This window comes from Bombina bombina, chromosome 6, assembly GCF_027579735.1.
Source record: "Bombina bombina isolate aBomBom1 chromosome 6, aBomBom1.pri, whole genome shotgun sequence".
NCBI classification, from domain to species: domain Eukaryota; kingdom Metazoa; phylum Chordata; class Amphibia; order Anura; family Bombinatoridae; genus Bombina; species Bombina bombina.
In genome coordinates this window covers 585,434,115-585,506,203 of record NC_069504.1, presented here as the reverse complement: position 1 = coordinate 585,506,203, position 72,089 = coordinate 585,434,115, and positions in this window count along the sequence as shown.

The following is a 72,089-nucleotide window of genomic DNA, read 5'->3' as shown; positions in this document are numbered from 1 at the left end:
GTTGTTTGATGTTGTTTCACTATAGATTCTCTCGTATAATCAGCGGATTATTAAGTGATCCGCAGGAGCACAGGAAAAGTGCGACCATTCAAGATCGTGGTTCGGACACGCCCCCCGCGACGGTGCTGTTTTAACAATGAAATGACTATATTTTCAGCGTTAAAAGACGAATGCACAACTCGTAATCTAGCTGAAATACTGTTATATTAATATACTTCTTATCTCAATGATTACCTGTATCTAGTCCACTGCAGACTGCCCCTTATATCAGTTATTTTTACACTCTATGGCGCTTTTGTCCCCTTCTATTTACTGCAGATTACTGATCCTGGGTTGCAGCCTTGATCCTCTACAGATAGCTGCCTTGACTGTGCCAACTAACTCACCTATACTGATACCATCTATAAGTCACCTAAGGACTTTTTTCTATGGTTTTTTATGATTATCAACTGTAGAACATATGTAATATTGTATTCACTGATATATTATTGATACACTATTGTTAATCCTTTTTGAGGACTTTTTTGTCATTTCTAACTACATATATTTTTTGCATTTTATTCACCACTATATATATTGATATATTAGTGTCATTAATACCCACCTAATTAGTGACTCACTGTCACAACTGCTCATTAACTATTATTGTACACATTAAGGGCATCCCCTATTATTTTTCAGCATTTTTACAATCTTGCGTTTTAGCCAATAAATGCTGGTTCCTGCATAACCATTATCATTCTCCAGGGAAGTGAGCACATTCACCTAGATTACGAGTCTTGTGTTATGAGTCAAATAGCAGCGTTGTGGCCCATAACACATCATTTTCCTTAACGCAGCCATTACAAGTCTTGTCAGTATAGGTGTACCGCAACGTCAGTCCCGCATTCCTAAAAATTACATTTTTTCATGGGATTCCCATAGCGCCGGTATTACGAGTTTTGCGGTGAGGCTAAAAAGCGAGCGTTACAACCTAAAATGACATCTAAAATCAGTAGTTATGAGTGTTATGCTACAAAGCTGTAACATAAAACTCATAACTAATGTGTTAAAAAGTACACTAACACCCATAAACTACCTATTAACCCCTAAACCAAGGCCCTCCCGCATCACAAACAATATAATACATTTATTAACCCCTAATCTGCCACTCCCGATATCGCCGCCACTTTAAAAAAATATTAACCCCTATTCCACCACTCCTTGACATCCTCACCACTATAATAAAGTTATTAACCCCTAAACCGCCACCCTCCCACATTGAAAACACTATTTAAATATTATTAATCTCTAATCTGCCGTCCGCCCACATCACCCCCCTATACTAAAGATATTAAGTCCTACACCGTGTTGCCACTATAATAAACCTATTAACCCCTAAACTGCAAGCCCCCCACAACAAAATATACTAAACTAACTATTAACCCCTAAACCAAAAGCCCCCCACATCTAAATAAATTAAATTAAACTATTTACCTCTAAACCTAACAACCCCCTAACTTTCTTTTTTTTTTAAATATTTTTATTTTGCAAAGAAAGAATTATACACTGTGCATGTACAATTGGTAGAGTTACAACTCAATATGACTTTACAGCTGCATAGGCTGCACATACACAATGCAGTTAACAAATAAACAAACAATGAATAAAAAAAACAATAAATCAAATAATAACACATGAAACAAACAAATTGTGCTTCCCGATGTCTCTCATGTATACCTCCTCTACTACTTCTATATCAGCTTCCATTTCCTTCACAACAACCCCCTAACTTTCTATTAACATTACAATTTCCCTAGCTTAAATTAAATGAAAACTTACCTGTCAAATTAAAAAAACTATGTTTAAACTAACAATTAAACTAATATAATAATTAAACTAAAATTAAACTAACTACCAATTAAATTAAACTAAATTACACATTAAAAAATCCTAACACTACTCTAAAAATTACAAAGTATCTAATTACAAAAAAATAATACTAAGTTACAAAAAATAACAAACACTAAATTACAGAAAATAAATGAAATTATCCAAAATAAAAAAGAATTACACCTAATCTAATAGCCCAATCAAAATAAAAAAGTCCACCCAAAATAAAAAAAACCTAGCCTACAATAAACTACCAATAGCCCTTAAAAGGGCCTTTTGTGGGGCATTGCCCCAAAGATATCAGCTCTTTTACCTGTAAAAAAAAACACAAACCCCCCCCAACAGTAAAACCCACCACCCAACCAACCCCCCAAAATAAAAAAAAAACGAATTCTAAAAAAAACATAAGCTACCCATTGCCCTGAAAAGGGCATTTGTATGGGCATTGCCCTTAAAAGGGCATTTAGCTCTCTTACTGCCCAGACCCTAAACTAAAAAATAAACCATAGCCTACAATAGACTACCAATGGCCCTTAAAAGGGCCTTTTGTGGGGAATTGCCCCAAAGATATCAGCTCTTTTACCTTTAAAAAAAACACAAAACCCCCCCAACAGTAAAACCCACCACCCAACCAACCCCCAAAATAAAAAACCTAATTCTAAAAAAACCTAAGCTACCCATTGCCCTGAAAAGGGCATTTGTATGGGTATTGCCCTTAAAAGGGCATTTAGCTCTCTTACTGCCCAGACCCTAAACTAAAAAATAAACCCTAGCCTACAATAAACTACCAATGGCCCTTAAAAGAGCCCTTTGTGGGGCATTGCCCCAAAGAAATAAGCTTTTTTACCTGTAAAAAAAAAACACAAAACCCCCCAACAGTAAAACCCACCACCCAACCAACCCCCCAAAATAAAAAACCTAATTCTAAAAAAACCTAAGCTACCCATTGCCCTGAAAAGGACATTTGTATGGGCATTGCCCTTAAAAGGATATTTAGCTCTCTAACTGCCCAGACCCTAAACTAAAAAATAAACCCTAGCCTACAATAAACTACCAATGGCCCTTAAAAGGGCCTTTTGTGGGGCATTGACCCAAAGATATCAGCTCTTTTACCTGTAAAAAAAAACACAAAACCCCCCCAACAGTAAAACCCACCACCCAACCAACCCCCCAAAATAAAAAAAAAACCTAATTCTAAAAAAATATACGCTACCCATTGCCCTGAAAAGGGCATTTGTATGGGCATTGCCCTTAAAAGGGCATTTAGCTCTCTTACTGCCCAGACCCTAAACTAAAAAATAAACCATAGCCTACAATAAACTAACAATGGCCCTTAAAAGGGCCTTTTGTGGGGCATTGCCCCAAAGATATCAGCTCTTTTACTTGTAAAAAAAAAACACAAAACCCCCCCAACAGTAAAACCCACTATCCAGCCAACCCCCCAAAATAAAAAACCTAATTCTAAAAAAACCTAAGCTACCCATTGCCCTGAAAAGGGCATTTGTATGGGCATTGCCCTTAGAAGGGCATCTAGCTCTCTTACTGCCCAGACCCTAAACTAAAAAATAAACCCTAGCCTACAATAAACTACCAATGGCCCTTAAAAGGGCCTTTTGTGGGGCATTGCCCCAAAGATATCAGCTCTTTTACCTGTAAAAAATAAAACGCAAAACCCACCCAACAGTAAAACCCACCACCCAACCAACCCCCCAAAATAAAAAACCTAATTCTAAAAAAAAATAAGCAACCCATTGCCCTGAAAAGGGCATTTGTATGGGCATTGTCCTTAAAGGGACACTAAACCCAAACGTTTTCTTTCATGATTCAGATAGAGTATACAATTTTAAACAACATTCCAATTTACTTCTATTATCTAATTTGCATCATTCTTTAGATATACTTTGCTGAAGAAATAGCAATGCACATTGGTGAGCCAATCACATGAGGCATCTATGTGCAGCCACCAATCAGCAGCTACTGGGCCTATCTAGATATGCTTTTCAGCAAAGGATATCAAGAGAATGATGCAAAATAGATAACAGAAGTAAATTAGAAAGTTGTTTAAAAGTGCATGCTCTTTCTAAATCATGAAAGAAAAAAAATGGGTTTTGTGTCCCTTTAAAAGGGCATTTAGCTCTCTTACTGCCCAGACCCTAAACTAAAAAATAAACCCTAGTCTACAAGAAACTACCAATGGCCCTTAAAAGGGCCTTTTGTGGGGCATTGGCCCAAAGATATCAGCTCTTTTACCTGTAAAAAAAAACACAACCCCCCCCAACAGTAAAACCCACCACCCAACCAACCCCCCAAAATAAAAAACCTAATTCTAAAAAACCTAAGCTACCCATTGCCCTGAAAAGGGCATTTGTATGGGCATTGCCCTTAAAAGGGCATTTAGGTCTCTTACTGCCCAGACCCTAAACTAAAAAATAAACCCACTCAAAAAAACCTTAAAAAAGTCTAACACTAACCCCCTGACGATCCACTTACAGTTTTTGAAGTCCTGCTTGAACGACCTTCATCCCGGAGTGGAAGTCCTGATCCAGGCGGCGAGAAGTCTTCATCCAGATGGCCTCTTTTTATTTTGATAGGGCTGTTAGATTAGGTGTAATTATTTTTTATTTCGGATAATTTTGTTTTTTATTTTGTGTAATGTATATTTTTAGGGGGTGTTTTTTTTGTAGCAAAAGAGCTGTTTATCTCAGGACAATGCCCTACAAAAGGCCCTTTTTAAGGCCCCCCCCAAAAGGCCTTTTTAAGGGCCCTTGGTTGTTTAGGGGGTGGGGGTTTGTATAGTGTTAGGGGGTGTTTGTATTTTTTTTGGAGCAAAAGAGCTGTTAACTCAGGGCAATGCTCTACAAAATGCCCTTTTAAGGGTCCCCCAAAAGGCCCTTTTAAGGGCCCTTGGTAGTTTATTAGGCTTTTTTATTTTGTTTTTGTTTTTAAGGGTATTAGAATAGGAATAATCTTTATTTCTTTTTTATAATTTTTTTTTTTTTTTTTAATGGTAGTTTTTTTATTTTTTGTAATTTAGTGTTGTTAAGATTTAGTATAAGGCAGGTTATGTTTTATTTCACATGTAAGTTTGTATTTATTTGAACTAGGTAGTTAATAAATAGTTAATAACTATTTACTAACTAGTCTACCTAGTTAAAATAAATACAAACTTACCTGTGAAATAAAAATAAAACCTAAGATAGCTACAATATAACTATCCTATATAATAAAAGGCCAAGTGTGTTTGTCCGAAGCTGTCATGCGCAGTAGAGACTGCGCGCGAGGAAAAAACACACCTGGCCTTCCAACTAACCTGGCGTCGTGTGGTAAAGTGGGCGTGGCCGGGCGAGTGCGGAGTGGGCGTGACCGGGGCTTGTGCGATGTGGGCCTGGTGTGGTGTGGGCGGGGCTGGGTGTGGCACGGGCGGGGCTGGGCATGGCGCAGGCGGGGGCGGGCATGACCAGATACCGGGGCCAGCTGCTAAGAGACAGAGAGCTCTAAAGAGGGGGGGATAGAGAGAGCAGAAGAGGGGGGGATAGAGAGAGCAAAAGAGAGGGGGAAGAGAGAGCAAAAGAGAGAGGGGGAGAGAGAGAGCAATAGAGAGAGGGGGAGAGAGACAGCAAAAGAGAGGGGGGAGAGAGAGACAACAAAAAAAAAGGGGGGGAGAGAGAAAGCACAAAAGAGAGGGGGGAGAGAGAGAGCACAAAAGAGAGGGGAAGAGAGACAGCAAAAGAGATGGGGAGAGAGAGAGCAAAAGAGAGGGGGGAGAGAGATGGCAAAAGAGAGGGGGGAGAGAGACAGCAAAAGAGAGGGGGGAGAGAGACAGCAAAAGAGAGGGGGGAGAGAGCACAAAAGAGAGGGGGAGAGAGCACAAAAGTGAGGGGGAGAGTGCACAAAAGAGAGGGGGAGAGAGTGCAAAAGAGAGGGGGAGAGAGCGCAAAAGAGAGGGGGAGAGAGCGCAAAATAGAGGGGCAGAGAGAGAGCGCAAAAGAGGGGGGAGAGAGAGCGCAAAAGAGGAAGGAGAGAGAGCGCAAAAGAGAGGGGGGAGAGAGCAGACTTCAGGAGAGCTGGAGAGACGGAGTACGTGAGTGTGACACAGTAGGGGAGAAAGAGAGATCAAAAGAGAGGGGAGAAAGAGAGAGCAAAAGAGAGGGGGGATAGAGAGAGAGCGAAGGGTGGGACCGCTGTACTGCAAAAAATGGCCCGTGTACACGGGCTTTACGACTAGTTAGTTATATTGTAGCTAGCTTTGGTTTTATTTCACAGATAAGTATTTAGTTTTAACTAGGTATTATTTAGTTAATAATTGTAAATTTAATTTAGAAGTATTTTAATTATTTTAAAGTTAGGGGGTGCTAGGGTTAGGGTTAGGTTTAAGGTTAGGTGTTAATAGTTTAATTTAGGTTGTTGCGATGTGAGGGGGTGGCGGTTTAGGGTGTGGAGTTATAAAATCATGATTAGAATAAAATATACTACTTCAAAGAAGAATTACGCATTAAATATGTTTTTCATAGATATTTGTATGAAGCTATTGTTATCTGTTACCTTCAGATCTCGAGGTATGTATTAATCTTGTTGTGATTAATAAATGATTTATGTCAACTAATATTTGATAGGTATGAGTATTAATTTAATATGTTAGATAACCCAGATTGAATATTTGTCTATAGCTAGTTTTATATAGCCAAGGCATATTATAGTCATATTAAAGAATAATTCTTACAGAATTTCTTTTTCTATCCTCTTGCAAGAATCATCACCTGTTGCTAAATACTCACATTTAGTGACACAGCCTTAGACTGAGGTATACAACATAGGGGTTAATTAGGTTTATTTAGTTAATAATTGTAAGTTTAATTTAGATTTAGTTTAATTATGTTAAAGTTAAAGGGTTAGGGTTACATTAGGGTTAGGGTTACGTTAGGGTTAGGGGTTAATAGTTTAATTTAGGCCTGAAAGCTATTGAGTTCTATTTGGATTTGTTCATTGACCTTTCATCATTCATGAAGGAGCTTATTGTACATGCAGTTAAGTTCCTCTTGGAACATAACTTCTTTATGTTTCAAGGCTGCTACTACCTCCAGAGACGTGGGACCGCCATGGGGGCTAAGTTCACCCCCTCCTGCGCTAACCTCTTTATGGGTGGTGGGAGAGGACCCATGTCTATGGAGGTAGTGGTACCCATCCATGTGGATATATTATTAAATATATCCGGTACATTGACAATCTGCTCATGATTTGGGCAGCTGATCCGGAAAAGGCAGGGACTTTCGTTGAGAATCTCAATGCTAATAAAGTTGGTATTCAATTTACCCATGAGTGGTGCAGGGATGCTATCTCTTTTTTGGACATCTCCCTTAAAGGCTTGCCCCAAGAGAGTAGGGTCATTATACAGAAAGACAATTTCTGGCAATAGCTTGTTGCACGCCAAAAGCAGTCACCCTAAACATGTGTTTAGTGGTATTGCTAAAGACCAATTTATGAGGGTGCAACGTAATTGTACTCAAGAGGCTGTTTTCCTGGAGGAGAGTAGTGACCTTAAAAATAGGCTTAAAGAGAGGGGCTATCCTGGAGGGATGGTGGAAAAAGCACACAAGGAAGTGAGTAAAATTAATAGAACTACTCTGTTAACTGGCGGAGGAGAAAGAAGGGAAGATCCTCTGATAATCAATTGAAACCAAAATTCATAACTTCCTATTCTAACAAATACAGTGAGATCTGTAGGATAGTGGAGTAAAATTGCATGTTTGTGGCTAAACGGGCTGCATCCTTAGGTAACATACTCTCCCCCAGTATGCTTAGAGATGAGCAATCTAGTTCATGGCTACACCATAATGGAACCTATAAATGTGGCAAACAGACATGTACACTGGTGGCACCTTTGAGACCAAAGGGTGTATCAACTGCAGGAGCACCTTTGTCATCTACCTGATAGACTGTACCTTGTGCTCAAAATCCTATGTAGGTAGAACTACAAGGAAAGTAGGGACCCGAGTCAGGGAACACTTGTCATATATATCAGGCGAAAGGCCCTGCTCCACATTTTTGAGGCATTTCCTTGATGTTCATAATCAAGATGTGACCAGTTTTAATTGGCAAGCCATTGAACAAATCCCCAAGAAACTGAGGGGTGGAGATAGACTGTTTGCCCTATGCAGACAAGAAACCTACTGGATTTTTAAACTCAAGTGTTTAACGTTTGTAGGCTTCAACTCCGAGTACGATATAATCGACTACTGGCACAGGTAGACAGTAATTGGTGTCTCTCCTAGTATCGTATGTGGCAATACTAGTTATCTCCCAAATTGTAATTATCAATCCCTATCCTTCATTAGGTTCCTTTAATATAATGTAACCTTTATTCTAAACAATTTAGGTGAATGGAGCTTAGGCCATTCTATATGTATATATCCACTAGCTCTATCTTATACCTGTAGATTATCTAAGAGGAATGTGATCAGATTAATTTAACCTAGTACTAGGCTCAGGTTGCCTATGACCCTATAAGGGCTAATAACGGTTGTTGTAGACACTGACCATTAACTTGGGAAGTTAGCCCTGAGCAGCCAACTATAGGATCATGGGACCCAGGGATAACGTTGTTGGATGTGCCCTTAACTCATATCTATATATGCCTCTATCTGAATCTACTAATTAGTGTACACGGGGAGTTATGTATCCTATGCAAAGTTTATTATACCTATGGGCTTTGGCTTATCATTATATGTATATATTTTTTTTTAACTTGGTTTTCAAATGTTGATTGCAGATGGGCATATCTAGATATGTCCCATATTCCTAGCTGAAGTAGGAGATGTTCGCCTCATTTAGATAGAACTTCTCAGGATGAGTGTCTATACTGTTACAAATTTATGATCACCATACTTGGACATATACAGTATATATCATGCAATGTCTGTAAGGTTACCTCCTAACATATTTAGACAGCATCCTTTTCTCCAGCATATATGGTGTTATTTTTTGTTTGTCCCCTTTAATTATGTGTAATTCCTGAGCCAATGTGTGGTTTGTTTTTAACCAATTAGAATGTTTCCTTTCCTTTTTAAGGTATGAACAGCTGTTTTAACCTATGTCTATGATTACGGTCTCTTGGACCGAAACCGGTCAGACTATTTACTGGCTCTGTATTATGGATTTAGGTGGCAGCGATATCGGGAGCGGTAGATTAGGGGTTAATAACTGTAGGCAGGCGTCGGCGATGTCAGGGGCGGCAGATTACGGGTGTTTAGACTCTGGGTTTATGTTAGGTTTAAACTGTCTTTTCTTTTTCCCCGTAGACATCAATGGGGCTGCGTTACAGAGCTTTTGTTTCCGCAATCGCAGGTGTTAGACTTGATGTCTATGGGGAAATTGTGCACGAGGACATCAAAACAATTACGGAGAACGTATTGCTCTCCACATTCAAAGATGTCTGTCGGACCTGATCTGCACTGTCGGATCAGGTCCGACAGACATTTGATAAATTGGCCTCTATGGCATCTATTTATCATGCAGTCAACCGCAAATACGCTGGAATTCCACAGTGTATTTGTAGCGAGCCTGATTCGCCTTAGTTATCAAACCCTACATACCGGCAAAAGTAGAATTTAGTGACATAACATACGATCCGCCGGACTCAGTCCAACACAGATCAATGCTTACGTCACTACAGATGTTCCGAACGCAAGTTCGGCACAATCTGACTACTTTTGTAAGTTATCAAAAGTCTACCAGGTACGCTCGGCACTATTCCGGCCCAGCGTACCTGGTTTTCAATCCGCCGCCCTGGAGGAATCAATGGGAGTTGGAAAGCAGCGAAAGCTTATGTTCGCTGCTGCCCGATATCCCATTGATTCCTATGGGAATGTTTACAGCTAACACCCTAACATGTACCCCGAGTCTAAATACCCCTAATCTGCCCCCCCCTACACAGCCGCCACCTACATTATACATATTAACCCCTATTCTGCCCCCCTACACCGCTGCCACCTAAATAAAAGTTATTAACTCCTATCCCGCCGCTCCTGGACCCCGCCGCAAATAAATAAACTTATTAACCCCTAAACCGTCGCTCCCGGAGCCCACCGCCACCTACATTATACTTATTAACCCCTAATCTGCCGCCCCCTACACCGCCACCACCTACATTATATTTAATAACCCCTAATCCCCCCCCACACCGCCGCCACCTACCTACATCTATTAACCCCTAATCTCCCCCCTACACTGCCGCCACCTACCTACATTTATTAACCCCTAATCTACCCCCCTACACCGCCGTCACTATATTAAATTTATTAACCACTAAACCTAAGTCTAACCCTAACCCCCCCTAACTTAAATATAATTTAAATAAATGTAAATAAATATTACTATAATTAAATAAATTATTCCTATTTAAAACTAAATACTTACCTGTAAAATAAACCCTAAGCTAGCTATAATATAACTAATAGTTACATTGTAGCTATCTTAGGGTTTATATTTATTTTACAGGCAACTTTGTATTTATTTTAACTAGGTAGAATAGTTATTAAATAGTTATTAACTATTTAATAACTTCCTAGTTAAAATAAAGACAAATATACCTGTAAAATAAGACCTAACCTAAGTTACAATGACACCTAACACTAAACACTAAACTATAATTAAATAATTAACTAAACTAAATACAATTAAATACAATGTAAACATTTTTTTTTTTTTACATTGTATTTAATTTTACGGGGCATTGCCCCAAAGTAATCAGCTCTTTTACCTGTAAAAAAAGAAATACAACCCCCCCAACATTAAAACTCACCACCCACCATCCAAGATGGCGTCCCTTCAATTCCTATTGGCTGATAGAATTCTATCAGCCAATCGGAATTAAGGTAGGAAAAATCCAATCAGCCAATAGGATTGAGCTTGCATTCTATTGGCTGATTGGATCAGCCAATAGGATTGAACTTCAATACTATTGGCTGATTGCATCAGCCAATAGGATTTTTCCTACCTTAATTCCGATTGGCTGATAGAATTCTATCAGCCAATCGGAATTGAAGGGACGCCACATTGGATGACGTCACTTAAAGGAACCTTCATTCTTCAGTCGCAGTCGAATGAAGAGGTTGCTCCGCGTCAGATGTCTTGAAGATGGAGCCACTCCGCACCGGATGGATGAAGATAGAAGATGCCGCCTGGATGAAGACTTCTGCCAGTCTGGAGGACCTCTTCTGCCCGGCTTGGATGAAGACTTCTGCCCGTCTGGAGGACCACTTCGCCCGGCTCCGTTGAGGACTTTGGCTCGGTTGGGTGAAGACTTCTCAAGGTAGGGTGATCTTCAAGGGGTTAGTGTAAGGTTATTTTAAGGGGGTATTGGGTGGGTTTTAGAGTAGGGTTGTTTGTGTGGGTGGTGGGTTTTAATGTTGGGGGGTTGTATTTCTTTTTTTACAGGTAAAAGAGCTGATTACTTTGGGGCAATGCCCCGCAAAAGGCCCTTTTAAGGGCTATTTGTAATTTAATGTAGGGTAGGGCTTTTTTATTTTGGGGGGCTTTTTTTTATTTTGTTAGGGGTATTAGATTATGTGTAATTAGTTTAAAAATCTTGTAATTATTTTATTATTTTCTGTAATTTAGTGTTTTGGTTTTTTTGTACTTTAGATAATTTTTTTAAATTGTATTTAATTGTATTTAGTTTAGTTAATTTATTTAATTATAGTGTAGTGTTAGGTGTAATTGTAACTTAGGTGGTTAGGTTTTATTTTACAGGTATATTTGTCTTTATTTTAACTAGGAAGTTATTAAATAGTTAATAACTATTTAATAACTATTCTACCTAGTTAAAATAAATACAAACTTGCCTGTAAAATAAATATAAACCCTAAGATATCTACAATGTAACTATTAGTTATATTGTAGCTAGCTTAGGGTTTATTTTACAGGTAAGTATTTAGTTTTAAATAGGAATAATTTATTTAATGATAGTAATATTTATTTACATTTATTTAAATTATATTTAAGTTAGGGGGGGTTAGGGTTAGACTTAGGTTCAGTGGTTAATAAATTTAATATAGTGGCGGCGGTGTAGGGGGGGCAGATTAGGGGTTAATAAATGTAGGTAGGTGGCGGCGGTGAAGGGGAGGGGATTAGGGGTTATTAAATATAAAGATTATGAAGAAAAGGTCTGCTACGAGGAAAACACATTCAGCCGCAATAGTTGCAAATAAAAGCCGACTTTATTGAAAGTCTAAGTGAAGCCCAGGTACATACAAGCTCGGGAGAGAGCACAAAGAATGAAACGTCCGAAGCGTTTCCTGCCCGGAGGCACTTTGTCAGGGACTTATGCAGAGTAAAACACTTGGTTCTTTTAAACATATATTACTTCCTGCTACGTATGCTTACCTGTGTTGCAGCACACCTGTTGACATACAGGAAGAAAAAACTATACATACAGGAAGAAAAAATTCCGAGGGGCCTCAGGATGAAGAAATATGCGGCCTATGCATCACAGCGTCCGGACTTTATGTCCGAGTGGAACAACACATTGAGCCAATGCTCACTTACTTTGATGAGTCAGCTCCTGAAAGATAAAGAAGAGGAGCATAATAAAACCTGCACAGAACTATCAGAAATAAAAGAAAACTGTAAACAGTTTGAAAGTGATAAAAAGTATAAGGATTACGAGACCCAGCTGAAAACAACCATCAGCACACTGGATGATGAATTAACAGAAACCAAGATGGAAAAGTACAATCGCGACAGCAAAGATTACGAGCTAAATGTTGTGTATAGCTGGAATCTAACCAGAAGAAAATTCCAGGAATAAAAACAAGCGGAAGAACGAGGATAAAAAAGTTACCTTTTCCAGCTTTGAGGATGATACGTGTGATGAGAGCCCAAGAGCTTCTACTCCTATACAAGATAAAGAGGACTCACGATCAGAGGAACAATCTGTTAAACCCAAAAAAGGCTCAAGTCATAAATCTATAACTGGGTTGTTATCGACAGGAAGTAGGAACACTAAGGGGGAGAAATCACATACCCCAAAAAACGGAGCACCAGTGGAAGAGGCAGTAACCACCCCTGCCAGATTTCCCAGCAGAAACCAAGTAAAAAACAAGAACGTGAGTTACAACAGCACCAAAAAGTAACGACTGGTAAAACCGAAGAAGCTAGAAGTCTGATTACCCACTCCATCTGGATGGGATTACTAATAAGAGTGAAGAAACTGAAGATCTAAATTTGGTGAATCTGTTGTCTTCAATACGGAGCGAGGCAGAAGAAGCAGTGCTTTCCAAAGGATTGGGATTTGCACCAAGCAGGAACTTTGACCTTTTTCAGACTTTAATTGATTTTAACAGGTTCACCCGCAAGCTTACTCTTAAAAGGCATTTTTCCTTAACCAATACCCACGATGGAGGAGATGAGATTGGCAATGATATAGCAGAAGATTTCAATGGAACTGGCATGACTGGTGAACCAGCAGGAGCATGTATTGGGGACATTAATATGGATTTTTTTTATTTTCCTGATCAATGTCAATCTGTTGACCTATTAAAATTAGAAAGTGAGAGTACACGATTCAATGCAAACGATCTCAGAGTCCCTAAAATTAACTATAAAAGCACCAGTAAAAATTTCTATCCGATACAAATGAGAGGAGATTTAGTTGATGTGTTTCAAGGTCGAGTGGAACAGGATCTATATTTATTGGCTAAAGATGTAGATACTAAATCTAGTAAGAAAAGGTGGTCATCAACCAGTAACCTTACAACAAAAGAACAGAGGGTTTTAAAGAAACTACAAAGAAACAACAAGTTGGTCATATTAAATTCGGATAAGGGAGGGAGTATAGTTATGCAGAATAGGTCACAATATACTCAGGAAGCACTAAGACAGTTGAGTGATGCAGAAACATATCGTAAAATTACATTTAATCCAATGAAGAAGTTCACCCAAGAACTAGAAAGGTTTCTCAAATTTTATGTAGGGAGAGGCATTATCACAACACAAACGGCAGAAAGTTTAAAAGTAGATTTCCCAGTGACACCGGTCTTTAAACACCTGCCGAAAATACATAAGTCCTTAACTTCTCCCCCAGGACGTCCCATCATTTCGGGGATCGGGTCACTGGGGGAGAGGTTGGGGTCTTACATTGACACTATACTCCAGCCAATAGTCCAGATAACTCCTGCATATGTGAGGGATACGAAACATGTCTTACGATTACTGGATACCATACAAATTAGCGAGGGCGACATCTTACTAACGATAGATGTCGCCTCGCTATATTCCTGTATCCTGCATCATCAGGGTTTGAAGTCTTTGGAGCAAATGTTAGAACTGTATACTGACTTTGATGGCAGATTCATTGAATTTGTATGTGAGGGGGTGAGATTTTTGCTAACCCATAATTGTTTCTCGTTTGAAGGGGAATATTATGTTCAAAACCAAGGCACAGCCATGGGAGCAAAGTTTGCCCCCTCATATGTAACGGATTTCGAACTTAGAAAAATTTATACCGCAGGTTCATTGATGACCTGATAATTATTTGGAAAGGGGGAATAGATCTAATAGAAGAGTTTATTGGATATCTGAACTACAACGACCAAAATTTGAAATTTACATATACAGTGTCAGGTACTAATATATCCTTTTTAGACATTGAATTAAAATTAGACTTTGAGCTACATAAGATTACCACATCAACTTTCAGAAAATCTACCTCAGGGAATACTATACTTCGGGCTGATTCCCATCATCCTACTCATTTAAAAAGGGCCATTCCTAAGGGGCAATATATGCGTCTCAGACGAAATTGTACCCATTTAGATATGTACAGGGAACAAGCGGCTTCTCTGTCTAATCGTCTTATCATTAGGGGATATGATAGAACTACCCTTTTACAGACTAGCAAAGCAGTAGAAAATATGAGCAGGGAAGAATTACTGAAAGATAGTAATAAGAATCGCAATAAAAGAAATGCTCAAAATTTTAAACATCATTCAGAGGGTCCAATTACATTCACCACCAATTACAGTAAACAGTTGGAACATATAAACCAAATTATAAGAAAATATATACCAGTTCTGGAAAAGGACACTCTCCTACAAGAGGTGGTGAGGAAACAGGGAATTAGATGTGTCAGTAAGAGAGCTAAAACAATTGGAAATCAATTAACAAGGGGTTTCTCTAAAAAACAGACAGCTACATGGTTACAAGGTCAAACTGGATTTTTTAAGTGTTAAAGAATACCGTGTAAAAGTTGTGACTTTGTCATTTCAGGTGATTCTTTTAAGTCAACTGCTACAGGTAAAACCTTTGAAATTAGACATAGGATGACTTGTCATTCCAATTTTGTGGTTTACTTAATTACATGCAACCTATGCCACAAACAATACGTAGGTAGAACCACAAGATTACTCAAGGACCAAATTCGTGAGCATTTGCTATCTATTAAACAAAACCCCCCTAAAACACCAATAGCGAAACATTTTGCTGCACACTTCAATACCATGGGAATACCTATAAATGATAATAATATAGGCACAGTGTTAGGGTTTCAAGGTATTGATATAGCTATTAATAGTGTCAAAGGGGGAGATGGAGTAGCTGTATTGAATAGGAAAGAGGCTTTTTGGATTTTTTATTTATCTACAGGGGTCCCACTAGGGATAAACAAAATTACAGACCTTAGATATTTTGTAGATTAAGACATGCAATCCAATGTAGAAAAGTATACAGTCCAGATCTAGTAAAGATTAACTAACCCACCATGTACCTTACTGCATCATCTATGATTATGAATTGAAGCAGTTTTGGTATAGTAAGTAGTGATGTCGCGAACCTAAAATTTTCGGTTCGCGAACGGCGGACTCGAACTTCCGGTATTGAATTCAATAGGCAGGCGAACTTTAAAACCTACAAGGACTCTTTCTGGCCACAATAGTGATGGAAAAGTTGTTTCAAGGGTACTAACACCTGGACTGTCACATGCTGGAGGGGGATCCCTGGCAAAACTCCCATGGAAAATTACATAGTTTATGCAGAGTCTGCTTTTAAGCCATAATGGGCCTAAATCAACTAACATTCCCAAAGTGGCTGTCTCAAAACATCCCGGACAGAAGATAGATTGATAGATAGGATAGATAGATATACATAGATTGATAGTTAGATAGAATCGATAGAATAGAAATAGATAGATTTGTTAGATATATAATTACCCTGATAAAGTCTAATAATTAAACATGGGTTCTTGGACCCAACTAGGTTGTGTTAAGTAGTACTGTTCTTTGCACTTTCAGCCCTGTAACTCCCCCTATTGGCGGAGGTCTATATGGCGGTTATGATTACCCTGACAAAGTATAACAACAAGACACGTGGTCTGGGACCCATGGTAATTTTGTTGTGTTAAGTAAAACTTTTCTTATCACTTGAATCCCTCTTACCCCCCTTTTTGTTGGAGCTCTATATGGCCTGCATGATTAGCCTGACAAAGTATAATAATAAAACATCTGGTCTTGGACCCATGGTAATTAGGTTGTGTTTAAGAAGTACTATTCTTATAACTGTAATCCCTGTTACTCCCCCTATCAAGGGAGGTCTATATGGCCTGCATGATTACCCTGACAAAGTATAACATCAAGACACACGGTGTTGGACCCATGATAACTAGCTTGTGTTAATTAGTACTTTTCTTAGCACTTTAATCCCTGTTCCCCCCCCTATCGGGGGTGTTCTATATGGCCTGCCTGATTACCCTGAAAAAATATAATAATAAGACATGCGGTCTGGTACCCATTTTAACTAGGTTGTGTTTTAAGTACTACCATTCTTAGCACTTTAATCTCTGTAACTCCCCCTATTTGGTGAGGTCTATACGGCCTGGATTATTACCCATACAAAATATAATAATAAGACATCTGCTCTTGGTCTGCGACCCATGGTAACTATGTTGTGTTAATTAGTAATGTCCTTCGCATTTTAATAGCTGTTACTCATACTCACCCTATCGCTGGAGGTCTATATGGCCTGCATGATTACCCTTACAAAATATAATAACCAAACATATGCTCTGCGACCCATGGTAAGTAGGTTGTGTTAAGTAGTACTGTTCTTTGCAGTTTAATACCTGTTACAACACCAAATGGTGGCAGGTCTATCTGGCCTTCATGATTAGCTGCACCCAAACCCCAAAAAAAGCCGAGTGGTCTTAGACTAACACCCATGGCTAACTCGGTTGTTTCAATTAGTACTATTCTTAGCACTTTCATCCCTGTTACGGGTGGTCTACATGGCCATCATGATTAGCCGAACAAAATACTACAATCCAACCTTTGCTCAGTCTTCATAGGCCCTTCATTGGCTGTATTTTGATAGTACAGTTCTTATTATTTTTATAGCTGATACAACACCGAATGGTGGCAGCTCTATATGGCCTGCATGATTAGCCGCACCCAATACAAAAATAAATCCAAGCGGTCTTGGATTAACATCCATGTCTAACTCTGTTGTTTCAAGTAGTACTATTCTTAGCACTTTCATCTCATTATCCCTGTTACTTCCAGGACTCTCGGTGGTAGTCTACATGGCCATCATGATTAGCCTAACCAAATACTACAATCCAACCTTGTCTCAGTCTTCATAAGGCCCTTCATTGGCTGTATTTTGGTAGTACTGTTCTTATTAGTTTAATACCTGATACAACACCAAATGGTGGTAGCTCTATATGGCCAGCATGAATAGCCGCACCCAAAGCCAAAAAAAAGCCAAGCGGTCTTGCACTAACACCCATGGCTAACTCTGTTGTTTCAAGTTCTACTATTCTTAGCTCTTTCATCTCATCCCTGTTACTTCCAGGACTCTCAGTGGTGGTGGTCTACATGGCCATCATGATTACCCTCACCAAAATATAACAACAATATGTGCGTGCAGGGAACCATGGTAAGCTTACTTCCTTTCGCAAAATCGAGTATAACAGTTGCAGGCAGAGGTTCTGACCCTGCATTATGGCTGCACCTCTCCCTAAAAGAGGCATGCGTTACAGAGTCTGTGGGCATGTATGCAAAGAGCTGGCCTGCCTAAAAAGAGGAGCAAGGCTGTATAGGTTATTCTCCTTCAGACGTTTTATACGCTGTCCCACTGCCACGACCCTCAACAACTACAACAGAATGAAACACCACATATGCCATCCTTTTGAACAACAGAGTACAGGTATGGCATTGATTTTAGTTACACGGCAATATTTATTATGAATCGTGAAATTGAAAACAAAAACATGATTGAACACCAAGTACAGTACAGGTCGTTCTCCTTCAGCCTTTTTAGAATAGTGTTCCAGACCCCCAACAAAAACAACAGCAGGAAAGAGGACATATGGCATCCTTTTGAACAATAGATGACAGGTAAGGCATAGATTTTACAAAGCCATAGATAATTTTTTTGCAACTGTGAAATAAAAAAAAACATTGATTGGACACCCAGCACACTTCTTTATCCTTAGGCCTTTTTATAAGAGGCTCCCGGAGCCTCAACAGAAACAACAGCATGAAAGAGGACATATGGCATCCTTGTGAACAATTGATTACAGTTAAGGCATTGATTTTAGAATCCCAGAGATCATTTATATGACCCGGGAAATAGAAAAAAACATTGATTGGACACCCAGTACACTTCTTTATCCTTAGGCCTTTTTATAAGAGGCTCCCGGAGCCTCAACAGAAAAAACATTATGAAAGAGGACATATGTCATCCTTTTGAATAATAGATTACAGGAAAGGCATTGATTTTAGAAACCCAGAGATCATTAGTTGCAAACAGGAAATAGAAAAAAACATTGATTAGACACCCAATACACTTATTTATCCTTAGGCCTTTTTAATAAGAGGGTCCCGGAGCCTCAACCGAAACAACAGCATGAAAGAGGACATATGTCATCCTTTTGAATAATAGATTACAGGAAAGGCATTGATTTTAGAATCCCAGAGATCATTTATATGACCCAGGAAATAGAAAAAAACATTGATTAGACACCCAGTACACTTATTTATCCTCAGGCCTTTTTAATAGGAGGGTCCCCGGAGCCTCAACCGAAACAACAGCATGAAAGAGGACATATGTCATCCTTTTGATGACATATGTCATCATATGTCATCTGTTAAACCCAAAAAAGGCTCAAGTCATAAATCTATAACTGGGTTGTTATCTACAGGAAGTAGGAACACTAAGGGGGAGAAATCACATACCCCAAAAAACGGAGCACCAGTGGAAGAGGCAGTAACCACCCCTGCCAGATATCCCAGCAGAAACCAAGTAAAAAACAAGAACGTGAGTTACAACAGCACCAAAAAGTAACGACTGGTAAAACCGGGGAAGCTAGAAGTCTGATTACTCCACCCCATCTGGATGGGATTACTAATAAGAGTGAAGAAACTGAAGATCTAAATTTGGTGAATCTGTCGTCTTCAATACGGAGCGAGGCAGAAGAAGCAGTGCTTTCCAAAGGATTGGGATTTGCACCAAGCAGGAACTTTGACCTTTTTCAGACTTTAATTGATTTTAACAGGTTCACCCGCAAGCTTACTCTTAAAAGGCATTTTTCCTTAACCAATACCCACGATGGAGGAGATGAGATTGGCAATGATATAGCAGAAGATTTCAATGGAACTGGCATGACTGGTGAACCAGCAGGAGCATGTATTGGGGACATTAATATGGATTTTTTTTATTTTCCTGATCAATGTCAATCTGTTGACCTATTAAAATTAGAAAGTGAGAGTACACGATTCAATGCAAACGATCTCAGAGTCCCTAAAATTAACTATAAAAGCACCAGTAAAAATTTCTATCCGATACAAATGAGAGGAGATTAAGTTGATGTGTTTCAAGGTCGAGTGGAACAGGATCTATATTTATTGGCTAAAGATGTAGATACTAAATCTAGTAAGAAAAGGTGGTCATCAACCAGTAACCTTACAACAAAAGAACAGAGGGTTTTAAAAAAACTACAAAGAAACAACAAGTTGGTCATATTAAATTCGGATAAGGGAGGGAGTATAGTTATGCAGAATAGGTCACAATATACTCAGGAAGCACTAAGACAGTTGAGTGATGCAGAAACATATCGTAAAATTACATTTAATCCAATGAAGAAGTTCACCCAAGAACTAGAAAGGTTTCTCAAATTTTATGTAGGGAGAGGCATTATCACAACACAAACGGCAGAAAGTTTAAAAGTAGATTTCCCAGTGACACCGGTCTTTAAACACCTGCCGAAAATACATAAGTCCTTAACTTCTCCCCCAGGACGTCCCATCATTTCGGGGATCGGGTCACTGGGGGAGAGGTTGGGGTCTTACATTGACACTATACTCCAGCCAATAGTCCAGATAACTCCTGCATATGTGAGGGATACGAAACATGTCTTACGATTACTGGATACCATACAAATTAGCGAGGGCGACATCTTACTAACGATAGATGTCGCCTCGCTATATTCCTGTATCCTGCATCATCAGGGTTTGAAGTCTTTGGAGCAAATGTTAGAACTGTATACTGACTTTGATGGCAGATTCATTGAATTTGTATGTGAGGGGGTGAGATTTTTGCTAACCCATAATTGTTTCTCGTTTGAAGGGGAATATTATGTTCAAAACCAAGGCACAGCCATGGGAGCAAAGTTTGCCCCCTCATATGTAACGGATTTCGAACTTAGAAAAATCTTTTGTGATGATAACCCTTTTAAATCACATATTAAATTATACCGCAGGTTCATTGATGACCTGATAATTATTTGGAAAGGGGGAATAGATCTAATAGAAGAGTTTATTGGATATCTGAACTACAACGACCAAAATTTGAAATTTACATATACAGTGTCAGGTACTAATATATCCTTTTTAGACATTGAATTAAAATTAGACTTTGAGCTACATAAGATTACCACATCAACTTTCAGAAAATCTACCTCAGGGAATACTATACTTCGGGCTGATTCCCATCATCCTACTCATTTAAAAAATGCCATTCCTAAGGGGCAATATATGCGTCTCAGACGAAATTGTACCCATTTAGATATGTACAGGGAACAAGCGGCTTCTCTGTCTAATCGTCTTATCATTAGGGGATATGATAGAACTACCCTTTTACAGACTAGCAAAGCAGTAGAAAATATGAGCAGGGAAGAATTACTGAAAGATAGTAATAAGAATCGCAATTAAATAAATGCTCAAAATTTTAAACATCATTCAGAGGGTCCAATTACATTCACCACCAATTACAGTAAACAGTTGGAACATATAAACCAAATTATAAGAAAATATATACCAGTTCTGGAAAAGGACACTCTCCTACAAGAGGTGGTGAGGAAACAGGGAATTAGATGTGTCAGTAAGAGAGCTAAAACAATTGGAAATCAATTAACAAGGGATTTCTCTAAAAAACAGACAGCTACATGGTTACAAGGTCAAACTGGATTTTTTAAGTGTAAAAGAATACCGTGTAAAAGTTGTGACTTTGTCATTTCAGGTGATTCTTTTAAGTCAACTGCTACAGGTAAAACCTTTGAAGTTAGACATAGGATGACTTGTCATTCCAATTTTGTGGTTTACTTAATTACATGCAACCTATGCCACAAACAATACGTAGGTAGAACCACAAGATTACTCAAGGACCAAATTCGTGAGCATTTGCTATCTATTAAACAAAACCCCCCTAAAACACCAATAGCGAAACATTTTGCTGCACACTTCAATACCATGGGAATACCTATAAATGATAATAATATAGGCACAGTGTTAGGGTTTCAAGGTATTGATATAGCTATTAATAGTGTCAAAGGGGGAGATGGAGTAGCTGTATTGAATAGGAAAGAGGCTTTTTGGATTTTTTATTTATCTACAGGGGTCCCACTAGGGATAAACAAAATTACAGACCTTAGATATTTTGTAGATTAAGACATGCAATCCAATGTAGAAAAGTATACAGTCCAGATCTAGTAAAGATTAACTAACCCACCATGTACCTTACTGCATCATCTATGATTATGAATTGAAGCAGTTTTGGTATAGTAAGTAGTGATGTCGCGAACCTAAAATTTTCGGTTCGCGAACGGCGGACTCGAACTTCCGGTATTGAATTCAATAGGCAGGCGAACTTTAAAACCTACAAGGACTCTTTCTGGCCACAATAGTGATGGAAAAGTTGTTTCAAGGGTACTAACACCTGGACTGTCACATGCTGGAGGGGGATCCCTGGCAAAACTCCCATGGAAAATTACATAGTTTATGCAGAGTCTGCTTTTAAGCCATAATGGGCCTAAATCAACTAACATTCCCAAAGTGGCTGTCTCAAAACATTCCGGACAGAAGATAGATTGATAGATAGGATAGATAGATATACATAGATTGATAGTTAGATAGAATCGATAGAATAGAAATAGATAGATTTGTTAGATATATAATTACCCTGATAAAGTCTAATAATTAAACATGCGTTCTTGGACCCAACTAGGTTGTGTTAAGTAGTACTGTTCTTCGCACTTTCAGCCCTGTAACTCCCCCTATTGGCGGAGGTCTATATGGCGGTTATGATTACCCTGACAAAGTATAACAACAAGACACGTGGTCTGAGACCCATGGTAATTTTGTTGTATTAAGTAAAACTTTTCTTATCACTTGAATCCCTCTTACCCCCCCTTTTGTTGGAGCTCTATATGGCCTGCATGATTATCCTGACAAAGTATAATAATAAAACATCTGGTCTTGGACCCATGGTAATTAGCTTGTGTTTAAGAAGTACTATTCTTATAACTGTAATCCCTGTTACTCCCCCTATCAAGGGAGGTCTATATGGCCTGCATGATTACCCTGACAAAGTATAACATCAAGACACACGGTGTTGGACCCATGATAACTAGCTTGTGTTAATTAGTACTTTTCTTAGCACTTTAATCCCTGTTCCCCCCCCCCTATCGGGGGTGTTCTATATGGCCTGCCTGATTACCCTGAAAAAATATAATAATAAGACATGCGGTCTGGTACCCATTTTAACTAGGTTGTGTTTTAAGTACTACCATTCTTAGCACTTTAATCTCTGTAACTCCCCCTATTTGGTGAGGTCTATACGGCCTGGATTATTACCCATACAAAATATAATAATAAGACATCTGCTCTTGGTCTGCGACCCATGGTAACTATGTTGTGTTAATTAGTAATGTCCTTCGCATTTTAATAGCTGTTACTCATACTCACCCTATCGGTGGAGGTCTATATGGCCTGCATGATTACCCTTACAAAATATAATAACCAAACATATGCTCTGCGACCCATGGTAAGTAGGTTGTGTTAAGTAGTACTGTTCTTTGCAGTTTAATACCTGTTACAACACCAAATGGTGGCAGGTCTATCTAGCCTTCATGATTAGCTGCACCCAAACCCAAAAAAAAGCCGAGTGGTCTTAGACTAACACCCATGGCTAACTCGGTTGTTTCAATTAGTACTATTCTTAGCACTTTCATCCCTGTTACAGGTGGTCTACATGGCCATCATGATTAGCCGAACAAAATACTACAATCCAACCTTTGCTCAGTCTTCATAGGCCCTTCATTGGCTGTATTTTGATAGTACAGTTCTTATTATTTTTATAGCTGATACAACACCGAATGGTGGCAGCTCTATATGGCCTGCATGATTAGCCGCACCCAATACAAAAATAAATCCAAGCGGTCTTGGATTAACATCCATGTCTAACTCTGTTGTTTCAAGTAGTACTATTCTTAGCACTTTCATCTCATTATCCCTGTTACTTCCAGGACTCTCGGTGGTGGTCTACATGGCCATCATGATTAGCGTAACCAAATACTACAATCCAACCTTGGCTCAGTCTTCATAAGGCCCTTCATTGGCTGTATTTTGGTAGTACTGTTCTTATTAGTTTAATACCTGATACAACACCGAATGGTGGCAGCTCTATATGGCCTGCATGAATAGCCGCACCCAAAGCCAAAAAAAAGCCAAGCGGTCTTGCACTAACACCCATGGCTAACTCTGTTGTTTCAAGTTCTACTATTCTTAGCTCTTTCATCTCATCCCTGTTACTTCCAGGACTCTCAGTGGTGGTGGTCTACATGGCCATCATGATTACCCTCACCAAAATATAACAACAATATGTGCGTGCAGGGAACCATGGTAAGCTTACTTCCTTTCGCAAAATCGAGTATAACAGTTGCAGGCAGAGGTTCTGACCCTGCATTATGGCTGCACCTCTCCCTAAAAGAGGCATGCGTTACAGAGTCTGTGGGCATGTATGCAAAGAGCTGGCCTGCCTAAAAAGAGGAGCAAGGCTGTATAGGTTGTTCTCCTTCAGACGTTTTATACGCTGTCCCACGGCCACGACCCTCAACAACTACAACAGAATGAAACACCACATATGCCATCCTTTTGAACAACAGAGTACAGGTATGGCATTGATTTTAGTTACACGGCGATATTTATTATGAACCGTGAAATTGAAAACAAAAACATAATTGAACACCAAGTACAGTACAGGTCGTTCTCCTTCGGCCTTTTTAGAATAGTGTTCCGGACTCCCAACAAAAACAACAGCAGGAAAGAGGACATATGGCATCCTTTTGAACAATAGATGACAGGTAAGGCATAGATTTTACAAAGCCATAGATAATTTTTTTGCAACTGTGAAATAAAAAAAAACATTGATTGGACACCCAGCACACTTCTTTATCCTTAGGCCTTTTTATAAGAGGCTCCCGGAGCCTCAACAGAAACAACAGCATGAAAGAAGACATATGGCATCCTTGTGAACAATTGATTACAGTTAAGGCATTGATTTTAGAATCCCAGAGATCATTTATATGACCCGAGAAATAGAAAAAAACATTGATTGGACACCCAGTACACTTCTTTATCCTTAGGCCTTTTTATAAGAGGCTCCCGGAGCCTCAACAGAAAAAACATTATGAAAGAGGACATATGTCATCCTTTTGAATAATAGATTACAGGAAAGGCATTGATTTTAGAAACCCAGAGATCATTAGTTGCAAACAGGAAATAGAAAAAAACATTGATTAGACACCCAGTACACTTATTTATCCTTAGGCCTTTTTAATAAGAGGGTCCCGGAGCCTCAACCGAAACAACAGCATGAAAGAGGACATATGTCATACTTTTGAATAATAGATTACAGGAAAGGCATTGATTTTAGAATCCCAGAGATCATTTATATGACCCGGGAAATAGAAAAAAACATTGACTAGACACCCAGTACACTTATTTATCCTCAGGCCTTTTTAATAGGAGGGTCCCCGGAGCCTCAACCGAAACAACAGCATGAAAGAGGACATATGTCATCCTTTTGAATAATAGATTACAGGAAAGGCATTGATTTTAGAATCCCAGAGATCATTTATATGACCCGGGAAATAGAAAAAAACATTGATTAGACACCCAGTACACTTATTTATCCTCAGGCCTTTTAATAAGAGGGTCCCGGAGCCTCAACCGAAACAACAGCATGAAAGAGGACATATGTCATCCTTTTGAATAATAGATTACAGGAAAGGCATTGATTTTAGAAACCCACAGATCATTATTTGCAACCGGGAAATCTAAAAAAACATTGATTAGACACCCAGTACACTTATTTATCCTTAGGCCTTTTTAGCAGAGGCTCCAGGACCCTCAACAAAACCAGCAGCAGGAAAGAGGACATATGGCATCCTTTTGAAAATAAGATAACAGGAAAGGCATTGATTTTAGAAACCCGGAGATAATTTGTTGCAACCGGGAATTTGAATCAAACAAATGATTAGATGGACACCCAGTACACTTCTTTCTCCTTCGGCCTTTTTATAAGAGGGTCCAGGACCCTAAAAAAAAACACCAGCAGGAAAGAGGATGTATGGCATCCTTTTGAACAATAGAGTACAGGTACAGCATTGATTTTACAAACCCAGAGATAATTTTGGTCAAATGTGAAATAGAAAAAAAAATTGAGTGGACACCCAGTACACCTCTTTCTCCTTAGGCCTTTTTATAAGAGGGTCCAGGACCCTCAAACAAAATACCAGCAGGAAAGAGAACATATGGCATCCTATTGAACAATAGAGTACTGGTATGGCATTGATTTTAGAAACCCACAGATAATTGTTTGGAAAAGTGAAATAGCCCCAAAAACCATGCTTGGACTCCCACTCCAGGTCGTTCTCCTTCAGCCTTTTTATAAGAGGGTCCAGCACCCTCAACAGAAACAACTGCAGGAAACACCACCACATATGCCATCCTTTTGCACAAGCGAGTACAGGTATGGCATCAATTTTAGAAACCCAGAGATAATTGAGAGGAACCAGGAACATTTATCTAAAAATTTGATGGGGCACCCATTACAGGTCGTTCTCCTTCAGCCTTTTTATACCATGGGCCACGACCCGCAACAGGCACAACAGCATGAAACACCACATATGCCACCCTTTTGCACAATAGAGTACAGGTATGGCATAGATGGAACACAGAGATAATTTAGAGCAACCAAGAGACGGATAAAGTTGCTTGGTCGGTCCTCCTCCTTCAAATTTGTGGCATTTTGCGTTCAATTTAATGGTCCACCAGATATGAGTGGTGTGCTAAGTTGTACAATTCGTAACAGTTTAATCACTAGTGTTATGTGCCTTTTTTTTTTATTTGAGTTTTGTACCCACAGAGCTGCAGCAGAGGCCAGAAAAATTAGGAATGTACAAATGACTGAAAAATTTGGGTATTGTTGTAGCAACTGCTGTAGCACCGGCCAGAAAAATTGATGTTTGTAAAACATTTATAAAGTGCCCTAAAAGCTTGTGGCTTGAACACTAGTTGTTGGCGGATAAGTCAAGCAAGTCCTCCGGCTTTTTAAAAAAAAAAAAAGGCCAGCCTGTGTACCAGTTGTAGCCCAAGCCAGCTCATCTCATCATCAGGCCTTTTTTATTCAAATGTATCGCCCAATGTCAGTCCCTTCGGGATCCAGCCCTCATTCATTTTTATAAAAGTGAGATAGTCAAGGCTTTTTTGACCTAGGCGACTTCTCTTCTCAGTGACAAAACCTCCTGCTGCACTGAAAGTCCTTTCGGACAGGACACTTGAAGCGGGGCAGGCCAGAAGTTCCATTGCAAATTGGGATAGCTCAGGCCACAAGTCCAGCCTGCACACCCAGTAGTCAAGGGGTCCATTGCTCCTGAGAGTGTTGAGATCCGCAGTTAAAGCTAGGTAGTCTGCTACCTGTCGGTTGAGTCTTTCTCTAAGGCTGGATCCCGAAAGGCTTTGATGGTGCATGGGAGTTAAAAAGGTACGCATGTCCTCCATCAACAAGACGTCAGGAAAGCGTCCTGTCCTTGCCGCCATGGTCGTGGGAGGAGGAGGATTAATTTCATCTATTCCCCTGTTACATTCCCGTGGTGCTGTGACATCACCCTTATACGCTGTGTAAAGCATAGTTTTTAATTTATTGTTAAAATGCTCCATCCTTTCCGACTTGCCGGAATTTGGTAACATTTCAGGCACTTTATGCTTATACCGGGGGTCGAGGAGCGTGGACACCCAGTACAGGTCGTTCTCCTTCAGCTTTTTTATACGAGGGTCCCTCAACAGGCACGACAGCATGAAAGAACCCATTTGAACAAGGTTGGATGCCGAGCTAATCATGTCCCGTTCCTCCTCCTCACTGATCTCACTGATGGTATCTTCTTCCCCCCAGCCACGTACAACACCACGGGTACCAGAGAGGTGACAACAACGAGCACCCTGGGATGCCTGTTGTGCTCGGTCTTCCTCCTCCTCAAAGCCACATTCCTCCTCTGACTCCTCTTCCTCACAATCCTCTTCCTGCGTTGCCGCAGGTCCAGCAAGCGATGCTGATTCGGCTGTTTGTGGGGGTGATGGACACCACAACTCTTCCTCTTCCTCTTCACGCTCATCTACTGCCTGATCCAGCACTCTTCGCAGGAAGAAAACAAATGGTATGATGTCGCTGATGGTGCCTTCGGTGCGACTGACAAGGTTTGTCACCTCCTCAAAAGGACGCATGAGCCTACAGGCATTGCGCATGAGCGTCCAGTAATTTGGAAAAAATATCCCCAGCTCCCCAGAGGCTATCCTAGCACCCCGGTCATACAAATACTCATAAACAGCTTTTTGTTGTTGGAGCAGGCGGTCAAACATTAGGAGTGTTGAATTCCACCGTGTCGGGCTGTCGCAAATCAAGCGCCTCACTGTCAGGTTGTTTCGACGCTGGATATCGGACAAGTGCGCCATGGCCGTGTAGGAACGCCTGAAATGGCCACACACCTTCCTGGCCTGCTTCAGGACGTCCTGTAAGCCTGGGTACTTATGGACAAATCGTTGTACAATTAGATTACACACATGTGCCATGCACGGCACATGTGTCAACTTGCCCAATTTCAATGCTGCCACCAAATTACTTCCATTGTCAGAAACAACCTTGCCAATCTCCAGTTGGTGCGGAGTCAGCCACTGATCCACCTGTGCGTTCAGGGCGGTCAGGAGTGCTGGTGCGGTGTGACTCTCCGCTTTCAGGCAAGTCAACCCCAAGACGGCGTGACACTGCCGTACCCGGGATGTAGCATAGTACCTGGGGAGCTGGGGGGGTGCCATAGATGTGGAGCAAGACGCAGAAGTTGAAGAGGACTCAGCCGAGGAAGAGGTTATGGAAGAGGATGGAGTAGGAGGAGTAGAGGAGGTAGCAGCAGGCCTGCCTGCAAGTCCTGGCGGTGTCACCAACTCTTCTGCAGAGCCACGCATTCCATGCTTGTCAGAAGTCAGCAGGTTTACCCAATGCGCAGTGTAGGTGATATACCTGCCCTGACCATGCTTTGCAGACCAGCTATCCATGGTCATATGGACCCCTGCCTCAACGCTGTGTGCCAGACATGCCATAACTTCCTTTCTCACAACAGAGTACAGGTTTGGGATTGCCTTTTGTGAAAAGAAATTTCGGCCAGGTACCTTCCACTGCGGTGTCCCAATAGATACAAATTTTTTGAAAGCATCAGACTCCACCAGCTTGTATGGTAAAAGCTGGTGGGCTAAGAGTTCAGACAAGCCAGCTGTCAGATGCCGGGCAAGGGGGTGACTTTGAGAAATTGGCTTCTTACGCTCAAACATGTCCTTGACAGACACCTGACTGTGGGCAGATGACCAGGAACTGCTACGTAAGAGATACTGAGTGGAGGATGGTTGAGAGGGGGCAAGGAGGACATCACTGGTTGACGTGGCTGAAGATGCTGGAGCAGGAGGAGGAGGGCGGCTTTCACTTTGTGTGCTGCTTCTACTCATGTGTTTTTCCCATCGGCATTTGTGATGGGAGACCATGTGCCTTCGCAAAGCAGTTGTACCTAGGTGGGTGTTGGACTTCCCACAACTCAGTTTCTTTTGACACAGGTTGCAAATGGCATCGCTGTTGTCAGAGGCAGACACACAAAAAAAATTCCACACTGCTGAGCTCTGCGATGACGGCATTCTGGTGGTGGCAACAGCATGCGTTGATGGGCGTCGGCGTGCTGTCTGGCTGACCCCTGGTGACGATGCATGCTGTCTGACTGTGCCACTAGCTCCTTGAGACGACCTCCCCATGCTTTCAAATCGTCTCCTCCTCCTCTCTGTCTCCCCATCTGAACTTTCCCCCTCTTCTTCTTCTCTTCTAGCAGGCACCCACGTGACATCCACCGACACATCATCATCAACCGCTTCACTTGTATCTAAAACATCAAGAAAGGAAGCAGCAGCGGGTACAACATCATCATCATCATCATCACACCGTACCTCCATGTCGGTAATGCTGCCTGACTGAGACTGATCACTATTATCTACATCCTCTGTCAATGATGGTTGCGCATCACTCATTTCTTCCAAATGATGTGTCAATAACTCCTGTGACAGATCAAGTGAAGCGGCTGTGGTGCTAGTGTTGGTGGTGGCGACAGGTGGGGGAGTGGCACTGGTCACTTGAGACCTGCCCAAAGCACAGCTGTACGTAGATGGTGCGTCAAGGTTAGGAGGACTAGCAGCGGAAGCTGAAGAAGATTGGGTGTCCTGTGTTAGCCATTCAACTAGGTCCTCCTCAGAAGTTTTCGCGTCCCCCCTGGCACCCGGCGTCTGAACAATGTGCATATTTGTAGGGTCTAAAGGAATCACAGCACCACGACCACGACCACGGAACCTGCGGGGTGGCCTGCCTCTGCCTGTCATTTTTTTTTAAATGGACACTAACAATACTATTACACCAATTGAGTGGTGGCACTGTGAAAGTGGGCACAGTATACGCTGTGAGACTGACAACAATAAAAAAGACAGATGTTTTAAAAATCACAAATTGTAAATTTTTTTAAATATTACAAGTACTGTGACAACAAATATGATTGTTTGGCACTAGTTGGCAAATGGGCCTGTCTGGCACACACGCTGGGAGAAAGGAAACTGCAATTCAATGGCACTAGGAGACTGAAGAATCACAGTCAAAACAGTTATGATTAACAAAAATTTCAATCCTGTTACAATAAATATGATTGGTGGCACTAATTGGCTAGTTGGGACTGGCACACAGGCAGGCAGGAGGAAAATGAAATTCAAGGGCACTAGTAGACTGCAGATTGACAGTCAAAACAGTGATGATTGACAAATTTTGCAATACTGTTAAAAGAAATATGATTGCTGGCACTAATTGGATAGTTGGGCCTGGCACACAGGCTGGCAGGCAGTAGAAAAGTGCAATTCAATGGCACGAGCAAACTGAGGATTAAGATCAATAATCAAATTTTTTTTAATTTTAATTAGTAACTATACTGTGACAACAATTATGATTGGTGTAAATAGTTGGCAAGACGGCCTGGCACAAAAGGCTGGCAGGCAGGAGGTAAATGCAATGCAAGGACACTAGGAGACTGAATACTGACAGTCAAAACAGTGATGATTGACAATTTTTGCAATACTGTTAAAAGAAATATGATTGCTGGCAATAATTGGCTAGGTGGGCCTGGCACACAGCAGGCTGCAAGGCAGGAGGAAAGTGCAATTCAATGGCACCAGCAAACTGAGGATTCACAACAACTATTACCAAAAATTAAAATTTTTAATTATTAAGAATACTGTGACAACAAATATGATTGGTGTAAATATTTTTCAAGTAGGCCTGGCACACAGGCTTGGAAGGCAGTAGAAAAGTGCAATTCTAGGGCACGAGCAAACTGAGGATTAAGATCATCAACAATCAAGAATTTTTTAATTTTAATTAGTAACTATACTGTGACAACAATTATGATTGGTGTAAATAGTTGGCAAGATGGCCTGGCACAAAAGGCTGGCAGGCAGGAGGTAGATGCAATTCAAGGACACTAGGAGACTGATTACTGACAGTGAAAACAGTGATGATTGACAATTTTTGCAATACTGTTAAAAGAAATATGATTGCTGGCAATAATTGGCTAGGTGGGCCTGGCTCACAGCAGGCTGCAAGGCAGGAGGAAAGTGCAATTCAATGGCACCAGCAAACTGAGGATTCACAACAACTATTACCAAAAATTTTAATTTTTAATTATTAAGAATACTGTGACAACAAATATGATTGGTGTAAATATTTTTCAAGTAGGCCTGGCACACAGGCTTGGAAGGCAGTAGAAAAGTGCAATTCTAGGGCACGAGCAAACTGAGGATTAAGATTATCAACAATCAAGAATTTTTTAATTTTAATTAGTAACTATACTGTGACAAAAAATTATGATTGGTGTAAATAGTTGGCAAGACGGCCTGGCACAAAAGGCTGGCAGGCAGGAGGTAGATGCAATTCAAGGACACTAGGAGACTGATTACTGACAGTCAAAACAGTGATGATTGACAATTTTTACAATACTGTTAAAAGAAATATGATTGCTGGCAATAATTGGCTAGGTGGGCCTGGCTCACAGCAGGCTGCAAGGCAGGAGGAAAGTGCAATTCAATGGCACCAGCAAACTGAGGATTCACAACAACTATTACCAAAAATTTTCATTTTTAATTATTAAGAATACTGTCACAACAAATATGATTGGTGTAAATATTTTTCAAGTAGGCCTGGCACACAGGCTTGGAAGGCAGTAGAAAAGTGCAATTCTAGGGCACGAGCAAACTGAGGATTAAGATCATCAACAATCAAGATTTTTTTAATTTTAATTAGTAACTATACTGTGACAAAAAATTATGATTGGTGTAAATAGTTGGCAAGACGGCCTGGCACAAAAGGCTGGCAGGCAGGAGGTAGATGCAATTCAAGGACACTAGGAGACTGATTACTGACAGTCAAAACAGTGATGATTGACAATTTTTGCAATACTGTTAAAAGAAATATGATTGCTGGCAATAATTGGCTAGGTGGGCCTGGCTCACAGCAGGCTGCAAGGCAGGAGGAAAGTGCATTTCAATGGCACCAGCAAACTGAGGATTCACAACAACTATTACCAAAATTTTTAATTTTTAATTATTAAGAATACTGTCACAACAAATATGATTGGTGTAAATATTTTTCAAGTAGGCCTGGCACACAGGCTTGGAAGGCAGTAGAAAAGTGCAATTCTAGGGCACGAGCAAATTGAGGATTAAGATCATCAACAATCAAGAATTTTTTAATTTTAATTAGTAACTATACTGTGACAACAAATTATGATTGGTGTAAATAGTTGGCAAGACGGCCTGGCACAAAAGGCTGGCAGGCAGGAGGTAGATGCAATTCAAGGACACTAGGAGACTGATTACTGACAGTGAAAACAGTGATGATTGACAATTTTTGCAATACTGTTAAAAGAAATATGATTGCTGGCAATAATTGGCTAGGTGGGCCTGGCTCACAGCAGGCTGCAAGGCAGGAGGAAAGTGCAATTCAATGGCACCAGCAAACTGAGGATTCACAACAACTATTACCAAAAATTTTAATTTTTAATTATTAAGAATACTGTGACAACAAATATGATTGGTGTAAATATTTTTCAAGTAGGCCTGGCACACAGGCTTGGAAGGCAGTAGAAAAGTGCAATTCTAGGGCACGAGCAAACTGAGGATTAAGATCATCAACAATCAAGAATTTTTTAATTTTAATTAGTAACTATACTGTGACAAAAAATTATGATTGGTGTAAATAGTTGGCAAGACGGCCTGGCACAAAAGGCTGGCAGGCAGGAGGTAGATGCAATTCAAGGACACTAGGAGACTGATTACTGACAGTCAAAACAGTGATGATTGACAATTTTTGCAATACTGTTAAAAGAAATATGATTGCTGGCAATAATTGGCTAGGTGGGCCTGGCTCACAGCAGGCTGCAAGGCAGGAGGAAAGTGCAATTCAATGGCACCAGCAAACTGAGGATTCACAACAACTATTACCAAAAATTTAAATTTTTAATTATTAAGAATACTGTGACAACAAATATGATTGGTGTAAATATTTTTCAAGTAGGCCTGACACACAGGCTTGGAAGGCAGTAGAAAAGTGCAATTCTAGGGCACGATCAATCAAGAATTTTTTAATTTTAATTAGTAACTATACTGTATGTGACAACAATTATGATTGGTGTAAATAGTTGGCTAGACGGCCTGGCACAAAAGGCTGGCAGTGGCACGCAGGAGGTAAATGCAATTCAATGGCACTAGGAGACTGAATATTTGCAGTCCAAAAAATTATGATTTTTATTTTTTTATATACTGTTACAAGAATTATGATTGGTGCCATTAATTGGCTAGTTGGGCCTGGCACACAGGCTGGCAGATATGAGTCGTGGATGGTAGGTAGGGAAGCAATTTAACACAGTATGCTGTGTAAGTGACAAAAACACAGGCCTGATAGAAAATTAAGTTAGATTACACTAGCAAAATATTTTAAAATTTTAGATTTTAATATTAAAATTATGTTAAGAAGTGCAATGCACATATGACTCTATCAGTGGTCGCACTGGCTGGCTGCTACGTAGGGCAGCAATTAACAACAGTATGCTGTGTAAGTCAGATAGACAGTTAGACACAGGCCTGATAGAAAATAAAATTAGATTACACTAGCATAATGATTTAAAGACTTTTTTTTGGGAATTTAAAGAAAAAGGTTAAGCACATACATATGAGTCGTGGCTGATAGCCTTGGAAGGGCAGCTATTAAAAATAGTAGGCTCTGTAAGTCAGATACACACACGCCTGATAGAAAATACTATTAGATTACACTAGAAAAATTATTTAAATTATTTTTTTGAGGGGGAAATTAAAAAAAGGTTAAACACATATGAGTCGTGGCTCATAGACTAGGGAGGGCAGCAAGTAAACACAGTAGGCTCTGTATGTCAGCAAAACACACAGGCCGGATAGAAAATTATAGTAGATTACACTATCAAATAAATTGAAACTTTTTTTTTATATATTTAAATTAAGGTGAAGAAGATATGAGTGCTGGGTGGCTGCCTGGCACAGACCAATTAACCAAAAGACTGAAAAAAATGAGGTATATTAATGCTGAGTGAGCCTGACAGACACAGGCCTGATAGTAAATGTAATTAGATTACACTAGCAAAATATTTTTTTTATTTTTTTTTTAAATTTAAAATAATGTTATAAACGGATATTAACACTGGTGGCTGGCACAGAGCAATGAACCAGAGTATATGCTGTGTGACACAGGCCTGATAGAAAATGAAAAAAAAATACACTAGCAAAATTATTAAATTTTTTGGTTAGTTAAATTTAAACTAATGTTGTTAGGGAGATATCAGTGGTGGCAGTAATCACAGCATATGCTATGAGCCTTAAACACACAGCCTGAAAGCCAGGCAAATGCTAATAAAAAAAAAAAGAAAAAAAAAAAAACCGCACGAAATATAGCCCTTAAAAGGGTTTTTTGGGGTGCTGTGCTTGCAGCAGAGATGAGTGGAGTCCTTCTGGACTGTAAATACACTAGCCTAGCTATGTTTTTCCTATTAATGTCAGGAGCAAAAGCACAACACGTCCTCTCATTAAGAAAGCAAGGTCGTTATGAGTCTAAAATGGCGGATTCCGAGTAGCTGGGAGGGTCTGTGAGGGAGTGTCTGATGTTGATTGGCTCTAATGTGTCAGGCGGCTGTGAGATAAAGGGTCAAAGTTTCCTCAATGATGACACATAGGGGCGGATCGAACATCGCCATGTGTTCGCCCACAAACGCAAACGCGAACAAGCTATGTTCGCAGCGAACAGTTCAGGACATCACTAATAGTAAGCTGATAGTCTTAAATCTCCGAGTCTTTGATATCCTCATGTATATGACAATGCACAAATATTTTAATTTGAATGGGAATCAGTATATAATTTAATCGAAGAAGATTACCAATAACAATTAATTTAGAGCCTTACAAGAAGAGAGAATAATTAATTATAAGTACATATTAATATATTAGAGGCAAACACTATACAAATATTTAGGAACTATTTTCTTCAGTGAGATCAACATCTAACAATAATAATATTGTCTCATAAATGAAAATTTCATTTAATCTCTATTCACTAATTAGATTAGTCACGTTCACGTTGATATTGATTGATATTAAGTTGTTGGTTAGTTTAAAACTGTTAGTAAAAAGTTTTCAGATACAATTGCTCGAGACAGTAGGTGAAGCAAATGTTTATGAATCATAGGAGTTTTCTACACATAATAATAATAATAGTATAGTATTATTTACTTTAATCATCACTATTTGCACTTCAGGTATTCAGGTCACTTAGTATTATTTTCACTCACATTAATAAAGAGTTTCAGAACGAATAGATTCTGAATGAGAGATTTAGGTCACAACACTATGTATTAGTATATAATAACACTTACGCCTAGATTTAGAGTTTTGTGTTAGAAGGGGTGCGTTAGCTACGCGTGCTTTTTTATGGCTGCACCTTTTAAATACCGCTGGTATTTAGAGTTCACAGAAGGGCTGCGTTAGGCTCCAAAAAAGGAGCGTATAGCATATTTAACGCAACTGCAACTCTCAATACCAGCGGTGCTTACGGACGCGGCCAGCTTCAAAAACGTGCTCGTGCACGATTCCCCCATAGGAAACAATGGGGCATTTTGAGCTGAAAAAAAACCTAACACCTGCAAAAAAGCAGCGTTCAGCTCCTAACGCGGCCCCATTGTTTCCTACGGGGAAACACTTCCTAAGTCTGCACCTAACACCCTAACATGTACCCCGAGTCTAAACACCCCTAACCTTACACTTATTAACCCCTAATCTGCCGCCCCCGCTATCGCTGACACCTGCATTACACTTTTAACCCCTAATCTGCCGCTCCGTTCACCGCTGCAACCTACGTTATACTTATGTACCCCTAATCTGCTGCCCCTAACACCGCCGACCCCTATATTATATTTATTAACCCCTAATCTGCCCCCCACAACGTCGCCGCCAGCTACCTACAATAATTAACCCCTAATCTGCCGACCGCACCTCACCGCTACTATAATAAATGTATTAACCCCTAATCCGCCTCACTCCCGCCTCAATAACCCTATAATAAATAGTATTAACCCCTAATCTGCCCTCCCTAACATCGCCGACACCTAACTTCAATTATTAACCCCTTATCTGCCGACCGGATCTCGTCGCTACTCTAATAAATGGATTAACCCCTAAAGCTAAATCTAACCCTAACACTAACACCCCCCTAAGTTAAATATAATTTAAATCATAAATCATAAATTATTTCTTATTAAATAAATTATTCCTATTTAAAGCTAAATGCTTACCTGTAAAATAAACCCTAATATAGCTACAATATAAATAATAATTATATTGTAGCTATTTTAGGATTAATATTTATTTTACAGGCAACTTTGTATTTATTTTAACCAGGTACAATAGCTATTAAATAGTTATTTACTATTTAATAGCTACCTAGTTAAAATAATTACAAAATTACCTGTAAAATAAATCCTAACCTAAGTTACAATTAAACCTAACACTACACTATCAATAAATTAATTAAATAAAATACCTACAAAAAAATACAATTAAATAAACTAACTAAAGTACAAAAAATAAAAAAGAACTAAGTTACAAAAAATAAAAAAATATTTACAAACATTAGTAAAATATTACAACAATTTTAAACTAATTACACCTACTCTAAGCCCCCTAATAAAATAACAAAGACCCCCAAAATAAAAAAATGCCCTACCCTATTCTAAATTAAAAAAGTTCAAAACTCTTTTACCTTACCAGCCCTGAAAAGGGCCATTTGTGGGGCATGCCCCAAATAATTCAGCTCTTTTGCCTGTAAAAAAAACATACAATACCCCCCCCCCAACATTACAACCCACCACCCACATACCCCTAATCTAACCCAAACCCCCCTTAAATAAACCGAACACTAAGCCCCTGAAGATCTTCCTACCTTATCTTCACCATGCCAGGTTCACCGATCCGTCCTCCGAAGTCTTGATCCAAGCCTCCGAAGTCTTCATCCAAGCCCAAGCGGGGGCTGGCGATCCATAATCCGGCTGAAGTCTTCTATCAAGCGGCGGCTGAAGAGGTCCAGAAGAGGCTCCAAAGTCTTCATCCTATCCGGGAAGAAGAGGAGATCCGGACCGGCAACCATCTTGATCCAAGCGGCATCTTCTATCTTCATCCGATGACGAACGGCTCCATCTTGAAGACCTCCGGCGCGGATCCATCCTCTTTTTCCGACGTCCAACTGAAGAATGAAGGTTCCTTTAAGGGGCGTCATCCAAGATGGCGTCCCTCGAATTCCGATTGGCTGATAGGATTCTATCAGCCAATCGGAATTAAGGTAGGAAAATTCTGATTGGCTGATGGAATCAGCCAATCAGATTCAAGTTAAATCCGATTGGCTGATTGGATCAGCCAATCAGATTGAGCTCGCATTCTATTGGCTGATCGGAACAGCCAATAGAATGCGAGCTCAATCTGATTGGCTGATCCAATCAGCCAATCGGATTGAACTTGAATCTGATTGGCTGATTCCATCAGCCAATCAGAATTTTCCTACCTTAATTCCGATTGGCTGATGTGATGTCCTGTTTTGTGCAGGATCTTATGCAGTGTTTTTAAAGTAAGGGTTTGTTGCTCTTTAAATGAATAAAACAGGCAGTATGGTTTGAACTACCTGTTAAATCACTGGTGAGACTTTTACTGAAAGAAAACTTCATAGATGCCAAGCAGAAGCAAGGAATAAAATGAGTAGAAACAATTGTTGCAATATTGGTATGGAACTTAAAGCAAACAGTTCAGAGGTCTGATAGAATAAATGTGTCTTTTGGTATACTTAGTATAACATCAGTAGTTGTATCCTTATTGTAACAATTCTTAGGAACGTCTTCACGCACTCACACACTCATACATAAAATATATACAACACAGTCAGACTTTAGTAATAACCGTTAGAATATTCAGCAGAGGATATTAGCAAGGTAATGCGGATGCTTTCCAGAGAGAGACAAGGTAACTGATAGATCCTTTAAAAGTGGATTAAGTATTACCTTAGATTTGAGGAGAACGGTTTACCTCTGTGACCGGTATACGGCGTTGGTGTGAGTGCGGCTTCCGGAACGCTGCAAGTAGATCCGGTGGCTCCTTGATCCGGATTGAAGTATATGGATTCCGGTAGAATTGGAGAATTTATGAAATACTTTTGAAAGTAAAGTGATAAGCTAGAAATCCTCACTTACAACTGATGTTCTGAGAGAAAGAATAACAATGAAACAAGTTAGTAATATTCAAGATTAGAATCACAACATGAGGAATGCGATCAGAACAGCTCCAAAGAGAAAAACAATTTTCAGGCAAGGAATGATTGTTCAGGTGTGCCTGATATAGGGTGGAGGAAGGTAGGCGGGATATACCTTAAAGGTATATCACACACTCCCCCCGCTAAGGGGTCCCCCAAACGACGAGAGGGATGGCTTCAAAGGATACCTGCGATGAAAAGATCTAATCAGACGGGGAGCAGAAATGTCAGTGCTACGATGCCTAGAATTGTCCTCAGGACCAAAACCTTTCCATTTTAGCAAGTACTCTAGGTGACGGTTCTTGATTCTCGAATCTAGAATACGGTCCACCTCAAATTCGTCGTGGTCATCTATTTGTAACGTAGATGGAGTCTGAAGGTTGGTTTGCATAGTAGAATTATAAGGTTTTATCAGAGACACATGTATAGTGGGGTGAATCCTATAAGCTGCAGGAAGAGTTAAACATACCGTCATAGGGTTCAGAATTTTATTGATTATAAAAGGTCCGATGTATTGGTTCGCCAATTTCTTAGAGGGTACATGTAGTTTTAGATTCTTTACAGATAGCAACACTTTGTCACCCACCTTATAGACTGGACTGGGTCTGTGACGTTTATCATAATAAGCTTTCTGATAATTTTTTGCATCAGATAAGTGTTTTTTGACTAGGGCTAGTCTTGCTTCAAGTTGTAAAGAATAGTCTTTAGCAGCTGGTGAGTTTACGTCAGTTTTAGATAATGCCAAAGTAGTTGGATGATAGCCATAGGTTACATAGAACGGTGTCATTTTTGTTGAGGATGACACCGAATTATTGTAAGAGAATTCCGCCATCGATAAATAATCTATCCAATCATCCTGTTAATGGGAGATGTAACAACGAAGATATTGTTCTACTGTTTGGTTTAGTTTCTCAGTCATCCCATTGGTTTGGGGATGGAAGGCTGTTGAATATCTTGGTGTGATTTTTAACAATTTGCATAATGATCTCCAGAATGATGAGGTGAATTGTGTACCTCTATCCGTTATTATATCAGTGGGTAGTCCGTGGAGTTTCACTATGTGGTTAAGGAAAACATTTGCTGTAGTGAATGCAGAGGGTAACCTTTTTAGGGGTATAAAATGTCCCAATTTTGTCAGATGATCAATGACAACTAATATAGTGTTATAGTTTCATGATTTTGGTAGCTCTACCATAAAGTCCATCGAGATCATGGACCAGGGTTTATCCGGAACTGGCAATGGGGTCAACAATCCGATGGGCCCTTTATGATCTATTTTATTTCTAGCAGGAATTGACATAATCTTGGATGGTTTGATTCATTTGGGGCCACCAATAGCTTCTTCTTGTTTTTTCAATGGTTTTTTGTATTCCGGTATGACCGGATAAAGGTTCATCGTGAGTGTGTTTCAATATTTGTTTTCTTAAGGAACAGGGTATGTATAATTGATCTTTATGGTTTATTAAACCAGTAATTAGGTTTTTGTGACAGGATTTTGGTGTATTGGTTTCTTTTTCTTGTGCCCTTTTAATCTCCTCCTCAAAAGGTGTTAAGACTCCAATAAATTTATCGATTGGTACTATTGGAGTCATGGTCTCTTGTGGTGTCATTTCCTGTACTCTAGACAATGCATCAGCCTTGGTATTCAGGCTTCCTGGTCGGTAGGTGATCAAGAAATTGAATCTATCTAAGAATAATGACCACCTTACTTGTCTGGAAGTTAGAGTTTTGCTTTTCTTCAAATATTCCAGATTCTTATGATCTGTGAAAATTTTAAATGGTTCGTGTGTACCTTCCAGTAAGTGCCTCCATTGTTCAAGGGATACCTTTATAGCAAGGAGTTCTTTATCTCCTATACTATAATTATTTTCTGCAGGTGTGAATCTTCTTGAGTAATAAGCCACAGGAAATAGTTCTGATTTGTTTTCTGCTTGTTGAGATAGAACTGCCCCTATACCTGAACTTGAGGCGTCTACCTCTAACACATATTGTAGCTTAGGATCTGGCATATGTAAGATGGGGGCTTTGGAGAATTGCCCCTTTAAGTAGTCAAAAGCTAATTGGGCCTGTTCGGTCCATTTATATCTTTGTTTCTTACTAGTCAACTGAGTTAAGGGCTTTACTATATCAGAAAAGTTTTTGATAAACTTTCGATAGTAATTGGCAAAGCCAATAAAACGTTGTAGGGCACGAACCGATTTTGGTGTAGGCCATTCTAGTACTGATGAAACTTTATCTGGGTCCATTTGGATCCTGTTAGGAGTTATTATGTACCCAAGGAATTTAATCCTGTTCACATGAAATAAACACTTTTCTTGTTTGGCATATAACTTGTGTTCCTTTAAGCGCATTAAAACCCAACGTACATGTCTTTCGTGTTCTTGTTCTGTCTTAGAATAAATTAGAATATCATCTAGATACACTATAACACAGATATCCATTAGATCTCGGAAGATTTCATTAATAAAGTGCTGGAAAGTAGCTGGGGCATTGCTCAATCCAAAAGGCATGACGTTATATTGATATAACCCATATCGAGTCCGAAATGCGGTCTTCCATTCGTCACCTTTCTTCATTCTGATAAGATTATATGCCCCTTTTAAATCCAGTTTAGTAAATATTTGTGCTCCTTTTAACCGTTCTATTATCTCTGGTATTAGAGGTAATTGATACCTGTTCTTTATGGTTATGGAGTTTAAAGCCCTGTAATCAATTATAGGCCTTAGAGTGCCATCTTTGTTTTTTACCAAAAACATGCCTGCTGCAGCTGGAGATGTAGAGTGGGATATAAACCCCTTTCTTAAGTTATCATCTAAATATGACCTTAAATACATTAACTCATCCTGTGATAAGGGATAGATCTTCCCGTGTGGTATTGGTGACCCTGGAATTATATCTATGGGGCAATCAAAGCTTCTGTGAGGTGGTAAATTCTCTGCTTATTTCAAATTGAAGACCTCTGCCAAATCCCGATATATCCCTGGTATCCCTGTCTCAGATGATGCTAAAATACTATGAGGTTAACAGGTGTTTAAACAATATGTTGAGTCTAGTGTAAGTTTTGAATGTTCTCAATCTATTTTGGGATTATGTTGTTGCAACCAACTATATCCTAAAATGATAGTATGTAGTGCTATGGGGATCACATCAAATGTTATATATTCTGTGTGCCCATTGTTTGTCATTGTAAGCAAAGGTATTGTCTGGTGTGTAATGGGTCCCTTATTTATTAAAGTTCCTTCTATTGATTTAACAAACACAGGGTTCTGCTTGCACACCAGAGGAATTTTATTATTTACAATATATACAGAATCAATGTAGTTCCCAGAAGCACCTGAGTCAATCAATGCCTTGGAGTGTATATTTTCCTGATCCCACTGCAAAGAGAGAGGTAAAGTCAATTGCATTGTATCTGAGATATGATATATGTTTTTATAACCGGTTTTCTTACCCTTCTTTTGTCTTTGTAATGAAGGACAGTTTGAGACGGTGTGTTCCTTTTGTCCGCAGTATAAGCACAAGTTTTCTAACCTTCTTCTCATTTTTTCCTCATTACTTAGTGGCCCCTTGATAGCGCCTATCTCCATAGGGGTTACACTACCTTGTGTTTTCTCAGATGTTGTAGGAGAGGTGAACTGACGTCTGGGTATTGCTTCTGAACTGGATCTCTCTGCTCGCCGTTCCCTGAGTCTTCTATCTATGGATGTACTTAATTTAATAAGTGCTGGAAGAGTATCAGGTATTTCCTGGCGAGAAAGTTCATCCTTAAGGTTTTCAGATAACCCCAGCCTAAACTGATTCTTAAGGCTAACTTGGTTCCATAGTGAGTCTGTTGCCCACATTTGAAATTCAGTTGTGTACTCCTCCACCGTGCGCTTACCCTGTTTGAGTGCGCGTAGTTTAGATTCTGCAGTTATTTGCGTATCTGTATCTTCATATAGATTAGACATAGCCTGAAAGAAATTCTGTAATGAATCCAGAATTTGATTATTTTCATAAAACCTGTTAGCCCAGGTTCTGGGCTCTCCCTGTAGGAATGAAATAGTGGTGCAAACCCTGATACGGTCTGAATAATAAGTGCGGGGTCTCATGGAAAAAAAAAGATTACAAGCAGTTTTGAAATCTCTGAATTCCTGTCTTTTACCAGTGAAAGGTTGGGGGTATTGAATATGGGGTTCAGGTACATCAGTACTTTTGGGAGACATGTATTCTTTAACAATAGCTTTTAATGCGGTGTTATCTGCTTGAACTTCTGTTAAGCATTGTGCAAGATAATCTAATTTTCGTTGTATGTTAGAGAACTCATTTTTAATTTCATTTGCATCCATAATAACAAAGTTTTGGTTACCAGTAACAAACCCTTAGAACACTGTGGCCTGAAAATTATGTGATGTCCTGTTTTTTGCAGGATCTTATGCAGTGTTTTTAAAGTAAGGGTTTGTTGCTCTTTAAATGAATAAAACAGGCAGTATGGTTTGAACTACCTGTTAAATCACTGGTGAGACTTTTACTGAAAGAAAACCTCATATATGCCAAGCAGAAGCAAGGAATAAAATGAGTAGAAACAATTGTTGCAATATTGGTATGGAACTTAAAGCAAACAGTTCAGAGGTCTGATAGAATAAATGTGTCTTTTGGTATACTTAGTATAACATCAGTAGTTGTATCCTTATTGTAACAATTCTTAGGAACGTCTTCACGCACTCATACATAAAATATATACAACACAGTCAGACTATTCAGCAGAGGATATTAGCAAGGTAATGCGGATGCTTTCCAGAGAGAGACAAGGTAACTGATAGATCCTTTAAAAGTGGATTAAGTATTACCTTAGATTTGAGGAGAACGGTTTACCTCTGTGACCGGTATACGGCGTTGGTGTGAGTGCGGCTTCCGGAACGCTGCAAGTAGATCCGGTGGCTCCTTGATCCGGATTGAAGTATATGGATTCCGGTAGAATTGGAGAATTTATGAAATACTTTTGAAAGTAAAGTGATAAGCTAGAAATCCTCACTTACAACTGATGTTCTGAGAGAAAGAATAACAATGAAACAAGTTAGTAATATTCAAGATTAGAATCACAACATGAGGAATGCAATCAGAACAGCTCCAAAGAGAAAAACAATTTTCAGGCAAGGAATGATTGTTCAGGTGTGCCTGATATAGGGTGGAGGAAGGTAGGCGGGATATACCTTAAAGGTATATCACAGCTGATAGAATCCTATCAGCCAATCGGAATTCGAGGGACGCCATCTTGGATGATGTCCCTTAAAGGAACCTTCATTCTTCAGTTGGACGTCGGAAGAAGAGGATGGATCCGCGCCGGAGGTCTTCAAGATGGAGCCGTTCGTCATCGGATGAAGATAGAAGATGCCGCTTGGCTCAAGATGGTTGCCGGTCCGGATCTCCTCTTCTTCCCGGATAGGATGAAGACTTTGGAGCCTCTTCTGGACCTCTTCAGCCTCCGCTTGATAGAAGACTTCAGCCGGATTATGGATCGCCAGCCCCCGCTTGGGCTTGGATGAAGACTTCGGAGGCTTGGATCAAGACTTCGGAGGACGGATCGGTGAACCTGGCATGGTGAAGATAAGGTAGGAAGATCTTCAGGGGCTTAGTGTTAGGTTTATTTAAGGGGGGTTTGGGTTAGATTAGGGGTATGTGGGTGGTGGGTTGTAATGTTGGGGGGGGGTATTGTATGTTTTTTTTTTACAGGCAAAAGAGCTGAATTATTTGGGGCATGCCCCACAAATGGCCCTTTTCAGGGCTGGTAAGGTAAAAGAGCTTTGAACTTTTTAAATTTAGAATAGGGTAGGGCATTTTTTTTATTTTGGGGGTCTTTGTTATTTTATTAGGGGGCTTAGAGTAGGTGTAATTAGTTTAAAATTGTTGTTATTATTTTAACTAGGTAGCTATTAAATAGTAAATAACTATTTAATAGCTATTGTACCTGGTTAAAATAAATACAAAGTTGCCTGTAAAATAAATATTAATCCTAAAATAGCTACAATATAATTATTAGTTATATTGTAGCTATATTAGGGTTTATTTTACAGGTAAGTATTTAGCTTTAAATAGGAATAATTTATTTAATAAGAAATAATTTATTTCGTTAGATTTAAATTATATTTAATTTAGGGGGGTGTTAGTGTTAGGGTTAGACTTAGCTTTAGGGGTTAATCCATTTATTAGAGTAACGGCGAGATCCGGTCGGCAGATTAGGGGTTAATAATTTAAGTTAGGTGTCGGCGATGTTAGGGAGGGCAGATTAGGGGTTAATACTATTTATTATAGGGTTATTGAGGCGGGAGTGAGGCGGATTAGGGGTTAATACATTTATTATAGTAGCAGTAGCGGTGCCGCTGTGACCAAAATACCAGATGTGTCCATAGCCTCCACTTCATTCAACACTTCATCCAGTGAACCAGCCAGTAGCAGTCCCTTCTATTTCCAAAGTCATCCCCATGGACAAGAGGTAATTAGGGCAGTTACCAGCCTTGAGGCCAAAATGGCTACTAAAAGCAGCAGCAGTAGGCCTGAGGAAGAGAATGCTAGCCTAATTTTGACACAACTTCTTAAGTTAGTGGAAGATGCCAGTCTTATTCCCATCTCTGCACAAATATGTAACAACCTTGCTTTTGCCTTACATGATGAGGAACTAGATTATGAGGGAGGGGGTAGAGGAGGGGGCAGACAACATTAGAAACACTTCTTCTCCTCAGCCATCATCAACATCTTATTTTCCTCCTTGTAATCCTTCTGGAGTTATGCCCACCATTACTAATAGCAGCAGCATTGTAGGCAATGCAAGGCAACAGCAGAGCAGTAGCCTCTCTCTACCTCAGGCATGCAGCAGCTAGTTTAGAGCACTGTTTGAAAATGTGGGAGCACTTTGACAGTATGAGAGATAGGAGATTTGCTAGATGCTGAGGGAGGAACAAGAGATGGCTAGACTGCCCTAGCATCGCCTTCACCAAGATGTGGCCACACATTAGAATTTCACTTTGGAAATGCTTGAACGGATCCTGGAACAGCAGAGGACATTACACTTCATGTCTTTAGAACAGGAGATTGAGATAATGTACCCTTTTTGTAGAGAGGAATGGATGACAATCAGGTAGGTAATGACAAATCCTCAAGCCATTCAGACATCAAGTTACTGCAAGTCAGGTAGTGCCACTCTTTACTACGTGATCAGCAAACTTTACAGCTTCATTCATGGCAGTGAGGCTCTACCCGGTAACAGGCCCTATGCTGAGGTAGCCATTTTTATGAAGAAGCTGAAGGAGGAGTTGAAAACTTGCTTCTGTGATTTGTTTAACAAAAGTCCACAGCACATGCTGGATTCCCTGTTTGATCCAAGGGTGAAGAGTATGTTAGCAAACTATACTAAAAGTCTTCAATTTTGCAGGGAGAAGCTTGTGCAAAGGGTGCAAGAGCTTCAAAGAAAAAGGGGCATGTTGAGAGAGTGAGAAGAGCAGGAGCAAAAGGAAGCCCCTTGCGGAAGAAGGAGAGTTCAACAGAAAGAGTATAGTATGCAGCGCCAAAAAAGTATACCCACAAGCTCACTTAAGTATACATGATTACCTAACTAAATCGTGAAAGATGTGCAAGGAGAGTGAAAAGGAACGCCAGAGTCTGGCTTAAGTGTGTAAACTGAAAATAGATGATGCATTAGTAAAAAAATAGTACATATTTAATAAACAACAACGTAAAAAAATTAAAAACGCAAAATAGAACAAGGTATGTCAATATAAGAGCAGTGTGAGTCAATGACCAGTGATCACGTGATATTAGGGTGTTACCCAGATAGGGTATGTGCACAAAAACTAGTGCTTGATAGCACAAGAAAAAATAGTGCTATATAGCACAAGGAAAAAATGGTGCTAGATAGCTCAAAAAAATAAAATACATATATGAAAATGGGTGGAAAAATATATTAATGTGTCTGAGAAAGTGTCCAGAACTGGGATAGTGTGTCCCAAAATGTATATTCCAAAACAAAGTGGTCCAATCCTAGAAAAGGGAATATAGTGAATCCTGGGGTTATAGTGAGAGTTATGTTTATATCCCGAAATATGATGAGTAGAAGAGTTCCAAAGTGTGAGGATATTGGAAGAGGCGTCCTTAAAAGATCTGTGGAGAAAAAGAAAAACAGGTGCAAAAAATCTGGGTTGCAAGCAGAGCCTAAATGGAAATAGGCTTACCTTGAGATCTCACAAGAAATCTCAAGGTAATCCTATTAGTTAGTATTATTTAGTGTTTGTAATGTGGAGGGATCGCGGATTAGGTAATATTAGGCTTATAGTAGGGGGTTTTTTTCAACTTTTTTTTCTCCATTGATTTCTGAATTGCAAAAACTATATCGCTAGGGATATTTTCGCTAACGGTAAATTTAGATTTGCTGTACGACTTGTAATCTGACCCTTAAAGGGCTTTTTATCTTCTATTAGATTTGGATTTATTTCAATGGCATAAGATGTTTTTAGGACTTAAACAGTACTTTGGAGTCCTTTTGATTGACATTTTATTTCAGTGTCTTTGATGGACGTCTGAAAGTTTATTTTTGGAAAACAGTTTTTTGTTCTCCCCTAGAACTTTTTTATTTTGATGAGCTTTATATTTGTATATTGCTGTTGTGTCTCACTGTTGGAAATCACTGTTGTGTTTTGCTCTTGTGTCTCACTGATGTGTTTGCTCTTGTTTCACACTGTTGTGTCCAATTGTATTTTGCTGTTGTGTCTCACTGTTATGCCCCACTGTTGTATTTTGCTGTTGTGTCTCACTGTTATGCCTCACTGTTGTGTTTTGCTGTTGTGTCTCACTGGGTAGAATCACTGTTGTGTTTTGCTGTTGTGTCTCGCTGTTCTGAATCACTGTTGTATTTTGCTATTGTGTCTCGCTGATGTGTTTGCTCTTGTATCAAACCAATAATTCCAAAGCACCTTCCTTTTCAAGAGAATTTTACTGAACTTCTTCTCCCATGGAGGCACAAAACAAGTTACAGTAATGTTTCGGGAGGTTATCCCTTAATCATGCTAATAGGCATCATCAGTTTAGATGCATTTATAGGCCTACATATTAACCCAATGTATACTGCTACATGGTGAATCATATCACTAAATACCACCATCTAGTGGTTACACTTATTATTACAATTAAATACATATACAAAGTTAAAAACAATATACCATTTACCTACAGTATGTACATATAGAAGATTAAGTATAGAAAGATAGTTTAACGTATCTCTTAATATATTATGTAAAGTGCACCTTATAGAAATACTTTAAGGTCAAGCTCTCTATACATGCCCTTAGGGATTAATGCATCTAATTTATGTATCCAAAAGGATCCCTTTCTTTTTAATATCAATTCCCTGTTGCCACCCCTTCTTAATTTATCTACACCATTAATAATTTGCCACCTCAATTGGCTGATATTGTGGCCTGCACCTAAGAAGGGACATGATACAGGGGATTCCTGATCACCAAATCTGATGTTGGACCTGTGTTGACTCATCCTATCTCGTACCCTTTTTGTAGTCTCTCCAATGTAAATCTTGGAACATGGGCCTTTGACTAGGTGTACGACATAGAATGAGTCACACGTATAGTGATTTTTAATTCTATTTTTTTTCCCCAGTCTGTGGATGTTGAAACTCTGCCCCTTTAATAACTGCACTGCAACTAGCACAATCTAGGCATGGAAAAGTTCCATAACTTCTACTCGTTATATACTTTTGTCTTTTTTTAAAACCCAGGTCATTTTTAACCAATATATCACCCAAATTTTGAACCCTGCGATATGCCATCATAGGTGGTTTTTTTAAAAGATTCAACACTTAGATTACAATTCTTTAAAATGTGCCAGTGCTTATAGATAATATTATTAATTTCTTTACTTTTAGGGTTGAATTGTGTAACACATACCAACCTTTGTTCATTATCCTCTTTATTTTTAGCAATATTCTTTTCATCTAATTCCTGAGCTTTTACAATTTCACTCTTAATCAGTTACTCAAGGTATCCTCTTTGTTTGAATTTATTTCCCATTTCCTGTAATCTACAATTATTTAAAGAATCCTAATTCACAATCCTTTTTACCCTTTTAAATTGACTGCTGGGAAGGGAATTCCTCCGGGCACCATGGTGGAAGCTTTCATACCTTAGCAAAGTATTTCTATCTGACTCTTTCCTGTGCAAATCAATTTTAAAAATTGCAAGTATTCTTATTCACATATATTACTGTATCTAAAAACACCACTAAAAGTCAATGTGAACTTTAAATTATTTACAGCCTGATTTAATTGTTCAACACATGCCAATAGGGTACCAACGTCACCCCACCACATGCCAAATATCTCATCAATGAAGCGCCACCATGAAGCCCCATATTTAAAAAACAAACTGTTTTCATATACACATTTCTCTTCAAAGCTGTTAATGAACATATTGGTGTATGAGGGGGGACGTTGGACCCCATAGCCATACCCCTTATATGTAAATACCAGTCATCTTGGAACAAGAAATAATTATTATACAACACTATTCTAAATAAATTTTCAAAGAACAGTATCTGACTTTCGTTGTATAAAGCAGAATTTCTAAGTGCCAAAATGGTCACCCCTATGCCACTTTCATGATTAATCACTTTCGGACAGATTACGAGTTTTGCGTTATTAGCGGCTCGGTAATAATTTGCAAGTTATTGTCACCGCTCACCTCCATATAGAGCTGCTATAACAGGTTTGCAAAAACCCTGCGTTAGCAGGCAATATGGCAGCGTTGGGCTCCATACCGCACACAAATACCAGCGCTGCTTTGAGCTGGTTTTACGTGCTCATGCACAAATTCCCCATAGACATCAATGGGGAAAGCCGGCTAAAAAAAAGCCTAACACCTGCAATAAAGGAGCGTAAAGCTTCGTAACACAGCCCCATTGATTCCTATGGGGAAAGAAAACTTATATTTTCACCAAACACCCTAACATAAACCCCGAGTCTAAACACCCCTAATCTGCTGCCCCTGACATCGCCAACACCTATATTACACTTATTAACCCCTAATCTGCCGTCCCTGACATCGCCGCCACCTACCTTACACTTATTTACCCTAATCTGCTGCCTCCAATGTCGCCGCAACTATACTAAAGTTATTAACCCCTAACCCTAAGTCTAACCCTAACCCAAACGTAACCCTAACACCACTAACTTTAACATAATTAAAATAAATCTAAATAAAAATTACAATTAATACCTAAATAATTCCTATTTAAAACTAAGTACTTACCTATAAAATAAAAACTAACCTAGCTACAATATAACTAATAGTTATGTTGTAGCTATCTTAGGTTTTATTTTTATTTCACAGCTAAGTTTGTATTTATTTTAACTAGGTAGACTAGTTAGTAAATAGTTATTAACTATTTACAAACTACCTAGTTAAAATAAATACTAATTTACCTGCAAAATAAAACCTAACCTGTTTTACACTAACACCTAACATTACACTACAATTAAATAAATTACATTAATTAAATAAATTAACTAAATTACAAAAAAACTCAGTAAATTACACAAAATAAAAAAGAAATTATCAAATATTTAAACTAATTACACCTAATATAATAACCCTATCAAAATAAAAAGCCCCCCCAAAATAAAAAAAAACCTAGCCTAAACTAAACTGCTAATAGCCCATAAAAGGGCCTTTTGTGGGGCATTGCCCCAAAGAAATCAGCTATTTTACCTGTAAAAAAAAATGCAAGCAACCCCCAACAGTAAAACTCAACACCCGCACAACCAAGCCCCCCAAATAAAATCCTATTTAAATAAACCTAAGCTCCCCATTGCCCTGAAAAGGGCATTTGGATGGGCATTGCCCTTTAAAGGGCATTTAGCGTTTTTTCTTTGCCCAAACCCTAAGCTAAAAATAAAACCCACCCAATAAACCCTTAAAAAATCCTAACACTAACCCCCGAAGATCCACTTACAGTTTTTGAAGATCCGACATCCATCCTCATCAATCTGGGAGAAGTCTTCATCCAAGTGGGCAGAAGTCCTCAACGAAGCCGGGAGAAGTCTTCATCCAAGCGGCAAGAAGTTTTCCTCCAGGCGGGCAGAAGTCTTCATCCGGACGGCATCTTCTATCTTCATCCTTCCGACGCGGAGCGGCTCCATCTTCAAGACATCTGGTGCAGAGCATCCTCTTCTGTTGACGGCTACTGAAGAATGAAGGTTCCTTTAAGGGACATCATCCAAGATGGCGTCCCTTGAATTCTAGAATTCTATCAGCCAATCGGAATTAAAGGTGAAAAAATCCTATTGGCTGATGCAATCAGCCAATAGGATTGAGCTTCAATCCTATTGGCTGATCCAATCAGCCTATAGGATTGAAGCTCAATCCTATTGGCTGATTGCATCAGCCAATAGGATTTTTTCACCTTTAATTCCAATTGGCTGATAGAATTCTATCAGCCAATCAGAATTACCTATAATTTACCTATAAAATAAAACTTACCTATAAACTAAAAACGAACCTAGCTACAATATAACTAATAGTTATATTGTAGCTATCTTAGGTTTTATTTTTATTTCACAGCTAAGTTTGTATTTATTTTAACTAGGTAGACTAGTTAGTAAATAGTTATTAACTATTTACTAACTACCTAGTTAAAATAAATACTAATTTACCTGTAAAATAAAACGTAACCTGTTTTATACTAACACCTAACATTACACTACAATTAAATAAATTACATTAATTAAATAAATTAACTAAATTACAAAAAAAACACAGTAAATTACACAAAATAAAAAAGAAATTATCAAATATTTAAACTAATTACACCTAATATAATAACCCTATCAAAATAAAAAGCCCCCCAAAATAAAAAAAAAACCCTAGCCTAAACTAAACTGCTAATAGCCCATAAAAGGGCCTTTTGTGGGGCATTGCCCCAAAGAAATCAGCTATTTTACCTGTAAAAAAAAATGCAAACAACCCCCAACAGTAAAACTCAACACCTGCACAACCAAGCCCCCCAAATAAAATCCTATTTAAATAAACCTAAGCTCCCCATTGCCCTGAAAAGGGCATTTGGATGGGCATTGCCCTTTAAAGGGCATTTAGCTCTTTTTCTTTGCCCAAACCCTAAGCTAAAAATAAAACCCACCCAATAAACCCTTAAAAAATCCTAACACTAACCCCCGAAGATCCACTTACAGTTTTTGAAGATCCGACATCCATCCTCATCAAGCTGGGAGAAGTCTTCATCCAAGTGGGCAGAAGTCCTCAACGAAGCCGGGAGAAGTCTTCATCCAAGCGGCAAGAAGTTTTCCTCCAGGCGGGCAGAAGTCTTCATCCGGACGGCATCTTCTATCTTCATCCTTCCGACGCGGAGCGGCTCCATCTTCAAGACATCTGGTGCAGAGCATCCTCTTCTGTTGACGGCTACTGAAGAATGAAGGTTCCTTTAAGGGACATCATCCAAGATGGCGTCCCTTGAATTCTAGAATTCTATCAGCCAATCGGAATTAAAGGTGAAAAAATCCTATTGGCTGATGCAATCAGCCAATAGGATTGAGCTTCAATCTTATTGGCTGATTGCATCAGCCAATAGGATTTTTTCACCTTTAATTCCAATTGGCTGATAGAATTCTATCAGCCAATCAGAATTCAAGGGACACCATCTTGGATGACTTCCCTTAAAGGAATCTTCATTCTGCAGTAGCCATCAACAGAAGAGGATGCTCCGTGCCGGATGTCTTGAAGATGGAGCCGCTCCGCGTCGGAAGAATGAAGATAGAAGATGCCGTCTGGATGAAGACCTCTGCCCGCCTGGAGGACCACTTCTTGCCGCTTGGATGAAGACTTCTCCCTGCTTTGTTGAGGACTTCTGCCCACTTGGATGAAGACTTCTCCCGGCTTGATGAGGTTGGATGTCCGGTCTTCAAAAACTGTAAGTGGATCTTCGGGGGTTAGTGTTAGGTTTTTTTAAAGGGTTTATTGGGTGGGTTTTATTTTTAGCTTAGGGTTTGGGCAAAGAAAAAGAGCTAAATGCCCTTTTCAGGGCAATGAGGAGCTTAGGTTTATTTAGATAGGATTTTATTTAGGGGATTTGGTTGTGTGGGTGGTGGGTTTTACTGTTGGGGGGTTGTTTGTATTTTTTTTTTTCAAGTAAAAGAGCTGATTTCTTTGGGGCTATGCCCCGCAAAAGGCCCTTTTAAGTGCTATTGGCAGTTTAGTTTAGGCTAGGGTTTTTTTTATTTTGGGGGGGTGGTTATTTTGATAGGGCTATTAGATTAGGTGTAATTAGTTTAAATATTTGATCATTTCTTTTTTTATTTTGTGTAATTTAGTGGGTTTTATTTTTGTAATTTAGTTAATTGTATTTAATTAATGTAATTTATTTAATTGTAGTGTAATGTTAGGTGTTAGTGTAAGACAGGTTAGGTTTTATTTTACAGGTAATTTTGTATTTATTTTAACTAGGTAGCTAGTAAATAGTTCATAACTATTTACTAACTAGTCTACCTAGTTAATATAAATACAAACTTGCCTGTGAAATAAAAATAAAACCTAAGCTAGCTACAATGTAACTATTAGTTATATTGTAGCTAGCTTAGGGTTTATTTTACAGGTATTTAGTTTTAAATTGGAATTATTTAGTTAATGATAGTAATTTTTATTTAGATTTATTTTAATTATATTAAAGTTAGGAGTGTTAGGGTTAGACTTAGGGTTAGGTTTAGGGGTTAATAACATTAGTATAGTGGCGGCGGCGACATTGGGGGCAGCAGATTAGGGCTTAATAATATTTAACTAGTGTTTGTGATGCGGGAGTGCGGCGGTTTAGGGGTTAATATGTTTATTATAGTGGCGGCGATGTCCGGAGTGGCAGATTAGGGGTTAATAAAAATGTTAGTGTTTGCGATGCGGGAGGGCCTCGGTTTAGGGTTTAATAGGTAGTTTGTGGGTGTTAGTGTACTTTGTAACACATTAGTTATGAGTTTTATGCTACAGATTTGTAACTTAAAACCCATAACTACTGACTTTAGATGGCGGTATGAATCTTGACGGTATAGGGTGTACCACCTATTTTTTGGCTTCCCAGGCAAAACTCGTAATACCTGCACTATGGAAGTGCCATTGAAAAAGGACTTTTTGAAAGGTGCGGTAGTTACTTTGCGTTACGACCAAAAAAGTGTGCAGTACAGCTATACCTGCAAAACTCGTAATAGCAGCAGTAGTGAAAAAGCAGGTGTCTTGCTGATGTGGTTGCTCTTGTGTCACACAGTTGTGTCCAATTATATTTTGCTGTTGGGTCTCACTGTGATGCCTCACTGTTGTGTTTTGCTGTTGTGTCTTGTTGTTCTGAATCACTGTTGTATTTTGCTGTTGTGTCTCGCTGTTCTGAATCACTGTTGTATTTTGCTGTTGTGTCTCGCTGTTCTGAACCACTGTTGTGTTTCGCTGTTGTGTCTTGATGTTTTGAATCACTGTTGTATTTTGCTGTTGTGTCTCACTGTTATGAATCACTGTTGTATTTTGCTGTTGTGTCTTGCTGTTCTGACTCACTTTTGTATTTTGCTGTTGTGTCTTGCTGTTTTGAATCACTGTTGTATTTTGCTGTTGTGTCTCGCTGTTCTGAATCACTGTTGTGTTTTGATGTTGTGTCTCGCTGTTCTGAATCACTGTTGTACTTTGCTGTTGAGTCTCGCTGTTCTGAATCACTGTTGTATTTTGCTGTTGTGTCTTGCTGTTCTGAAATACTGTTGTGTCTTGCTGTTGTGTCCTGCTGTTCTGAATCACTGTTGTATCTTGCTGTTGTGTCTCGCTTTTCTGAATCACTGTTGTATTTTGATGTTGTGTCTTGCTGTTTTGAATCACTGTTGTATTTTACTGTTGTGTCTCGCTGTTTTGAATCACTGTTGTATTTTGCTGTTGTGTCTCGCTGTTCTGAATCACTGTTGTGATTTGCTGTTGTGCCTTGCTAATCTGAATCACTGTTGTATTTTGCTGTTTTGTGGCTCACTTTTCTGAATCACTGTTGTGTTTTGCTGTTGTGTCTCGCTGTTCTGAATCACTGTTGTATTTTGCTGGTGGGTCTCACTGTTCTGAATCACTGTTGTGTTTTGCTGTTGTGTCTCGCTGTTCTGAATCACTGTTGTATTTTGCTGTTGTGTCTCATTGTTCTGAATCACTATTGTGTTTTGCTATTGTGTTTCGCTGTTCTGAATCACTATTGTGTTTTGCTGTTGTGTCTCGTTGTTCTAAATCACTGTTATGTTTTGCTCTTGTGTCTTACTGTTGTGTATTGCTGTTGTGTATCATTGTTTCAAAGTTTATTTTTATTTTATTTCTATTTTAGGGACTGATGTTCAAAAGCTTGCTGCTCAGGTGAGATGACTTAAGACCTCTTGCCAGTACGGCGAGGTACCTAAAAAAAATGTTAGTAACACAAATTTTAATTTAAAAGATATTTATCTCACTATGCAGTGTTCTTGATGTAAATGAGAGACACCTACATTACAATAAAAGGTCTAAAAGACCCAAAGATTTTGCTTGATTTTTCAATATCAGGCCCTAACTACTTTAAAGTTTTATTTTCTGTATATTTTAGAGTGCACTGTTTTAGATAGGGTTTTCTCATTTCAATTAATGTGCTTTGTATGGTTTTGAAGGCATTTTTATGACACCTGCATCCTTCATGGTCAACCTTGTCCTATGTACCCAGAAGTGAACAATTACACTATAGATTTGGTTCCTTTGATTATAATGTGGCTTAACTTGCAACTTGGGTATGTTATAAAGAGTGGGTACAAATCTATTTAAACTGAGCATTTTTCGAGTATCAATAATGAAGTAAATTTCCCCCACATGATACTAGTTTCACAAACAGGTTTTATTGAATCTACGCCATTAAGGGCTAGATTACGAGTGGAGTGCAATTTATCGCTCTCGCTCATGCATTAACTTCTCTAAATTGTCAAGCGCTATACAATTAATTTGAGTTTAATTTTGCCTTTACTGTCCCTTTAAAAGAAAAGCAACATGATGACCTAAAAAATTAAGGCCTAGATTTAGAGTTTGGCGGTAGCCGTGAAAACCAGCGTTAGAGGCTCCTAACGCTGGTTTTAGGCTACCGCCGGTATTTGGAGTCAGTCAGGAAAGGGTCTAACGCTCACTTTTCAGCCGCGACTTTTCCATACCGCAGATCCCCTTACGTAAATTGCGTATCCTATCTTTTCAATGGGATCTTTCTAACTCCAGTATTTAGAGTCGTGGCTGAAGTGAGCGTTAGAAATCTAACGACAAAACTCCAGCCGCAGAAAAAAGTCAGGAGTTAAGAGCTTTTTTGGCTAACGCCGGTTCATAAAGCTCTTAACTACTGTACTCTAAAGTACACTAACACCCATAAACTACCTATGTACCCCTAAACCGATGTCCCCCCACATCGCCGCCACTCGATTAATTTTTTTTAACCCCTAATCTGCCGACCGCCACCTACGTTATAATTATGTACCCCTAATCTGCTGCCCCAAACACCGCCGACCCCTGTATTATATTTATTAACCCCTAATCTGCCCCCCTCAACGTCGCCTCCACCTGCCTACACTTATTAACCCCTAAACTGCCGAGCGGACCGCACCGCTACTATAATAAAGTTATTAACCCCTAATCCGCCTCACTAACCCTATAATAAATAGTATTAACCCCTAATCTGCCCTCCCTAACATCGCCGACACCTAACTTCAATTATTAACCCCTAATCTGCCGACCGGAGCTCACCGCTATTCTAATAAATATATTAACCCCTAAAGCTAAGTCTAACCCTAACACTAACACCCCCCTAAGTTAAATATAATTTAAATCTAACGAAATTAATTAACTCTTATTAAATAAATTATTCCTATTTAAAGCTAAATACTTACCTGTAAAATAAATCCTAATATAGCTACAATATAAATTATAATTACATTGTAGCTATTTTAGGATTAATATTTATTTTACAGGCAACTTTGTAATTATTTTAACCATGTACAATAGCTATTAAATAGTTAAGAACTATTTAATAGTTACCTAGTTAAAATAATTACAAAATTACCTGTAAAATAAATCCTAACCTAAGTTACAATTAAACCTAACACTATACTATCATTAAATTAATTAAATAAAATACCTACAATTACCTACAATTAAACCTAACACTACACTATCAATACATTAATTAAATACAATATCTACAAATAACTACAATGAAATAAACTAACTAAAGTACAAAAAATAAAAAAGAACTAAGTTACAAAAAATAAAAAAATATTTACAAACATAAGAAAAATATTACAACAATTTTAAACTAATTACACCTACTCTAAGCCCCCTAATAAAATAACAAAGCCCCCCATAATAAAAAATGCCCTACCCTATTCTAAATTACTAAAGTTCAAAGCTCTTTTACCTTACCAGCCCTGAACAGGGCCCTTTGCGGGGCATGCCCCAAGAAGTTCAGCTCTTTTGCCTGTAAAAAAAAACATACAATACCCCCCCCCAACATTACAACCCACCACCCACATACCCCTAATCTAACCCAAACCCCCCTTAAATAAACCTAACACTAAGCCCCTGAAGATCTTCCTACCTTATCTTCACCATACCAGGTTCACCGATCGGTCCAGAAGAGCTCCTCCGATGTCCTGATCCAAGCCCAAGCGGGGGGCTGAAGAGGTCCATGATCCGGCTGAAGTCATCATCCAAGCGGGAGCTGAAGAGGTCCATGATCCGGCTGAAGTCTTCATCCAAGCGGGAGCTGAAGAGGTCCATGATCCGGATGAAGTCTTCTATCAACGGCATCTTCAATCTTCTTTCTTCGGGAGCCATCATCTTCCATCCGACGCGGAACATCCTCTTCTCCCGACGCCTACTAGCCGAATGACGGTTCCTTTAAATGACGTCATCCAAGATGGCGTCCCTCGAATTCCGATTGGCTGATAGGATTCTATCAGCCAATCGGAATTAAGGTAGGAAAATTCTGATTGGCTGATGGAATCAGCCAATCAGAATCAAGTTCAATCCGATTGGCCGATCCGATCAGCCAATCAGATTGAGCTTGCATTCTATTGGCTGATCGGAACAGCCAATAGAATGCGAACTCAATCTGATTGGCTGATCGGATCAGCCAATCGGATTGAACTTGATTCTGATTGGCTGATTCCATCAGCCAATCAGAATTTTCCTACCTTAATTCCGATTGGCTGATAGAATCCTATTAGCCAATCGGAATTCGAGGGACGCCATCTTGGATGACGTCATTTAAAGGAACCGTCATTCGGCTAGTAGGCGTCGGGAGAAGAGGATGTTCCGTGTCAGATGGAAGATGATGGCTCCCGAAAAAGAAGATTGAATATGCCGTTGATAGAAGACTTCATCCGGATCATGGACCTCTTCAGCTCCCGCTTGGATGAAGACTTCAGCCGGATCATGGACCTCTTCAGCTCCCGCTTGGATGATGACTTCAGCCGGATCATGGACCTCTTCAGCCCCCCGCTTGGGCTTGGATCAGGACATCGGAGGAGCTCTTCTGGACCGATCGGTGAACCTGGTATGGTGAAGATAAGGTAGGAAGATCTTCAGGGGCTTAGTGTTAGGTTTATTTAAGGGGTTTTGGGTTAGATTAGGGGTATGTGGGTGGTGGGTTGTAATGTTGGGGGGGGGGGTATTGTATGGTTTTCTTTACAGGCAAAAGAGCTGAACTTCTTGGGGCATGCCCCGCAAAGGGCCCTGTTCAGGGCTGGTAAGGTAAAAGAGCTTTGAACTTTAGTAATTTAGAATAGGGTAGGGCATTTTTTTATTTTGGGGGGCTTTGTTATTTTATTAGGGGGCTTAGAGTAGGTGTAATTAGTTTAAAATTGTTGTAATATTTTTCTTATGTTTGTAAATATTTTTTTATTTTTTTGTAACTTAGTTCTTTTTTATTTTTTGTACTTTAGTTAGTTTATTTCATTGTAGTTATTTGTAGATATTGTATTTAATTAATGTATTGATAGTGTAGTGTTAGGTTTAATTGTAGGTAATTGTAGGTATTTTATTTAATTAATTTAATGATAGTATAGTGTTAGGTTTAATTGTAACTTAGGTTAGGATTTATTTTACAGGTAATTTTGTAATTATTTTAACTAGGTAACTATTAAATATTTCTTAACTATTTAATAGCTATTGTACATGGTTAAAATAATTACAAAGTTGCCTGTAAAATAAATATTAATCCTAAAATAGCTACAATGTAATTATAATTTATATTGTAGCTATATTAGGATTTATTTTACAGGTAAGTATTTAGCTTTAAATAGGAATAATTTATTTAATAAGAGTTAATTAATTTCGTTAGATTTAAATTATATTTAACTTAGGGGGGTGTTAGTGTTAGGGTTAGACTTAGCTTTAGGGGTTAATACATTTATTAGAATAGCGGTGAGCTCCGGTCGGCAGATTAGGGGTTAATAATTGAAGTTAGGTGTCGGCGATGTTAGGGAGGGCAGATTAGGGGTTAATACTATTTATTATAGGGTTAGTGAGGCGGATTAGGGGTTAATAACTTTATAATAATAGCGGTGCGGTCCGCTCGGCAGATTAGGGGTTAATAAGTGTAGGCAGGTGGAGGCGACGTTGTGGGGGGCAGATTAGGGGTTAATAAATATAATATAGGGGTCGGCGGTGTTAGGGGCAGCAGATTAGGGGTACATAAGGATAATGTAAGTAGCGGCGGTTTACGGAGCGGCAGATTAGGGGTTAAAAAAAAATTGCAGGGGTCAGCGATAGCGGGGTCGGCAGATTAGGGGTTAATAAGTGTAAGGTTAGGGGTGTTTAGACTCGGGGTACATGTTAGGGTGTTAGGTGCAGACGTAGGAAGTGTTTCCCCATAGGAAACAATGGGGCTGCGTTAGGAGCTGAACGCGGCTTTTTTGCAGGTGTTAGTTTTTTTGTCAGCTCAAACAGCCCCATTGTTTCCTATGGGGGAATCGTGCACGAGCACGTTTTTGAGGCTGGCCGCGTCCGTAAGCAACTCTGGTATCGAGAGTTGCAGTTGCGTTAAAAATGCTCTACGCTCCTTTTTTGGAGCCTAACGCAGCCATTCTGTGGACTCTCAATACCAGAGTTATTTTAGAGGTGCGGCCAGAAAAAAGCCGGCGTTAGCTACGCGGGTCGTTACCGACAAAACTCTAAATCTAGCCGTAAGAAATTAAGGGCCAGATTACAAGGGGAGCACTAAATATCACTTTCACGCATTGCTGGGAATTGCTGCTATTGAAACCATGTTTTCATGCCATGAGACACGTTATGAGAACCTCACACAGTGAAGGGGGTAAGTCTGCAGAAATGGCAGCAAATTTTAAATATAAATGTATTTGATTATATACATATATATTTATGTCTTAATTTGTGTTGACTGCCCACCTGCAGGTCTTATGTTTATTTTTTTCCACTTTTTGATTTTAGCATCTTGGATATAACAGTAACTATGGTCTTATTAATAAACTTTAAGATTTTTACTGGATTCCTCCTTATTTCAAATAATTTCTTAATATGTGTATATACACATATTAACACATAAATATATATGTATATAAGCATATGTACATATATTTTTACTGGGAACACAGAGTTCCTATAGACTGCAATGTAAAGGAATTTTGCCTCTACACCCGCCAATTTTAGCCTCCAAAAACTGCCTGGTGCAATTATATTATTAAAAATAAAAATGCTACAATTTTGATTTTTTAATAAAATACACACCACTCTGACTTCCAGTGGGCGGATCTACTGGATGGGAGCAAACTGCAAGAGCTCCGTTCTGAAGATCTAACTAAATACCTTTTAAGTGCAGTTTAGCGACCATATAGACCCCCACAACATAAATCATATTGGGAGACCTTGTCCTAGTTTTTGCCAATCAATATTTCCTATGTGTAGGGCGCACCATCTGCCCTAGCCCCCAGTCGCAATAACCGCAATACCATAACCCACGTGGCTCGTGATACAAGTAAGAAGGAGAACCCTTAAATCCTTCATATTGAGAGCACTGCAGGCCAGTAAAAGGGAAGCGCTATGTAAGCCTGACATCTGAAGGTAAAACAGCCCCTCTAGGGTCAATTGGCCAAAAACCTATATGACTGAAAACGGGCACAAGACTAGAGAAACACTCCGCCTTAATTAAATGGTGTCCAACCGTACCTGTTAAAGCTGACTCTTTCTGGACACCTGACAAAAAACACCATTCCGAATAAGGACTGAGCTAAAGGGTAATTAAGCTCCTACCTTGATTTACGGAGAATCTGCGGAAATAGCACGGAAGCCCGCAAATGCCATTTTGGATTATAGTGCCATCACAGATCTCACGGCTCTCCCTGACATCAGGACGCCACATTGGAGCACCTATCCGCAGTCTTACCAAGGTGCGATTGTGAGAATGCCACAAGTACAAGGTCTTTGAACTATACTGAGCTCAAATGTTTTTTCCTTCCAAAAATGGAATCCCTACAAGCTGGAGTAGACACCCTAACAATTTAGGTAAGGCAATTTTCCTCACGGCTGAAACCCATATTTCTGAAGTTGGATAAAAGCAAACTAATTCAGAAACATCACTTAAACAACTTGTCAAACAAAATCAGATTCTTCAGGAACTTCTGAAAACAGAAGTAGGCATAACAACCTACGAATAGTGAGGGTTCAGAATCAGTGAAAGGAAGTTACAAAACAAAGAAAATATTTTGCTCCTCTTTGTTCTCAGTTGCACGAACAAGGGAGACAGGTGGCATTACTCTACCCAGCTAAACTTTGCCTGCAAACACCATATGGCACCAAATTCTTCCACTCACCGCAGGCACTAAGAAGCTTCCTTGCAACTGAGAACCAACACCCACCTACTTGAAACATTCCTGTTGTAGTTCTGGAACTGGATATTTTTCCACAAACAAGGAAGTTTCACAAATGGAGATTCCTCACCGGTATAAATTGGCTCAACTATATGCCCAGGGACCTCGATCAAAGGAGAGACAGGGGCTCAATTGGGGCATAGACGCTTCATCATTGGTAATAACTAGGAGTCCTGTGGCTCTTTTCTGGTATTATGTTTTTTTATTACACATCTTAGTTGATGTAACAGTATATGAAACAGTTAAAGATGATATTCATGTTAATAGGTTTTATGGTTCTGTTTTGAAGTTAATGAAAATGTTGAGGCTTTTATTTGCTTATTCTAGGTGATATTGGGGTAATACCCATTGCAAAAGTAAAGTACTCATTATACGATGTTGCACTCACAAAACCATATTTAATAGCCTCAAGTTAGTTCTCTTAAGCTATTTTGTTTTAGTATTAGTTGTGGGGGGGGGGGGGGAATGATTATACCATCATACATACTGACTGTGTCTATCTCTGCTCTTGAAGCACTTTGCTGTAGACAACTTAAATCTTGGATGACAACAGCTGTGCCTAAATATATTCCTACAGTGGTACTTGATGCATCTCACATCTATAATATAGTGAGAAAACTGATTTCCCACCTTCTGCGGGATAGAAACTCACTTTGGTGTTTCCCTAGTATATCTGTTAAATCCCTACTAAAAGAATACACACTAGGTCTGTATCGTGAAGACCTAGACATTAAGGATGGAATAGTAACACAATTTAAACAAATATGGTCAAACTCAGCTATTGTTTATTTTAATGTGTGGAATGCTAATTGTAACATACATGATGGAATTCTCTCACCTAATCGGCATAAGTCAGTCATCAATGGGACGTACCTTTATCATAAATGTAATACAATTTAGCCAAGCAAGATTGTACTCAGTTATTGTTTATTGTCATGTGTGTTTGTGTTGCTAATTGCAACCTACAAGAGAAGAATGTCTGGCAACTCAAATTAATTCATATGTTTGTCTGTTTTTTTATTTTGCATAAGATTCCCTTTTTCCATCTCCTCTCCCCCTCCCCATTTTCCCCCTTTTTTTTTCTTCCCCTGGCTCGGCCTCAACAACATACAATATCATCGCACTAGATAGCCATGTCGCTTAAATTAATAACATGGAATGTTGGGGGAATTAATCCCCCCATAAAACGGAAAGCAGTCCTCACTCACCTCAGGAGAATGGGAGCTGATGTAGCATTCTTGCAAGAAACTCATCTTACTGACATAGAGCATCCCAAATTAAAGAGAGACTGGTTAGGTCAGATATCATTTCTCTCACACACCAGTGCAAGTCGAGGTTTAGCTATTGCCTTTGGCAAAAGATTATCGGTGAATATTAATCACACATACGCATACAAAAATGTGAGATTTTTAATAATCCGGGCCACGGTCGACTCTGTTGGTTGATTATGTGTTTTGTAACATTTATGCCCCTAATCACAGATCAGTAGTTTTCTGGAACAATTTAGTACAAATACTGGCCCCAAACACAGGATCAAAACTGATAGTTGGAGGAGATTCTAATATTGCCCCATCACATCAATTAGACAGAATGTGGCTAGACACCCATTCCACTAGGGACCCGAAAATAAATGATAAAACTAGATATGAAACTAAAATAGTTAACATGTTTGACTCAGACCTTGATATATGTGACATATGGAGGCTAAGATATCCAAAAGGCAAAAACTATACAAGCCTCTCCAAAACCAAGTACACACTGTCTAGAATAGATTTATTTCTGATCTCCAACTCCCTAACCACACAAGTATGACAATGTAACATACACAATATATTACTATCTGATCATGCCCCTGTTGAGTTGGTTTTGGGATTTCATAGGCCGAGCTCCAATAGGAACACCCTTAGATTTCCAACATACCTGGCTTCTTGGAAGCATTTATAAAATTCTTAACCCAGTGCTGGACTGATTACTACACAGACAAAGTAGCCCATTTGGAAAACACCCAATTATTCGGGGAAACAGCAAAAACAGTATTAACAGGTTGCATTATATCTTATGTCTGTATGAAATATAAAGTCAAACAGTTAGGGCAAGCTTATCAAGCGCACTGCATGACTAAATCGAGTTCTACTTATGAATCATACGTTGCTGCGAAAGCAGAACTTGCTGCTTTTATGAAACAACAAGCTGCATCAGGTCTACTAAGAGCAGCAGGCAAATTCTATAGATTTGGTAGCAGATCTGGAAAACTACTAGCAGCCCTGACTAAACCACTGACAGCAAGAACTAATGTGACTGCATTGAAATTCCAAGGTTGGACTTACACAACACCATCAGATATTGCGCAATGTTTTGCACAGTACTTCACACAGTTATACACACTACAGAATTCATATCCCCATGACTCCCAAACTTCTTTCTGGCAAACACTCAAACTACCCCAATTAACACAAGACCAATTGGACAACTTAAATTCACACATAACTAATGATGAAATAGCCTTTACCTTAAAATCTATTCCAATACGGTAGACGCCAGGCCCGGATGGACTACCCACTGAATTTTACTGGATTCTCCAGCCTCAAATCACCACTAAATATGTTATATGTTAATTTGCAAGGCTAAAGATAAGTAATGATCATCTTAATCTGGCAACTGATTTATTAAATGTTATTTATGCGTAAAAATTCTAATTTGCAATTTCAACATTGCATGCATTGTACTAGGCTTGTGAGTTTGTTTCGATACAAATGTGAATTTGTGACAAAAACACAGATATCCAAAAAAATTCGCTAATTTAAAGGGACATTAAACCTAAAATTTGTCTTTCATGATTCAGACAGAATATGCAATTTTAAACCACTTTCCAATTTGCTTCTATTATCTAAATTGCTTCATTCTCTTGCTATCCTTAACTGAAAAGCATACCTAGGTAGGCTCTGAAGCAGCAATTCATTACTGGGAGCTAGCTGCTAAATGTCTCTATTCATTGGTTCACCAGATGTGTTCAAATAGCTCTCAGTAGTGCATAGCTGCTCTTTGAAAAAGGATACCAAGAAATGAAGCAAATTGGATAAAAGAAGCAAATGTAAAAGAAAAATAAGAAAAAGAAAAATGTTGGATTTTTTGTCCCTTTAAAGAAAACTAACATTTGTTTACTTTAAATTATCTTTAAAGGGTTAAATACTTATCTCTAGAGCGCTGGAAGGGTCGGGATAAACGCAGCTCTTCAGCGTGCTAGAGGTAAGTATAAGGTTGCAGTATTTAAATTTACATTTATTTAACAAAAACGAATAGCAATGTTCCCCAAATATTCAGTATCTGTTTCATTGTAAACAAAACAAATACCAAATAGTACAGCAGACAAAATATACAGAATTTTTTTTTTAAGAATTTTTGTTCCGAAACAATTGTCCAGAAACAAATGTTTCACTGCTACATAGGTTTATACTGTACTTTAAATTTAGACATTAAAATAAATAGTGTTAATTTCTATACTGAAACTGTAAAAAGCTGCAGAAACAATATGAACAGAATATACCGTCACAAGAAAATTACAAAGATCGTGAAGCAGCATGTCCAATAGTGTCTGGCAATGATAATTTGACTGAAAAGGCCAGTCAATATGTAGATGTAAGACTACGAGAATTGTTTTAAATTCTTTTTATTCAAGGAACACAGGTGCAATACAAAAGCAAATATAGTCACAGTACATAAATCAGTGGAGAGCATAGAGCAACAGTTAGGTCAAATGCACATGCAAGGAGATAACATTACAGGGTGAGTTATTACAACTTGTAGAGCTGCGGATCCATTAAATGTGCAGATTATTAAAACATGTGAGATATATACAGTTCCACTAAATTCAAGATTGGCATGGTTATGGGACACGCTTTTTATGAGTGGAAGTAATGCTTTCAACATATACTGAGAATTAAAATACCGGAGCAACCCATAATAAGGTCACCTGAGTTCCTTAATTTTCCTTTAAACAGACACACAGACAGACAAACAAACAAACAAACAAACAATAAACAAAACAACTTATCCAAACTAAATACATATCCTAAACACAATCCCAATTGACTTTCAAATTTGATAGGTACGTCTTCCCTTTTGTAGGTATGTGGACGAGCTGATAACGTATATGCCACCCAGCAATGCGAAATAAACAAGCTTATGCGTTTAAAGTGATAGAGGGTCTGCCAAAGCTCCATTAATAATAGTTTCCTTAGAGAGACGCGCCTGATTCTATTAATAAGTTGTCCAGTCTAATAGTTTACCCTCTACAAACAGCGGGGCAGCACTTAGATAAGAGGATATGACTGTGCAAAATGACATGTGAGGGCCCTAACCCGTTTAGAGTGAAATAAATCATTTATATAGCTTATTGTTTGAGTGGGTTATTCCAGGAATAGGTTAGTTGTTTGGCTATATCTGAGGGAAGAGATATTGGCGATATACACACCGTCAACCTAAATATGATTTTTCTTAACCAGGATCCATGTGGGATAATCATACTAAAAGCTTAGTTACCTTGTATAACATTTTACAGTGAACAGTGGGTCAGCATTTAAATTAGAAGATATAACTGTGTGATATGATATGTGGGGGTCCCCGTCTATTTAGAGTGAAGTGACTTGTATAACTTGACAGTTGAATGGGTTTTTCAGAGATGTTTTAATTTCCTGAAAATGTCTGAGAGGAATGATATTGGCGATATTTGTATTGTCAGCCTAAATATGCTCATACTGAGAAATATGAGCAAGACCTAGTTACAATGGGGGTAAATTGTCTTGTATAGATTGCACCACATGTGGTTTGCAATATTTGCCGTATTTCACATCCCTGGGGGCAATCAGGGTATATATAAGATAACCATAACAAGAGATCAATAGGGCAATGTATGTTGTTAAGAATAAATAACCATTTGCTACTGAATTACACATAGATGTGGATGAATCTCTAATCTTCCAGGGTGCATTTGGATTGACCAATTTAGCCCCTAATTAGTACAATGTTTAAACCTTATATTCTACACATTAATGTCTAGTAAAAGTAAAATTAGGAGGGGCCATGTTGTTAGTAAACTTGTGTGAGTGAGATGTAAACCACTTAAAGTTACGATACAAATAAACTGTAACCTAAAATTGGGATCTTGTTAGTGGAAATCTACTAAACAACAACTTGTTAGTGTGCTGCACTTTCCCAATGATATGGCTGGTAAGCATAGTATTGAAAAGAGCTAAATTGTCAGCTGTTAGAATATAATAAAAACAAAATGCTTCTAACAAGCAGTACATCCACTATCTGAGTAGGTACACGGTTCCAAGTTTATATATACAAGCAACCTGGGCTCTAACATTGACAAGACTGAATATATAAAATAAAATAAGTAAATGAGAAAACATACTGCGATGTGAACGTTGGCAATAAACAGAAAAACTGTCAGAAATAATTACAGTGCCTTTAACTCAAAACCATCTGCCCACACAAGAAATGCATATAATTTGTTTCACATATAAGCAAGACTACATCAGTTTAAATCATATTGTTCTGAGGGTCTTTTGTTGCAGTGTTCCACTTATTTGGGTAAGTAATGTCAAGGCATTGATAAAATAATAGGTTGCTTGCCCCAGGATAATTAAAGAAAGCTAACCCGACATATAGTGTACAACATAAACAGATTTAAAATCTAAACAATAATTGCCAACTGGGCAAAGACAGACAAAAGACAACCCCACCCTAAAACTATCAAAGATTAGCAGAGGGGGACTACAAGGGCTCTGTGGGTGCCAGAACAAAAGTCTCAAACGTGTAATAGTGCACAAAGTCTCTTATCCCACGGAGCACTAACTGATGCTTGTTACTGTAATGTTCTGACAGCAGAGCAGTGTCGTGCAGGGTTTCAGGGCAGCGTCCTGTCAGAACACGGTCTCATTAGCAAAGTCACCCAACACCGGTAGGCACACAAGTCTCTGACTTTCCCCTCCCGCAGCTCCCAAAGCATGCAATGTAGCATAGGGATTCTGGCGTTTCAGATGTGCAAGCCTGTGACGTGGTAGTGAATCGCACCCTTCCATACAGTCTAGTAGGTAGAAATATTGTGGTTGTATGTGTAGCCGACTCAAATGATACCTTAGTAAGAGTCTGCCTCAAAGTAGGAGTCGAAAGTATCGGCGTCTCCGCAGAGCAGTTGCCGGTCACTGGGGCTGTCTTTACATCCAGCCTAAAGAGAGAATACTCACAGAAACCCACCGCCGCCATTGCTGGCTCTATAGTGCTGTGCGCAGTTTCCAACTCCTGATGTGTCTTGCGAGCAGCGGCTGTATCCAGGTGCATTGTCGGGCAGAACAGGAGAGGTGCTGTTAAGCTTTTCGGTAATTGCCCCTCTGGTCTATCTCCATGCTCCATCCGATGCGATTTCGTGGTCACATAGGCAGAATCACCAAAGGGCTCTGTTGGAGGGCGGCGCCATCTTGAAGAGGGTCCCGGAATCTGGGTATCCGTCAGTAAAGTTTGCAGGGCGGACTCAAGTTTGCATGGCCATTAGAATGTCCTTATTTCGGTGTTCCATGTTAGCTGGAGGGGTCTCCGTGCTAGTATCTGTTCCAAGCTGTGCAGCAAACAGCGCACACCACAGCTTACACCTTCTCTACACTTTTTCGTCGTCCCGGGGGCCAAGAGATGTGAACCTTGATCCCTATAAGTGCCCGAACAGCTGAAACTGTTAAGGGCTAGCAGGATGGCAAAGAATTGATCCTAGGATAGGAAAAATAGTATGATCTTAGGCAGAGCCGGTCCGACCTGCGACCATCTTGGTACGCCACCCACCGGAAGTCCATCAAGACTACGAGAATTTTTAACCTAAATGCCATCCTACATTAAAGACACGATGGAAACACTACTACAATTACAAGTAGGCTGACCATATTGCCGCTTTAAGAAGGAACACATATGAAAAATACATATGTGAGGGTTCTTATACAAAACCATTTCTTTAAACAGCCCTGAAAACAGCCCTAACATATGTATTTTTCATATGTGTCCCTTTTTAAAGCGGCAATATGGTCAGCCTAATTACAAGGCATCCAGATAGGCCCAACTACATGGTTAGTAACTGCTGATGTGGAGGCTCTTTACACTGGCATTAAACATGAAGTAGGATTAAAGGCTGTAAAGTGCTATCTGGATATGTCTACAGATGAAGATGGGAACCATAATAACTCTGTACTGCAGTTATTGGAATTTGTATTGAAGAAAAATGTCTTTGTATTTAATGATCAATTTTACCTACAGATCAGAGGGACAGCAATGGGCACAGCTTGTGCACAAATGTATGCAAACTTATTCTTAGGCTGGTGGGAGCATAACACAGTCCCGTGTTTCTGGTGAGCCTTCAGGCTTGCCGGAAACAGAAGTTATGAAGCAGCGGTCTAAAGGTCGCTGCTCCATAACCTATCTACCTGCTCTGAGGCGGCAGACAGAAATTGACCCGATCAAATACGATCGGATTGAATAACACCCCCTGCTAGCGGCCCATTGGCCAAAAATCTGCAGGGGGTGATATTGCACCAGCAGTTCACAAGAACTGCTAGTGCAATGATAAATGTCGACAGCGTATGCTGTCGGCATTTATCGATGTGCAGCGGACATGATACACAACATTGTATCTTGTTCGTCCGCACTATCATAAATTGACCCCTTGGACTCTTTCCTGAAAATACTGAATAATAATGACTTTAATATAAAACTAACATACCAGTTGAGTCAAACAGAAATATCTTTCCTTGACCTGAGAATATTTAAGAAAGAAGATGGATCTGGGTACTGATTTATTCAGGAAAGAAACGGCAACAAATACCATCTTATACAGTACCAGTGCTCACTCCCCCAGGACAATTAACGTGACAGTCTAGTATAAATTAAACTTTCATTATTCAGATAGGACTTTTAATTTTAATCAACTTTCCAATTTACTTTTATCATCAAATTTGCTTTTTTCTCTTGGTATTCTTAGTTTAAACTAAACATAAGTAGACTCATATGCTAATTTCTAAGCATTTGAGGGCTGCCTCTTATCACATGATTTTTAAATCTCTTTTCAACACAAAGAGACAGAAAGTACACATGGGCCATATAGATAACACTGTGTTCAGGCACAGGGGGTTATTTAAGATTTAGCACAAAACAATGCTAAATTTAAGACAATAGATAATAAATAGTCACAGTCATGTGATCAGGGGGCTGGAAGAAGGTTCCTAGATACAAGGTAATCACAGAGGTAAAAAGTGTATTAATATAACTGTGTTGGTTATGCAAAACTGGGGAATGGGTAATAAAGGGATTCTCTATCTCTTAAAACAACAACAATTCTATGGTAGACTGTCCCTTTAAGTCCCTACCAATATGGGAATTTTTAAGAACAAGAAGTAACTGTTCAGAAGAAGAGTTGTTTAAAACAAGAGCCAAGGAATTAGAAAACAGACTCAGCAAGAGGGGTTATATCAATATGTCTATTAAAAAGCTAAAAGAAGAGCTATGCATACCAGAAGACAAGGTTTGTTAAAACCCAAATCACGCAAACAGGATGGAAAAACAAGATTAATACTGACCTATAACTCACAAAGTAATATTGGTGCATCTTACAATCAGAAAACATTTTGAAGGAGCTAATGGGCCTTAAGGTAGAAGTCAATTACAGAAGAACAAAAAATCTAAAAGATTTATTAAGCCCAAGTCATTTTGTAAGGAAAAAAGAAAACAACATCTAGAACTAGACTATTATGTGGCTCCCATCCCTGTGGATCTTGCTCGTGTGGCAAACATTTAAAAAAACCACTATCAATTAATGATAGATTTTTCAAAACTCATAACATCCGTTCCTATATAAGTTGTAACACCACAGGGGTTATTTATCTTTTAAAATACAAATGCCCCAAGGTATATGTAGGTATGATGTCATGTACAGTACGTACAAGACTTCAAGAACCCCTCCGAAATATAAAAAATGCAGCCAAAGATTTGGAAAAAAAGAAAACAGTCACCTCTGTAGCTTATCACTTCTACAAATACCATCAAGCCAAAGGGAATGATCTAGAGTGTTGTGGTATACAAAGGATAAGTCAGGGAATAAGAGGAGGAGATATGGAGAAAGCATTACTTCAAAACAAAAGCAGATGGATATATCTGTTAAATTCATTCCAGCCCAATGGGCTGAATGAACATAATAACTATTTCTCCTATTTATAATGAGAGATAGGTTTAGACAAATCCACCAACCTAGTTAAGATCATCTCATTAGATTTATTTATTTTTTTTCCAAACAAGCTTTATTATTCATAAAGTTCAATTTGACATAAAGAAGAAACATCTGACATTTTAAATACAGGGGTGTAGACATACTTCAAACAAAGTCCAAAACTATTCATTATAAACGGTTCTTCTTGGAGCTTGACAGTTTAACATTTATTTTCCTTTTCAAAGAACAAAGGTAAAACAGTTTGCAAAATCTTGGAAAGTTTGTGTCATAATTAGTAAAAGAGGTAATAGTAAAGACAGATAAGAGGTAGTAAAAACAGCCAAGAAGGGGGGAAGAGGAAAAAAACCCTCCCGCTAAACACGACTCATCTCCAGGACCGTCTATACAAGCAATTATGGGCCTCTAAGCTCACATTGGGGAACCCTTCCACTGTGCCATCATCATTTCATAAGTTGTCATTTGATTCGTTTTGAGGTAATGCAGCCTTTCCAGGGTGAGTAAGTCAGTCACTGATGACCGCCACTCCTCCGCTGTGGGGGCTTCGGCCGATTTCCATTTCTTTGGAATCAGCCTTTTTGCTCCTGTGAGCAGTATAAGGAAAAGAGCTTGAGTGTGTGTGCTTTTGGGTTTAGGAAGGTTCAGGAAGAGTATCATATCCGGGATTTGTGGAATTTCTGTTTGTAGAATGTCTGAGATTTGTGTCAGTACCGTTGTCCAGAAACCCTTTAGTTTCGGGCATGACCACCAAATGTGCAGGAGCGTTCCAGTCTCGCCACATCCTCTCCAGCATAGGGGGCTGGGCGTAGGGTAAAGGCAATGCAGCCTTGCTGGGGTAAGATACCATCTGCACAGCAGCTTTAATTGAATCTCCTGTACGGTGGCCGACACTGAGGAGCGTTTGACCAGCGAGAACGATTTAAGCCACTCTTCCTGATCAAAGTCTCTGTTGAATTCTTTGTGCCAGGCTCTTGTGTATGTGGGAAGGGGGCAGTCAGGTGTGACTGTCAGAAGTTTATATATAAGGGAAATTAGTCATCTCTGTGGCTTACTTGCAATGCATAAGCGCTCAAATGGGTTGGGGTCTCTGTCTAATTTGTCTTTGTGTTTATAGTGCAATATATAATGTAGAAACTGGTTATATCTCATCCATGAGGAGAGAAGATGGGGTCATTTATCTCTGATATCTTGTGTTGCGTTTTGAAACTACCATTCTCAATTGCGTTGTATAAACAGCCCATTTTAAGAGCATATGTTGTGTTTAGTTGT